The sequence below is a fragment of the Dioscorea cayenensis genome, chromosome 9, assembly GCF_009730915.1.
Source record: "Dioscorea cayenensis subsp. rotundata cultivar TDr96_F1 chromosome 9, TDr96_F1_v2_PseudoChromosome.rev07_lg8_w22 25.fasta, whole genome shotgun sequence".
In the NCBI taxonomy this organism is placed as follows: domain Eukaryota; kingdom Viridiplantae; phylum Streptophyta; class Magnoliopsida; order Dioscoreales; family Dioscoreaceae; genus Dioscorea; species Dioscorea cayenensis.
In genome coordinates, this window is record NC_052479.1 from 19,250,741 (window position 1) to 19,322,829 (window position 72,089).

Sequence of the window (72,089 nt, forward strand, 5' to 3'; positions counted from 1 at the left end):
TGGCAATGGTGCCAAAAACTTGACACATTCCTTGCATGTGTGTACCGCAAGTGCATAGGTTGTCGAAGCAATAAAGTACTCCGGTGAGTGGGTAGTCGTATCCACAAGGAATAGTGCTCAGAAACACAAGTATTGCTATCTAACTATAGTGAAAACCAAATTGTGATTTGAGTGAACAATATCAGTACAAATAGAAGTAAAGAAAGGAAAAGAAAGAGCAATAGAAATAAGGAGAGGTAATCGATAGAAAGATGGGGTACCCGGACATTGCTCACCCTAGGACTATTGTTTCAAGTGTAAGACTAATTATTATGCCTCTTAACTGATGTTTAAAGAGGCATGGAAATTCAAAAACACGGTCCTAAACCTAAGGTCAATCGTGACGAACCCTATACTATACCCCGCGAAAAGAGATACTCTCGACACCTCACACTGTGTAAGGTTGCTTGAATCTCTAGGCATTCTAAGTGATCCCTAATATAGATCTAACCCTTTGGTCCAGGCGAAAGACCCCTAATCACGATTAAGCCCCAGCACTAAAGATTACTTTAATACTTCACTCTGTTACTCGGGCAACTAAGCCCCAGTGGAGTTTGTCTCTTAACACTTCACTCTATCATGACTGCAAAGAACTCTTTGAAAGTGGAGCTAGGATTAGACATGGGCACGGACCCGTAACCGGCCCGGCCAACAATGCTAACCCGGCGGTCCGGGCCTGCCCGGCCAACCCGTCGGGTCACGGGTCACCGGAGGGTGACCCGGACCCGGCTCGGGTACAGTGCCAAACCGGCGGGCCGGGCCAGAACCCGCCGGTTCACGGGCCGGCCCGCCAGGTTTTTTTATAAAAATTTAATATTTTAAATAAATTTATAAAGTTATAAAGTTATTAATATAATTTTAAATATAAAACAAAATATCCAAAACAAATAATAACAAACAAATTGGTATGTGACTGATTTTATACGCAGTTGTTATGCAATTTGTTTGAAATTAGTCGATGTGGGACTAAATTATAATAATAAAAGACTTGTTTATTGATTTTAGCTTTTAGTATAGCATTTTTGTCAAAACAAAATTTATTGGTAGATTGGTTAGAGTAGTATATGATTTGTTTTAATGGTTTATGAAGTCTTGAGTTCAAATCATGGCGACCACAATTGTTGTTTTTTATTTGTTTTAAATCAAATCTAAACTTTAAATTTTTAAAAACTATTTAGGATAATTTCAAATAAATCACAAAAATTAAAAACTTTTAGTATTAATTTATTTTTTTAAAATTCTTATTATTGAATATTTTGATAATGTTTTAAAAGATGATACTTGTTAGTATAGGATTAAATTTAAATATTTTCAAGAATCATAGATTTGATTAAAAGGGAATATGAGACGATGGAAATTGAAAAAAAATTTATTATATACGAAATTTAATTTTCTATAAAAAAACAATTAAATATATAATTGAGAAATTAAAATAATAATGTTTATTTTTTACCGTTATTTAACATTATGTTATGATAAATATTTTTTAACATAATTTAGTTTTCTTACATTAAAATATATTATTAACAAAATTTTATTAGTTATTTATTCATCAGGATTTTGGTGAATATTATAATTTTAAGTTAATAATATATCTAGAAATACATAAAAATTTTAGAATTTTTCACCCAAAAAAATATACAAAAAAATATGTATGAAAGATTATAGTTTTAAATCAACAATAAGGTTATACTATTACACATCAATGACATTATGTTCTTTTTTTATATTTATTTTTAAATAATATTAATAACGGAGATAAGTAATGCATATAAAAACAATGGATTATAATGTTGAGTAACACAAAAAAGGGTGAGTAATACCTTTTTTTTATAATGGTTGCTACTAATAATTAAAGTAAATAATTTGACACAAAATGCAAAAATAATGGAATCTAAAAGGGTATATATAATTAAACAGAAAGTGAAAAACTAATTTTTTATTCTTTTTAAAGTATGTTTATATATGTTTCCTTTCTTTAATTAAACAAGGAAAAATTTGGGTTGGTGGATGAGGTATTTGAGGGATGAAAAGGTCATGGGTTCAAATCTTTTGGTGCTTTGAATCTAAGTTTTTTTTAAAAATAAAAAAAGGACTCAACCCGCCGGGTCGGCCCGGGTGACCCGCCGGGTCAACCAGCCGGGTCGGGGCAGCCCCAACCCGTAACCGGGCACGCTACAGTGCGGGCCGGTTACGGGTTACCGACCCGACCCGCCTAGTCAGCTGAACCGGCGGGTTTGGGCGGGTTGGTTTCGGGCCAAAAGACGGCCCGTGCCTCCCTCTAGCTAGGATAAATCACATCGGAAGAGAAAGGGGAAACATAATAAGAGTCAATGAAACAAAATCATCCTAGGATTTACAAGTCAAAGCACCCACTAGGGGTTTAGCTCTCCATGGAGCAATACATAATCAACAATGAAATCGAAAGTAAATGCATGCAATTCATAGATAAAACCCTCTTTATTCCGTATCGATGGTCTTGCGGAGCCACCTCATCTCCTCCAAAAGTTCCCTTGTGAAACCTAGGGCGCACCTCGCCGAATCGATCCCGACGAAAGCTCCCTCAATAGTTCTTCTCCAAAGGAACTCAATGTCGAATACTGTAGAACTGCTCCTCTAACCAAGCAAATGCCTCTCTAAACCTTAGCCGCGAGCGCCTGGAAAGATGGGCAAAAGGTAGGATAAAGATCCCCAAATAGAACTCTCAAAGCTTTATTTGTAGGGTTGGAATCGGGTATCCACACGGGCGTGTGGAATTTCCACACGGCAGTGTGGATTCCCAGATTTTGGTTTCCTGCGAGTTGTGAACAGTAACTGCTACAGTGATTTGCTACATTAAACTTCTACAATACTTCACCAAAATGCTCCCGGATCTACTTTTTCATCGAGGCCACATGAATGGGCACACATCCATGTGGTAGATCATGTCACGTCTTCACTAAAACCACATTGACGAAGCTCTTGATAATGTTGCACAAGTCGGAACATATGAGTGTGACTGCTTTTGTACCTGTCCACTTTGTGTATTCACTTGAGCACAATGGAGGTTGACTAGAGATGGCAATAATACCCATACCCGACCCAACCCGACCTGGACCCGACCCGAGTTTGACGGGTAAAACCCGATTTGACCGGGTTTCGGGTCGGGTTCGGGTAAAACCCGACTTGTATGAAATGGGTGCGGGTGCGGGTATGGGAATTCTAATACCCGACCCATACCCGAAATTAAAATTACTAAAATATTTATATATATATATACACATATATATACTAATATGTTCTACAACTTAACAATTTAGAATTTTTTATTTTTCCTCTTTGTTTGGTCTTATAATTTTATAATAATTTTATTTTATAAAAAATTATAATTACTTTTTAAGTTATTTTTTTTATAAAAAAATAATATATTTTTTTATTAATTTTTTTAATATTGAGGGCGGGGGTGGGTATACTCGCTGGGTACCCGATTACCCGTCGGGTGCGGGTGCGGGTTTGGGTTTTTAAAACCCGTCGGGTTCAGGTTCGGGTTCGGGTTCGGGTTCGGGTATACTAGTGGGGTATCGGGTACGGGTACGGCTATGGTAATACCCGCACCCGACCCGACCCGTTGCCATCCCTAAGGTTGACACACACCCACATGTCTTTGAGCACAACTTGTGTCTTCACGTTTATTTAGTCCAAAAAACTTAATTAATAATCGCGTCTGCAATCTACTATTTCTACCTGTCTTCCAAACTTGTCTCCACAACCCTAAATGCGCAAAAGAACACAAATACACACGAATAAGCGATAAGATCTGATAAAAGTAATGATCAATGCAAGAAAAAAATACTTCGTATTACTTATACACCTTATCAATATCCCTGGTTGACACTTAGTTGATTCACTCAGAGCCTCACAGAGAAGCACGATATAAGCACGATCATGGTCAAACCGTGTCGAGCCCGAAAACACCCTTTTTAACTCTAGATTCTAGGGTTTCTTTTTATTTTTTGTTTTGGAATTTTCTTTTCCACCGGGAGAGCATTGATAAGGATGAAGATTAAGCTTCATTGCACCACCTAAGGGGATCAAGGTCAAGTTGGAGGCTCAAGAAAAGTGGAGCTAGCTCATTTATGAAGCTTTTGAAACACAATTGAGAGGAGATTTGTAAAGAGGGAGATCATAATTCCTTACCTTGGTTCTTTCCTTTCTTCTTTTCAGTTGTATCAAGTCATGAAGGGCTAGTCATTTCACAGTTCCCAGAGATGTTGAACTTTGTTATTCTCGATACTTGAATACTTGTTTTCTTATGCCTATAGAGTTTTAATGCATTCTTGTGTTTTACATGTGTTTGCATAACTTGATGTGCTTGATTTGCATAGATGCTTGGGTAAAACTTGACGTGTGTGAATTGCCGTAGTTGTGATTGCCTGGCGTAGTTGTGATTTGCAAATAAGGCCTTGACGTATTTGAGAGCCATAGATGCAACAAAGCTTTTGAGCATCCACAAAGATCTTAGAATGTAATGGGGTAGGCATTAGATTCAAGTCAACATCTCGAGCACATAGGAATCATCACAGCCATTGTTCTCTTGTTACCAAAAACTCGATCCTAGTCTACCTGTTGGTTCCACCCTTATCTTATTATTCTTTTTTTACCTTTTTGTAAATCTTCAACCAACTCTATGATTTGTGATACATTAAAGGAGTAATTAGTACTAGAAGTCCAGTCCCTGTGGTTCAACAACCCCTACCCCCTATGGGGTACCACTTTATTACTTGTAATGATCTGTGCACTTGCGGAGAGTACATTAGAATTGATTATCCTTTAGGCTTAGAGTTTGATTGGTCTCTTCTTGTGGGATTCCCATACTTAAGGCAAATATAGGAGACTGGGGTGGAAGAGATTCCATCCTATAGTTCCTAGTGATTTAGACCTAGTCATCATGACATATTGGGACTAGTAGGCCTTTGAATTCCCCAGGTTTTACCCCAGAACATGATTGACACTTAATGCCTATCATAATTAATAATCAAGATAACTATAGTATATACTTCCAATTCCTTCTAAGTGTGCTTAACAACGTCTCCAATTTTATTGTTTAATAGTGTTGTACAAGTAAACTAAAGAAAGAGCATAAACGATTAAGTTATTGACTAAGTGAAACGAAGTAATAGGAGCCTCTCACCATTCCTCGGAAAATACAACCCTCGTGTTCACCCATAAGGTATTCTTTGATGACTCGTACACTTGCGGTATCATGGACCAATTGTAGTATTAAGTGCATACTTCCATGCTTATATATTTGCATAATTTACACAACCCATAACCGTTCCGTCAGAGGTTCCCCTACTAGATTTTGAAACATAGTGGGCACTGCACAAGGGAACTCAGAGGCCAATGCCACGGAGGGCAATTATTTTGTTACACTAACAAGAAACATCCTCGGCAATCCCTATCTTAGTCGAGGTCATTGCTAAGCTAGAAGTGTTTTTAGGCTAGCCCTGTAAATATTTTATATAACCTGTATAGTTATTTTGAATTCTAAAATGTTATTATTTTGGGCATTTGGTTCTAGAAATTGATTTTATTATTTTGATCTCATCTAATTCTCCCATTATAAGTTTTTATAGTTGAGCATGTAATTTTGTTTTCTCTACTGCAAAGGCTATGACAACCTCTATTTGGGCTATGATTTTGGTTAATTGAGTAACTAGGTTACTTAGCACTCTCCTTTTCTCCTATTTCTCAGGTTGTGGTGGTTGAGCGCACGGTAGAGTGTTGTGTTGGAAGTCTCTATGTCTTTTGTATCTTTGTTTAGGTTTATTGTCGTTTGCATTTATAAGTATTAAGTATGTATGAGGATGGATTCACTAGTTGACCGCCTATAAGTCGCTGTCACTATCCTATATATCAACAAGTTCTACTGTTATCTTTGCATTACTTTGGTTGGTCATAAAATGTTTCTTTTAGCAATGTAATTATTATTGCCTATTATTTTCTCTGGGTACATTGGTTGTGATACCAAGCCCCTAATACCTTGTTGTTCCTCGAGGGTTAGGGATCACTCATACCCCTCGCGTTATCGTGCAATTGTTATGAACTCAATTGCGGGTTAGGTTGTAACACCAAGTGCACTAGTTACACAAGTAGTTAAATGTACCTTGAGGTAGAAAGTCAAATCCACGGGGACTAGCTTTCCTAGTACCAGTTCACCCTCTGATATCTAGCTGGTAGTATGAATTTGTTACTCCTAAGACTAAGTAAGAAAATTGAAAACTATGGTGGAGAGATGACAAACTTTGGATAAAGTCAGGAGATGGGGAGATGCACTAAGCTTCCTTCTCTTAAGACAATTGCAATGATTTCCTATATTCGCTATTAGTAGAGTATTCTTGGACCATGGAGATCCCAAGAATATTTGATCCCTCTGGTCCTGGCAATAAACCCTGATCTCATATAGTAATAGATTATTACCCTAATCCTAAATGATGGTTTAGCCTCTTATATTCATAAATAAGAAGATACAATCCAAGATTAACGACAAAAAGGAAATCATAATGAAAACTCCCCCAATACTCCTCTCAATGGTTGCAATGGAATCCAAGGATGAAGAGGGCCAAATCGTTAATCACTCCCTCCGGACTATAGGAACAACATCAATCTATCCTTGAATGACGGCCTTTGGTTCTCCTTTCTAAATTATAGCGGTTCTCTCTATTCTTCACCAAAAAGACCCCTTTAAAACCTAACTCTCGGGCTTTTAAAAGTAGGTATGACTAGTGCATTGCCATCTGCACTTTATTGGCTAAGTTCAAGACTCAAATAGGTTAAAAACATCACAAATTAATTGGGATTTGCATGGCTTTGAAGACGGTTGCGTAAGGAGCTGGCTACTTATGCTTCTTCATTTCCTCTTTTTTGTAATCTACATGACATAAGCACGCTTGTGCTTCTATCTACATGGTCGTGCAAATAGAAAACTAGGTCGTATCGCACTTTACACTCAAATTTCTCGTCTCTTGTGATCTGCACAGCTTAAACACTTAAACACAACCTAAGCACTGCCATGCTTTTCTCTAGGGTGCTCGTACTCCCTTGTTGAGCTCTACTTCACTAGTATTTTGTTTCTTTTGTCCTGAAAACTTAAGTGCCTATTCAATAAAGCACAAAATATCCAAAGCATCACAAAAAATATAAAAAAGTTCAAGAATTGAAGCTAAATGTATGCAAACTACATGTCAACATCGTGTATATTATGCACTCATCAAATACAACTTTACTTGAACTTTTTGCTTATCCTCAAGCAAAGAAATACAAAATACAAAAAATGAAATGAGTGCATGACCTCTAATATCAAGGTAAACATGAGTCTCTTATGCGTTGGGAAACAAAGTGATAAGTGTGCGCCAAAAGTAAGCAAAGAAAGATAAGTTTCACCTGATACTTGTACCCCTCCCCCTTACGCGCACATGATTGTGCATCAACCCTAAACCATGGGTCCTATGTTTGGCAAAGATTGACTAAGCCTATCTATGTCTTTATTCTCCTAAGAACTAACTGCTAAAGAGTACTAGGTGGTAAGTAGCTTCACATACCCTTGAGGTAGTCGTTTCTCCAATAGATCATAAAATGTACACTTGTATTTAATTCCCAAAATCCAACTACTCAATAGGGGCATTTATTCATTAAGGGTGATAGTTCTTTTTACCATCTTTTGTGATATTTTCCCAATAGGGCAAGAATTTGACTTCCTGGTTTTATTTTATAGTTTTTTTTTAACATAAGACAAATGGTCTATTGCCTCTCCCAAGTTACAAGTGACTCCATGGTTAGGGTTTAGAGTGTGTTTGGTTCTCAAATTGGGAATGAGGAATTGAATAGGAATGGAAATGAAGGGGAGTGAAGTAGGAATGGGAATAAATAATGTGTTAGGTTGGTAAAATATAAGAGAGTAATTCATTGGGAATAGGAAAAGTAAAAATAGAACATGTGGTAAAAAACTTTTATACCCTTAATACAAGTTAATAAAAAAAATTTTAGGTTAGATAATAACTATTTTTTATAATAAATAATAATTATTTTTAAATTAAAAATATTTTGACTATTGTTATTTCATTTAACTAAATATTTCACTTTAATTATTATTTATTATTAAAATTATCTATTTAATTATTATTTGAACTAGATCACTATCTTTAATTATGATTTATTATTATTTCACATTAATTATTATTTATTATTCAAATGATCTATTTAATTATTATTTAAATTAAATTATTGTTTTATTTATTAGTTATTATTATTTCATTTAGTTATTATTTATTATTAAAATTATCTGTTTAATTATTGTTGAATTAAATTATTGTTTTAATTATTGTATAAGAGTGGGCGAATTTGAAATTTCACTCCAAGGAGTGAGCAAGGAACTATTGTTCACTCCTCACTCATCACTCACCCACTACTCTCTCACTCCCATACATAATTATCCAAATAAGGCTTTAGAATTACAAAGTAATGATTCTCACTCCATGGCTTGCAACCAAACTCCCCTTTACTATGAAATTAATGGTGTTTCCAAGACAAGAGGTAAAATCACACTTATGTTTAATGAAAATTACACTTACACTAATGTCCCCTTAAGCTAGAAATCCCAAATTGATATCATGGATCGTCATCATTTACTCATCAAACCATAATCATATATACACAAGTAAACCCCTTCCTCACACTTAAATTGTACATTGCCCTCAATGCACACAATATATGCATAAAATTTTGCAAGGTAAAGCATATTAAGGGGATATAGTTTGGGACTTTACTTAACACAGAGAGCAATGTTACCACTTTTAATGTGGGAGTCCTATTGCCATACAACCATATTAAAAGCCTATGAATAGAAGAGGGTACACAAGTGAAGCTTGAGAAGTATAAATATAGAAAGTAGAAGAACATAACTAGAGTAATAAAAGAGAACAAAATAACAAAAAAGTTTAGCAGACTCCCCTTGCTAACTTGAAAGTACAAGTTGGAAAATAAAAATCACTATAATAGAATAAAAAGTATTAACAAAAAGTTTAAAAACATCTACGGTGCTCAAAACTCGATGCTCTTGGTAGAGTCAATGTCACCAAAAAAGATCCTCCATGCCTACAACATATCAGGACGGACCAACGGGAAAGCCGGGTGGAGGGGAAAGCTGGACGTCCAAGTGTGTGGCTATCCTCTAAACACTTCTTGTCAACCACTACCAAAAGGCTAGAGAATAAAGGAGCTGGGGTGGCATGGCTAGAGGAAGCAAACAATGGGGAGGGGGATACGGTACCCAATGCGGAAGCTGATGGCTTAGTGGCAGAAATGATAGCTTTAGCATCAATAACACAGTACTGAACACTTTTGGGTGTCCACACCAGTCACTGTATCCCCAATGATCTCAACGTATCGGTGGTGATCCGAAAAAAAAAACCTTGACCATCCTATCTAGCTGGTCCTCTATAGAATGCTGATCCCTCAGATGAACGGAGTGATGTAAGTGTTAGGATTATGCCCTCGAATGCCAACGAGGATACTTGTATTAGGGCATTTCATTTGTATTATACATTCTTATTTAGTAGCCATTTATTTTGATGTTCATATAAATCTTGTGATGGCATTATAATTAGTTTTGAATATCATAGTCCATGTGTATTAAGTTAAATCTTCTACTCTTTGTGGGATAAAGAAAAGAGCACTAGAAGAGCTTGGTACTTATACACTTAAATAGTTCACAAATCAGAGAATCTTTAATTGGGCGTTAAAGGTTCGTAAGGATTTGTATGACATATACTTTGACAAAGAGTGCTAGTTGAACACTATGGGATAGTGGGAGCATATGCCATAAATACATCATTGGGAATTGGTGTATTCGAACATGACTCGCAATAATCCAATCACATGGGTTTTACTCTTTGACAGTCAATGATTGGGATTGTTGGTTATGATCATATGAGTAGACCTTAGACCTGAGATATCATGATCACAATGTACTTGTGACGTCTAGTCTGTTACTAGAGTTTTGTTAGGCTCAGTTCACCTTTTGGTAGGGCCGACCTCGAAGTGCGACTATGTCGGGCATGTAGCAGTTGTGAGTGATCACCAAGAAGGAATTCGTTCTCTCCGAAGTAAACAAGTCAGTATCCTATGTGACTATAAGTATGTGAGATTAGAAGACCTTGGCCAAGGCAGCCAAACTAATCGTGTGGGACACGAAGGGTAGTTTTGTAATCTCAACCACTATAGTTATTTGCATATGATCGAGTTTAGTGAGTTTGACCATTACCATGGCTCTCACTCGGTTGGGATACAAGAACGAAAGGTTTATACACATATGGTAATCATAATCGGAAAGGTTCGTAATGATCTACTCATTCGTGTTCAATTGGGCTACGACGTGGGGCCATGGGGCTGGCTAGGTGTTACCCACGTCCTTTGGTATCCTCCCATTGCCAATCGAAACGAACCTAGGGAAGTCACGCTTAAAGGGATAAAGAATCAGTCTCGTTTTGCGTACAGGGGTAAAATTATCAATTTACAATTTTACTTCATGGGATGAGTCAAATTGTAAATTGATCTAGGGTTTTTGTCTTAAGTCTAAATTTTGATTTAAATTCGATGGAGTCGAATAGATAATCAAAATTATGAGGACTCAAAGATAAAAGTGGTTTTAGTTAGATTAGGACTCATATTTCTAATAGAACTTCTATGATAATGTTTATCATATTATGAAGGTTCATATTTTGAATAGGACTTCATAATTGAATGATGTTTATCATGTTATGAAGATTCATATTTTGAATAGAACTCATAATTGAATAATGTTTATCATGTTTTATGAAGTTTCTATAAATATGACTCCTCTCCAACTATGGAATTAACTCAATTAATTCTCTAGTGAGAAAATCCCCTAGCTCTCTCTTCCTCTCTAACTCTAGCCGCTATTTGGAGAAGAAGAGGAGATTGTCTCTTAATTCCGGCGTGTGATCTAGAGGCGTGGAACTTTCGTTCGGCGCTAGGAGATCTACGACAATCCGAGAGATAAGTTCGGCGCATCAAAAGAAAGAAAATTATTAAGAGGTAATTTTCTAGGCCTTTTAATTAAATTACGGTGCTCATTAAAACAATTAGAATATATATCACAAATATATTATTGCTTCCGCATGCCCTTTTAATGTTATTTGATATTTGCGATATTACCTAACAGTAAGGACCAACATAGATGACTCCGACTCGGGAGTCAGTAGCCTAATGATGAATAAAAGTGGAGAACACATGCCCCATATGAGGGGAAATCCATTTACCATGCTCAGCAGGTTAAGGAAATCCTTGTTGTTGACCATCCTTGTGCTATCTCCCCACCCTATCATAACGTTTAAGGAGAGCATGAACATATATGAGGATGGGGGAGCGAAGTTAAGTGGCCTTTGACCAGTGAAGATCAAAAACTAAATCGGTGATAAGGTAGCTCCACATCCGCTCATGTGGCTCGCCATGGGGCCAAGAGATGAGAAGTGCCTCGTACTCTGGCATCCTTGCGAAGTCAACATCATACAAACCGACACCTAATTAGCTCATGCTTAAGAATGCTTCTTTTCCATTGAATTGCTCTAAAATTGCTTCATTAGCTCCCTCATGCTTGCTATGCTTCACCCTTGCCCTGAGATAGATATATTAATAGATTAAGCACCATTTTCTAAATAAAATATTGAAGACATGCTAATTGAGTGTGAGAACTGATTGAAATAATTTTAAACTTACACACTTATCTCAAGCTAACAATGAATTCCCTAGTTTAAGCAGGAAATACCGTTAGTGAAAAGAAAATCATGATTTAAATTAAAGAAGCCATAGATTATAGGATTACTTCTTGTTCAAGCAGAGCTGACACAGAATTAGCATGGCTCCTATCTTGAACTATAACTTAGGCATCATGCTATGTTTAAACAAGAAAGTAGCCTAACCAAATTTCCAAATGCTAGCAGGATTCAACAAACTACAACACATTCAAAGATTCCCCTGCATAATAAAATAAATTTGAGAGGAAAACTTAAATGGGTTAATATATAAATCTTATAAACCATAACCATGCATATGAGTCATACACTTCAATGTTTTATTACCAAGGTTAGCATCTGGAGAATCAATCTAACCTTGAATCAAAAAATAGTATTGGTATGCTGGGAACATATCACATCCACTTATACAACTAATGGAAACTTTCCAGGACATGCTACAAGCAATCGACCAATAAAAAACCAACCATTATGAACTATTAGGAACAAATATCATACATCCCATTGGCAAATGGATTCATAAATCAACTATGCATGCTCTTGCTATAATGAAACATTTGTCATGCCCCCAACCCAGTGTGGCGAGCCCAAAATGTGGACAAAAGGCCGCACACCCAATTGGTCAAGACCAAGTGGGCATGCAAGGCCTCAACCCCTAAACAAAATAGAAAACACAAAATACAAAACATACAAATAGCACAACACCAAGTATTTACATATTGGAGTTTAGAATGTTAATACAAGACAATGTCAAATACAATGACAAACTACAACAAAAACTGCTAAGGCACCCACCAACAAAAAAGGGGCACACGCTACCTGATGACTCGGCTAGACTGACCCTTGCAAGACCTTACTCCTAATTTGAAATAAATAATCAACAACTTGATGAGCTTCAAAAAACCCAGTAAGCAATCCACTAAAAACAAAATAGGGATTAACATAGTCTAAAGATTTAAAGTAACATCATTGCAAAAACCTAAACCAAATACATACATGAACAGAAATTGAATCTCAAGTCCAAAACATCCAGAAAATCCTAATGCATGTATCCATAAACATTTTGCAAATTACAAAAATAAAGCAAAGTGGCTTTTTAATCATTTAAGTGTCTCCAATTTACAAAGGCCATTAATTTTACCTCATCAACACCCAAATCAGAATATCATAACCCATTTATTTTACCCCAGTAGTTCGAGTCAGAAAAAACAGACTCCATTTATTTATACCTCAATGGCCCAAGTCAGAAATTTAATACTACTATTATTTTGCTGGCGGCGTGGTGCGAAACTATAGTTTCAGTTACAGAGTTCATGTTGACAAGGTCAATATTAACCCCTATTGACTAGGTTATAAAATAGTTATAATTGGAGACTAACTTATGCATAACAACAATTTTTGCGAGATCCCACTTTTGAGAAACTAACAAGTATTTTCAAAATAACAAATAAATAAAAAAAATAAATAAATAAACAAACCATTAAATAATTAAATAATAAATAAATACTAAAACATATGAAATTGTGCAGTTGGCTGCTAACACAATTGTGTAAAAAAATTAACAGAGAAACCATTTGAAAACCATGCCTTTTAAATAACTTAATAAAAAATCAATTAACTAAATATTACAGAAATTAGATTAAAAAAATTAACCAATTAACTAACCATGCTGATGAAGTATAAGCAATTAAACAATTGCTACAGAATTTTAAATTACCCGACTAACTATCCACTAACTTTTTATAAAATATTCAATTAAAGCTTTTCATCCTATAAGATACATTAATACATATATATATATAGAGAACCCATCATCTAGGGACGTCCCTAGATTTCAAATCTAGGGATGTCCATAATAGCCATCGGATGAAAATCTGACGGCTCTTATCATTATGAACAGTAGAAACCGCGTTCTACAGTGTTGTACAGTGTTGTACAGTAGAAACGGCTTAGATTTAAAAACATCCCTAGATTTGAAATCTAGGGATGTCCCTAGATGATGTTTTCCCATATATATATATATATATATATCATCTGCAAGCAAATTCTTTTCAGAAATAGAAAGAACTGAGAATAGATAAATAAATAGTTAGGTAAATAAATCAAGCCAATGCTTTTGAAATTGGTTAAGAGTACAAAGATTAACTAATGTTTTAATACCAAATTAATTAGTTCCATACACATCAAGAGTGGTGACCACGTTGTTATTTGGCAGAAGCTCAATTCACACACGCATCTTACAAAGAAGCATTCAATCAAAAGGTAACTCTTGAGGGTCGGGATATTATACATAATCTGAATATTCCGCCAAAAGGTTTGATTTTAGTTCAAAATGGTCAATATGTGGAATCAGAACAATTGATTGCCGAGATTCGTGCCGGAGCATTCACTTTAAATTTTAAAGAGAGGGTCCGAAAGCATATTTATTCTGAATCAGAGGGAGAAATGCACTGGAGTATCAATGTATACCATGCACCCGAATACCCATATGGTAATATTCTCCTAAATGGATTTCCCATTAGATTAGCCTTTCTAATCTAATTCCAGATAGAATCAGTAGACACTACCTTAGTATAGGTGGTGTAAGATAAGTAAGAAGTTTTGATAGTCTTTCGTATAATGCTTTCTCCTAGAAGAAAAAAAAGGGGAGTCCTTTAGTTTAGGAACCCTTATAAGATTTCCAACGTATTACTTTGATAGTTCTGAATCCTAAAATTGACTCTCACTATTTAGTTGATTCAATTTTTTTATCAAAAAAATGACTTGAAACAATCATTAATAAGCGAACATTGTTTCATCCCTATTGGTTGGTATTATTAAATGGACAGTTTTTTAGAGAATCTATGTATTCTAAAAATCAAGTATCAACAGGTCTAGTCTTTTGTTCCTGCTTCTGCGGGTCAAGAATTCGTCGAACAATTAATGGATAATAAATTCCAAGTATATATATATGGATTCATTGGAAAAGCTCCACTCAAATTCATTCCCTAAAGCTAAGACAATCCTCCTTCAAAACCCTATCAATAGCATAATTAAATCTAAATGCTCAATACCAAATTAAAACTCACTAAGTATTTGACCATACCAACAATGGCGTAAACGAAGGAGAGCATCCCAAGCATTTCTTGCTCAAAGCAAGGTAACTATTACGCTAGGGAAGACATGTTATCAAAGCAAGGAAGTGATACACTCATGCTTGAATAAACATCTAAGGCTCACCAAATCTTAAAGTAATTAGACCTGACAAAGCAATGAAGAAAATCTAACAGCAAGGTTCCAAGGCATTTCAACAAGAACTTTGTGTGCAAGATCAAAGACTAAGTGTTAGTATCATTTTGGAAACAATATTGCTAAGAATAATTGACAAACGCCCCTTGCGTATGTCCCACAAGTGCACGGGTTTGTCGAAGTAATAAACATCCCATGTGAGTGGGTATCGTATCCACAAGGGAGCAGGGAATAAAAATACTTAAATTGTTTCTTAATTAAGTGAAATATTAATAGTGATTTGTGTGACAAGATATAGTGCAAACAAAAGTAAAAGAGACAAGAGAGAGAGCACAAGTAAAGGAGAGGTAAGGCAATCGATATAGATGGGGTACTCGGATATTGATCCGCCTAGGACAATCGTTTCAAGTGCAAAAATCCTCTATTATGCTTCCTAACTAATGCATTAATGAGTCATGGAGATCCTTTAATACATAGTCCCAAATCTAAGGTCAACCATGTCTAACCCTATACATGTCCCGGAGGAGAAATTGAACAATCTCTCAACCTCGCACTCGTATAGAATTGTAATGAGTTATACGGATTCCAAGTGATAAATCCTCTTTCTATATGTAGACCTAACCCTTTGGTCCAGGCGGAAGGTCCCTAGCCACAACTAAGCCCTAGATGCTAAAATCACTTTAAAGCTTCACTCCATTGCACTCACAACTAAGCCCCAGCCAAAGGTCATCCCTTAGCCCATTCACTCTATTATGACCGCAAAGAACTCGAGAAAATGGAGATAGAATAAATCACATCGGAGGGGAAAGGGGATGCTCCGCTACCTCTTGACTCACCCTCTCAACCCTCTCCAATCTAGCTTTGTCTAACTCTCGTGGTGTGTCACTCACTCACAAGGGTTACCAACAAGAACTCTCAACCCCAGTGTCACTCTAAGGGAGTATTCATACAGTCAATGCATTCAAGATTGGAACTCAATAAAAACATCAATTAATGAAAGCATAATAACAAGTTTCAATGAAACGAATACATCCTAGGGTTCACAATCCAAGTACCTACTAGGGGGTTTAGCTCTCCATGGAGCTAATTACAATCAATGAAATCGAATATAAAAGCAATAAATCCATAAAAAAAACCCCTCGATAGTCGTGACGATGGTCTTGTGGAGAGTACTCTACTCGTCTAAAGGTCCCTTTGTCCGGCCTGGGATACACCTCGCTGGATCGGTACCGACGAAAGCTCTCCCACTAACCTTCTTCCAAACGGAGCGTGATGTCGGAGCCGTAGAACCTCTCCCAATCCCTAGCCAATACCTCTCAAAATTCTAGCCACAACCCTCTCTCAAGTTGGGGAAAAGATGGAGAAAAAAATACTGAAATCGGGGCTAAAATCGGCTTTTAAAGGGCTGGAATCGGGAATCCACACGCCCCTGTGAATATTTCACATGACCCGTGTGGAATTAACGCACGGGCGTGTGGAATTTCCACACACCCGTGTGGCTTCTCTGGAAAACTCCTTCTTCGGCCGGCTGTGAACAGTACCTGCTACAGTATTTTGCTATAATGTCCTGCTGCAGTACCATCTGAAACACTCCCAAAACTATGCTTTCATCGAGGTAACGTAAATGGGCACACGTTTACATCGTAGATTGCTTTGCTTCTTCAATGAATGGCCGCGTTGGTGGAGATCTTGTTACACATGCACAAGCCGGAATACTTAGAATGTGACTGTGTTTGTGCCCCTCCAAATTATCATGCTAGCTTGAATACAAGGAGGTTGGCACACATTCTAGTATCTTGAACCCGACTTATGTCTTCACGTTTGAACCTTCTCAAGATTTCCTCCAAAGGGTGCACTCACGATCTACATTGGCTTCTTTCTCTAAGATTCGGCTCCATACCCCTATATGCATGAAAGTAACATAAATACACACGTATTAGTATTAAAACCCAATAAAAGTAATGCTCATCATAAGGAAAGAATACTTCGCATTCTTATCACACAAGCATTTATCAATAATACATACATTCCAAGAACACACAAAGAAAGATTTTAGCCAAGCAAAGATTTTTCTAAGCCTTAGCACATCTACAACCAACACAAGGCTTGCAACTCAAGATAAACATCTCAATGCAACACAACAAAGCATGAGAGATAAGGTTTTAGCTAAAAGCAAAATGAGAGCTTGCTTACCCAATTAGCTATAGATAATAAGCCACTCCACTCTAGAGCTATCTCTCCAACATCCAACCAATCAAGTTTTCCAAGATTTTAGCAAGAAGAAGAAGATGAAGAGAACCTTTTCCTTTTGAAGCTTGGACCTTCTAACATTTCCCATGCCAAGGAATGGTTTCATGGTGTGGCCAAAGGAGAGGGAGGGCATGGTTGTGGGGGAAAAATTCAGTTAAGGCAGTGCATGGTAGGGGAAAAAATAAAAGCAAAGCATGGTGGACCATGCTTGACCTGTGTGGGGCTTACAATATTATTCTTATAAAAAAAATCACTTTCATTAATTAACAGGACACCCAAAATTTCAAGTATTAAAACAATCATCGCTATCAAGTACACATAATATCTTAGGGCCATTGATAATAATCACTATTCCATTCAATTACAACCATAGGCAAGAACTAAAACCTTAAACACAGGGCAAAAGTATAACACTGTAGATATTCTAAGACATCAATAGTAACAATGTTCCATAAGCATAAAAGGAATGTCCAAATCCAACCCCCTGGAACCTATAAACCAAACAATCCCCACAAAGACAATCATGTAACTTTTATAGATCTACAAAACAATTCAAATCTAAACCATACAACTGAATCAAACCCATGAACAACACTTCCTTTAAATCGACTACATGAGCCCATCAACCTTAAGACAAAATCATCTCATATATGGAGAATCAAAACAAGAAATAAATTGAAGATCCAGACTATAATCGAATCAAAGACAAGGACTTACATGCTTGATTAGTTATAGGAATGAAGCCAATACCACCCTTGAACTCCCTCCAATCTTCCAACAAGGCAAGGAAAGGATTAGCCTGAGCTCACATACATACACCACCATCCCAAGGATGTACCAAAGGATCCAAAAAGGAGAATTTTTTTCTCTAACATCTCCCTGTCGTGTTATACACTGCTTTGTGGCTACAAGTAGAGGTGGGAACCTGCCCGTCGGGTCATTGACGCGGTGGGTTGGGCAAACAAACCGTAACCGGCCCGTCATGGAGACTAATCAGAGGGCACAATGGGCGATAGAGATGTGGATTTGGAAGACAGGCGAAGCACGTGAGCATAAACAACAACAAGATCAGGTATTCTCTCTGAACTCAGAATAAAACCCTTCAACTAGTTTTGCACCTCAAGAGGGAGTTCGGAAAGATATCCGATGACCATAACTTTATTCTGATAATGACGAAGGATGGCTAGATCAAGAACTAATATCTGGTAAATATCTAGCTCATCCAACAAGCCAGGGATATGAGTGAAGAACTGAGGGAAGGTATGATCACCTTGACAGGCTATAAACAGTTGCTCATATAACTCACAAATGCGGGAGATGTTATTTCCATTTTCATATGTCAATCTACACATCTCCTAAATTTCCTTTGCATTAGTCAACATCACCACATTTTAGGCAATATCCGGCTCCATACTACCAGTCAACCATGAGCGAATTGTACCATCCTTAGCAAGCCAATCAACATACTTGGTATCCTTAGAGTCCAGCAGATCTGGTGTGAGATATGACAATTTCTTATGAGTCATAAGCAATTGCTCAAAACTCTATGCCCGAAAAACATAGTTCCTCCCATTTAATATTTATGAAGTATAATGAAGATTCTTAACTAAAGAATCATGAGACGAAGACATGACGATGAAGAGAGAAATCCTTTAGCAACAAAACAAGGGCATCACTAGTGAGGGCTGAGGAACATCGCCAAGCGCCCTGTAAAACAACGGGAATGGCGAGGGATGAGCTGCGGCTAGCGGTAGAGATGTTGGTGGCGGGTTGAAAGGCTAGGGTTTGGAGTAGCGGCGGTAGAGGCTAGAGTTTAACCCATTACCCCGGTACCATGTGATGATAGGAAAAATAGTATGTATATTCAAGTAAGGAAAAGAGTATGAGAGTATATTTAGAGAAATATTAGGGTTTTGTGGTATGGGCCCAATATGACTCATTAACCAATATAAACTATAACATAACTCTAACAATATGGAATGTTCATTATGACCTTAGATACTTGTTTGTAAAATATTTTTGCAATTGGATGTGTAGTTTGGGAGATATTTATGATTTTGTAAGACTTGCCTGAAAAATAAATGTTTAGAAATTGTGTTAGATTCAAATTGATGTGATAATTTGAGGAAAGCTAAGAACATTATGAAACTTGGTCATATTGTATCTTGGTGAGTCTAAATTTATTTGACATAAGAATTAGGAGGTTTGGCAAGTTTAAGTACTGCTATAATAGGAAAAGCCCTTAGAGGTTAATGTGTTTGTCCTTGACCTTTGCTTGTTTGTTGGGTAGTATTTGATGCTTTGAGTGGCAAGATAATGATTTGAAATGTTTGTGGAGCTAAATTTCTTACCATTTGATATATATATATATATATATTGTTTTTTTCTTGGGTCTAAGAAAATGTTCTAATTTATTTATATGATTTCTTAAAGTTTTCAGTTGTATTGCTTTCAATGATTTAATGGTTAATCTAGAAAATATTTATGTACTTGGAAGGTGAAAAAAAACCCCATTGTTGTAATGTTATCAGCAAAAAGTTGTAAAGGATCATACCATAATGTTCTGGAAGATTTAGTCAATTTTGATGATTAGATTCTAAATATTTGATTGAGGAATAAATTAAGACAATTTAAGGTTTGTGAATACTTGGTGATTGTTAAGGTAATAATAATTTTATTGCATTGTTGATGTTGATAAGGCAAAGGATATTTACTGAACCACTATTTCTATTATGGTTTTGATACTTTTGAGGAAGCTATTGTAAACTTGTGTAAATTACACGAATGGTCTTTTACTTCCTTCTTAGTGTGGTTTTTTAAAGATGGATTTGCTTAGTTTTTTATCCAGAAGAAAATTGAGAGTGTTCTGATATTGTTTTGGACTTCGATTATATGTAGAATTTGATGTTCTCCCTCATTTTTGAGAGACGCTTGATGGTTGTAAAATTAGATCTATGATGATCATATTAGGGGCATTGATGTATTGAGATGGTAGTAATGTGTTTGCTATTTTAAATCTTATTTGAAGGTTGGATGACAAACAACAATATGATAATATAAACTCAAATTGGTGATTAATAGAGGATGTCCAAGGTAATGAATTCTAAGCTATGTTTGATATAAGTTGGTGCTAAGATCAGGATTGGTTTATTGTCCATTTGTTGTGACCATCATCCATAGAGCATTATCACAGTCAAGTTCTGTTTGAAACTCTTTGTCTTTGAATCTTATCAGCTAGTCTGATGATACTCGAACTATAACATGGTTTGAATCTTACTGAAAGCCTACTTCTCCCGACCAAGTTTGAGTTTAGAGGGCTAAACTTCTTTTAACGAGTGAGGAATTTATGGGCCCCACCAAATTTTTTAAAAAAAATTTTTAATGTCGTTGGGCTTACATTTAATTTTTTTATTTATTTTTTTTATTTATTGTAAGTTTTCAGATACCTTTTATTCAAAATCCTAGCAAAGTCTTCTTCCTCACTCTCTCGCTCTTCGCCTCCATATGTTTTAGTACTACCATTTAAGACAAAATGAGATCTAGCATCTCTCCTTGGTTACAGCGTGATTCCGGTGATGAAGACGAGAAACTCACCTCCGTGGGTGCTTGATTGTGAGTGGTTGTGGTAAGGTTCTAATTTATTCTATTTCTTCCCTTTCTTATGATTGTTTGTAAAGTAGTACTAGTTAGGGTAGGATTTAATTTATTTAAGGATAAGATTCAGAAATTTTCTTTTACCATAGCAGAGATTCCTCTTTAATTTGGGTGACATAGAGACCAAATTTTGAGGAGTTAAAAATAGAGAATTTGCATATCTTGTTCTTAAATAGATTACTGTGAAATTTCATATTTTCTCCATGTGTATGATGTAAGTTACAACCTTTAAATTTAGGTGCCATGGATAAGACTTTTGTGCGGACCTTGAAGAGTTATTAATTTTTTTAATTACTTTAGAGTTTGAATTAGATATATAATTATATAGGAAAGTTGTAGAAGTTGAGCTTATCTATGGATCAGAAGAATTTCAGAATTTATTCTTCTGTAATGTTTGAGCTATAGCCATATTACTAAACTTGTGCTCAAATGACATTTCTACTAAAAGCATAAAGATTGGTCAGACATTTTCATTGTCTTAGTTTTGGAATAAGGTCATATATTCAATTAGAAAGTTGTTCCATTTTGAGTTAGTTTTCTACTCCTAAAGTTTGATCTCAATTGAAGGTTTATACTGTGAGATATTCTAGTTAGAAAGGGTATGTCTAAATAATTTTTTGATTTGTAGAAATAAGTTTAATCAAATTAATGGTTTAAATTCTGTAGATCTCAAATCATTGTGAAATTTTAATATGTTATAGCTGTAGATGTCTAGCTTTCTTAGAAGGTAGAAATTCTTGATTTTGATAGGAATTTATAAATTTACGCCATTTTCTATCAAGGGCATGATGGAGTTGATTACTAGCCACTTGACTTTTGTAGCTTCAATGTATCATGAAATTGTTCTTGCATATCTTTGGTTATTTTTTTTATTCTTATTGTCAGTAATTCTAATGGGGTTTCTTCCCAAATATAGGATTCCGTGAGAGAAGTTGATTGGTGTGAGTTAGAGTTTTGGGTGTTGGATATGTAAATATGTACATATAAATTTTGTATATAATATATATACAAACTTTTCGGTTTTCGCACTCCCGTAATTTCAGGGGAAATATTTTTATTTTTATTTAATATTTTAATTGATTACATATTTATTATTTAACCATTTTGATGGTTATTTTTGTTATATTATTTTAAATAACTATTAAGTTATTTTATGTAATTAAGTTATTAGTTGATTTGTGAATTTTGATTATAATTACTGTAGCTCTATTATTATTATTATTATCATCTTAGTTGTTAAATCATGTGATCTTTTATTTTCAAATAATTCGAGTATGTAGTTAATTATATTACATAATTGTTGTTTTTGTACTTATTTGATATTTGCATTATGTATGGTGAAGTAACTATTTTTGATATAATTAGAATTATTTTATTAGAAAACAGGATCACCAAATTTCAATATTTCTGAGTTGACAATAATTTTGCACCTGGCATAATTTTGACATAGTAACTTGTAGTCCCCAAATTAACTTTGCAATAACCTTGTCATTGGGGGTTAAACACTGACTATGTCGAGTTTGAGAAGAAACTATAGTTTCGCACCATTCCGTAGGTAGAGAATAAACGGCCTTTGATAATCTTGCTCGGGTCATCGAAGATAAATAAATAAACTCTCAAAATCTGACTGGGGTCACCGAGTTTAAATATGTGATTATGATGTTTTGTTTTTGGCATTAGTCATTTGGGGGACATATGCTCTTTCATTTGATAAATTATATTTGTTTGAAATATTCTGATTTTTGGGTTTTATAGTTGATAATTATTGTTTAATGTCACGCTTATGTATGATTTTGAAATTTATGAAATTTTATATGATACCGATATTTTTAGTGGGTGCTTACTGGGCTGTCAAGCTCATAAATAATTGTTTTATCTTTTCCAGATCAGGAGTAACTGTGTGGTGGATTTCTTAGCGGGAACCGTTGAGCTAGCCAACACCAGTTGGTTAGCATATTATCAGTTCTTCTCCATTTGAACTTGGAGCTTTTATTGTTTAAACTTCGACTCTTGTTTTTCCCCCTTGATCAATAGTTGTAAACTTGGTAATCGTATCCCTTGAATTCTTATGCTTTTTGTGAAGTTAATACTTTGTTCTATTATATTTGTTGTGAGACAGATTTTGAGACTTTGTGTTCCCACTTGGTCTTGGTCTGGTGGGTATGCGGTTGTTTGTTGGTGCATCGAGTCTGGTGAACAGGGTTCAGGATGTGACAAGGAAAGAGAGTATCAAGCTTCATGTGAAGGCAAAGCAAGGAGAAAAGAAATAGAAAAGAAAGGTTGACTTCAAGTTGATGGAGGCGTGGGTCCACATGCATTGGGCCCACTAGGAAAAATGCTCTGTGTGACATTCAAAAGACCCCAAATTTAAGTCCTACGGGATGCAATCATAGTAATGAGTTCCTATTTGTGAATGCGGGCTTCCAACCTGCACCTCCCATTGCCGGATGAGGGCGCACAAACTAGATGTTTAATTTTTATATAAATATCAAAATGATCCTTCTATTTTGTGTTTTTTGCCCTTTTAATCCCTCTAATATAAAATCCACCCTTTTGGTTCTTGTATTTGCACTTTTTCGTCCTTTAGCTGTAAAATTTTTCTTTTTGGTCTCTATATTTTCATATTTTCGTCTTTTTGGTCCCTCTAGTTGATAAACTGGAAGAACCAAAATGGCAGATCTATCAATTGGAGGGACAAAAAATATAGAAATGTACAAATACGAAAGCCAAAAAGACGGATTTTATATTATAAGGACTAAAAGGGCAAAAACGCAAAATAAAGACCATTTTGATATTTTGATCTTTAAATTTTCAGCCCATGTGCACACCACTAGCAGCACTTGTCCCAATTTGTAAAATATATATATACATATTATTAAAAGATATTTTCTCCTGTTTGTGTGGAACTTGGTTTTTACTTTGGTTAAATTATATAAATATATTTAACGTGACTTTAAATATTATAGATCATGTGTGTGACGGATACAATAATATTTGCTAATAGTTGCTCAATTAAAATGTTACTTTGTCATGATCTTCTAATTCAAATATTTGGTAAAGATATATCAAATAGTGGATTCATGATAATTATTTAGTAATATATTATCTTTTATGGTATAATATCCTCTTCTCCAAACCAGAGTGGATGATATATTTATTACTAACTAGTATGAAGGCGGGCTGTTAAGCTAGTTAGGGTTTCAATATATAAACAAAAAAATGGCTTTTAGAATACTAATTAAAATGTATATATAAATTATATATATAATTGTCTACATAAATTATTTTAATTTTATGTCACTAATTAACAAATTTATATTTGCAAATGAATCTAATAATTTTCAACAATCAAAATGAGTATAAGATATTTAGAAGGAAACACAAAATTCATTAGTAATCTCTATTATACAAAGAAAATAATGGTAAGTTTGAAACAAAGTAAAAAAAAATAAAAAATAAAAATCACACACTTGATAATGATTTGCCCATATATAAATAAGCCATAACAAAATCTAATTTTTCTTCACATTCAAATCAAGCACAAGAAAAGAACTATTTGTAGTCAATTTGGAATCTTGAGCTTCTTTTACTACACTATCAAGGTATGGCAAGAAAGCAAATTTTGTGCCCTCTTGATACTATTAATGGGGATCTCCTTCCCTAATTCAACAGCTTACTATTAATGGCAAGAAAACTGCATTCTTGTGATTTCCAAATTTCTAATGTTGTTCATGTCAAATTTGAGATTTTCCTAGGCTTTATGGAACATTGCTTGCAAACACTTGCTCCTCGATTCGTATTTGCAATTTCTTTTGAACCTGTAGAGAAACAACTTATTAGTCTTGTTTTTTTTGCTAAAAATCTAGAATTAGGACATTATTTTAAATCAAACAAAGGTGATTGTGCTAACCTAACTCTAACATAGAATAGTTTAGTGTTAGATTAACATTTGAAATATTAATTCATAGTCAATTTTGTTTTGAACTTCATTTTGTACTTATTCTCAATCTTAACACAATCATGTACATATATATATATATACAAGGGACCATACAAGACCATGACGCTTGCCTATAGTCGCTTATCTATTTTCCTCTTTACTTCAATCTAATATCTCAAAGCTTCAATAATCAAGATTCTTATAGCTTTAAACAAATACAGAACATAATAAAACTTTGTTCATTACTTTTCTTTAAAAAATTTAACAAGTAAATCAAAATACAACTATTCTCCTGCATGCTTGTGCTGCATTCTCCATGGATAAATGCGCTCCTACAAGAAGCTATATGTGCCATTTTTAAAATTAAAATATTGTAATTAAGGTCAAATATTACAACTAAAAAATTTAACTGCAATAATTAAAATTAATTATTTTTAATTAATATGTTTATAATAATTAAAAATAATAATAATTCTTGTGAATTATTTAATTAAAATATTTAATTATAACAATTAAGATGGATAGGTAAAGTAAATTATTTAATTTAAATAATTAATTATAATAATTATAATGAATAATAACGTTGAAGACATTTTATAAATGAGTAAATTTATTTATTTTTAAATATAATTCACTGTATTACATATTAAAATTAATTATTTAATTAAGTATTATATTTTATTTTTTCCTACTCATCTTTCATTCCTAATTTCCTTGATGTCCTTTTGTGGATTGTTTAGATGATGAATTCTTAATCGTTGGATTTTAAGTAGTATGGGGTCCAACATTGTAAAATGAATCCAGACCGTTGATTCTCTTACTATAGAAACATGAATGATCTAATGCGAAGGACATGAACGTTTTGACTGTAACTTCTTCCTTTTCTCTTCTTCTTCTGCCTTCTCTTGTTTTGGTTCTTGTTCTTGGCTTCTCCTTAACAAATATAATCTCCCAGAAGTACGTCTTAAATATTTTTAATGAACTAAAACACTCTTCTTTTTTTTTTAATTCATCACCAAAAAAATTGGGAAAAGAACTTAAATGTCCCTAGCATCAAGGAAATAATCAGGTGTTGATTATGCTAAAAAGAAATTCAAGATCATGGTGATTATGTTTAGAAAATTTTCATGATACTATTTACGGCAATAAGATAAATATGGGTGATATTTATTGGATTAATTATGAACATAATTGGAAGTAATTTGAGGAAATGTTAAGATGATTTTTCATTTGTAATCTCTATATAAAAATCAAACCTTCTTGTAATCATACACACTTATAAACATGCAATACAATTCTCTTCTCATCAATTCAATTGTTTTTTCATATTCAATTTACTTTAGGGGTTGTTTGGATTGGCTTCTAAGAAAGCCCAAAAGCACTTTTTTATAAGTTAAGCACTTTTGGGCCTTGTTTGGATTGGTTTTTGGAAAGCCCAGAAGTGTTTTTTTTTATAAGTTAAACACTCCTGGGTTCCAAAAATGTTGTTTATATTGCCTTTTGTGAAAAAAACAGAAGCTGGCTAGTCATGACCAGCTTATGAAAAAAACTATTTTTTAGCTTATTTTTACAGCTTCTGCTTCTACATAAAAGCTAATCCAAACAGAAAATACAAAAAACACTTTTTTCAGAAGCACTTTCTATTAAACTAAAAAAAGCACTTTTTTGATAAACCAATCCAAACAAAGCCTTGGATGAATAGAAGTGCTTTTGGAAAAAAGTGCTTCTACAGAGTAAGTTAAGCACTTTTTTTTATTTTGTGTTTGGATTCACCTTTTACGTAGAGAAGTGTTCGTAAAAAATAACCTAAAAAATAGTTTTTTTTAGAAGCTAGTCATGACTAGCTTCTTAGAAAAAAACAGCTGTTTTTCGTTTTTAATAACTCGTTTTTGCATAAAAATCTAATACTAAACAACTTTTTAAATTCGAAAGTCTTAACTTATAAAAAGCACTTCTGAATTTTACAAAAGCTAATCCAAATAAACCCTTAACTAAGTAAACTTCAAAAAGCCTCAAAGTCTTTATAACTTTTCCTCACTCAAAACTGTTTTAAAAAAAAACCTTAATTCTTTTTTATTTAAATTTACATTTTTCATCTCTGTTAACCCTAATCTTATCATCTCACAAGGGCTATCCATCCTCTTGGGAGAGAGTCTAGCACTCTTTATCTCTCCGGAGGGAGGAAAAAAAAAAAAAGCAAAGCATGATTCCTTGGTTTTACGAGGTTAGGACACAACGGAGGAGAGAGAAATAACAAAATTTATAATTTTAAATTATAATTATATAAAAAAAAGAATTACTAGGCTGTTATGGGAAATTGATTTTTCAAAACTATAAATGGTGATAAGAAGCTTTCCCAAGGACTTTGGAGTCCTTATCTGAAAACTTCTTTAATCATAAAATTATCATAAAATAAAAAATTATCAGTTATTAATTCTTAAAAAATAAATGATATCCACAAAAAAAAATATATGGCTGTTTTATCTTTTTAGTTCAATTTTTAAAAAATTTAGATTATATCTTCACTTATTTCTACAACAGAAGGGGCTCAAGGGTATACTATTAAAACAATTGCTCTAGATTTTTTATTTTGGAGCAATTATTATTTATTTTTAAAGCTTTAAAATTTATAATAATAATTTTAAAGTTTTAAATTTTCGGAACCCTCCTCTACTTATTTGTTAATAGTGTTATGCATGTGCTAGGCATAGGAGAGATGAATGATGTAAATCAACAGTTTGAAATCCAATTTGACCAAATCTGGTCATGTTATTGGATCAGGTTTTATAAAAAGCTAGCACAAAATATTCATTTGGATGAAATAATTATTTAAATATTATATTATAAATTTTTTAATATTGTTATAATATTACATGATTTTAGTAGAAAAAACTTTTAAGGAGAGCTTGACAAGGGGCACGAGATTTTCCTACTTTGATATATATATATATATATAATAAATTAATATCAAATTTTATTTAGGTTAATGTTTAATCAATGATCACGTTAGAATATCTCAATACTTTTTTGAAATTTAAAATAATAAATTAAGATATTAAATATTTAAATTTAATAATTAATTGATCCCATCTCTTTTTAACAAACATTTTAAAATTCTCATTTTTTTTTTATATCTCTAAGTCTTTAATATCCTATTTCATTGCTTTCTCCAAGACTAATGGAGAGTTTTTTTTTAATTATAAAACAATTTTTAGATTTATTTATATTTATCATAACGGTAATTCCTAAAAACCGGTAAAAAAAAATTACTCATATATACCCATTTGTTAAAATAAATTTTCATTACCTTGACCCGCCCAATCCGGAGCATTCCTTTGGGGTAGTGGGAAAGACAAGGAAGTCCGATTTTTCCTCCTTTGATTTTTTTCTTCTGATGTTCAGTAATTTTTTTACTGTAGTCAGAAAAATGAGCCACACTATACAATTTCATTTCTTTAACTTTCAATTTTTTTCCTACTTAAAATTTTATTTAATAACTAAATTTTTTTTCCCAATTTTTTATAAATGAACACCAAAAATATTAAAAAAAAAATTTTACCTTTACAAAAATAACACTTTTTCCCTTTTTTTCCATAGCATTTCTGTCAAAATGAACGACCATGTATAAGGCGCTATACTGGGCACAAATCTATATTACAAAATAAATTTAAATATTTAAATAATACATAAAGAAACTTTCCCTTTTTTTAAGGGTATACATGCAATTTGAACTCATCCTCATGTACAACATACCGCTCTTGCTTGCACACTAGGGAAAATTATGTGAACATTCGATTCTGCATGTCGGACACATCAGCAGACAGGTCCTGAAAATGAGAAAATCTCGAGTTTATTTGATTTATTTATTTATTTATTTATTTATTTTGCAAATTCACCCCACAAGAAAATATAATTTCATCCACCCCCAACAATGTAAATCTTAATTACATGAAAAAAAACACTGCTTGATAAAAATTAAACTTACTATCCTTCCTTATCCACTTTATTTAAATATTATTTATTATTTAAAAATTTTAAATTTTCAGTTTATTAGATTTAGATACGTCATTATCTTTTTTTATCTTTGTGTGATAAGAACGAATTATAATTTATTTAATTTAAAAATCAAATTAAATATATTTTAATGTGAGAAGATGACCATGATCCTTGATTCTTTATATTTATTTTTAAAATTAAAAAAATAATAATTCTATCCACTAAACACACTTTTCCAAGCATAATTATGCAATTAATTTCAAATTTCACGGGCTAATAAAGGGTTGGATAATTTGCACAAACACCCTACTACAATCTAAAAAAAATTTAAATTATTTGTCTTCATAGATTATTATCCACTTTTTGCAGGGGTATGATTGCAAAACAAACAAACAAAAAAAACTCTATATAAACTATGAATTTTTAGTTGGTCTCTGCCATAAAAATCTCATCTTTTTGGGATTATTCCTTCAGCCGGAGAATTCTCAGAGCGAGAGAGAGAGAGAGAGAGAGATGGGTGGAGGAGCCATTAGAACTGCGGCCAAGGTTGCGGCAATCAAGGGCTATCGCAGCACCGCCACCACCCGGGGATCGTCCCGCAGCGCCCCCAGTCGCCTCCTGGCCCAACGCCACCGGAGCAGGGCAGTCGACTCCCCTTTTATCTGTCGAACATGGCCACGCCGATGCGCCTGTGGCTTCGTCGATCCAGAGGCCTTCTTGGGAGGTTGATGAGTGGGAGTTTGCTGGTGGAAATGAGGAGGAACTTTTGGATTTGCTGCATCCTGCCCCTAGGCTTGTTTTTGGGCCTGTTCCGACCATGGAGGAGGCTAAGGATGCTACTTCTGATCTGAAAGATGCTATTGAGAAGTAAGTTTGATGAATTTTCATTATGTTCTCTATTTTTTTTTATTGTATGGATTTTGATTGATCCGAAAGATGATGTCGAGAACTCTGTGGATGGAATTTTGTTTTTGTTTTGATATCGCTTTTAAATGATCTGAACGATAATGAGCTGTAATTTAGATGAACTTTTAATTCTCTTCATCTTTTGGTATTGATTTCTAATGATCTGATAGATGCTATTGATAAGCAATTTAGATGAAGTTTTAATCTCTCTCACATTCTTTTTTTTGGTATCGATTTTGAATGATCTTAATAATGCTATTGAGAAGTAATCTAGTTGGATTTTATTCTCTTCTTTTTTTTGGGGTATCAATTTGTCAATGAATTGTGATGTTATGTTAAAATTTTGGTTTTAATATGAGCAAGAAATTTCTTAAGTTATGAAATCGTGCAAATCTGGCGTCCAGGAGAAATGTTGATATTTAATGCATATGATTATGTTTTTTTTATTCCATGTATAACTCTAACTTTATCAAAATAAATAAGTAAGATGTTGTAATTTGCATGTGCTTTACATTGACTTTATTTCAAATTACCTGATTCGTGATTGATATTGTTGTGCATCAAATTTTGGGGATCTTCTTTGTTGTTGTTCTTAATAATATTCAGCTTGGGGTGCTTGTGTAGTCATTCATTATCATCTTTAGTTTAGTTTGAAGAGGAGAATTGTTCATTGTATTTGGTTGTGTGAGTTGTATACTAGCCATTGTTTCATATGGTAGTCTGCAATTTGTTCTGTAAGTTTGTTTCTCTGTGATTGAGGCGCCTTCTCAAGCAATCAATCAACTTGTGTCCATACATTGAACAGGAATTCTATGTTCTCAATTAGCCTTAAGTCTATATCTTGAGAATAGACTGCCTTACACAATAGGAATGTTCAGCATATGCAATTCTAATCGTGCCCAGTTGGATTAAATTAATATATAAAATAAAAACAATTGTGCATTTATTAAAATAAAGTGGTATAAAATAAATAGTAACTCATGGGAGGATTGAACAGAGTGGTTGGCAGGGTCAAGGAAAGTACATGTATAGAGTTTGGAAGGGACTGCATCTTGGGCTACCATGGAAGTGTAATTTGCAATTTGTGCAAAACTTGCTTGATGAGTGAAGATATTACATTGTGCCAAGATCAAAGCCTTGACCTTGTCTCCACTGTAGTAATGCAATATGGGAATTTAATGGCAGTGTATTCTAATGTACATAGGAGGGACAGATATCTTTAGAACTCTAGAGAATATTTTAACAAGAATGAATTTGGAGTTGATATAAGATTCCACTAATTGGCATCTCTGGCTATTTCCTAAATGTTGTATGTGTGTGCGCTCATACACACACATGCTGGCTTGCTCACACGTTCTAAGTAGAAAATTTAGAAGACTTTCTGCTTCTGATTTTCTAGAAAACAGTGTTGATTTAGATATGGAATGATACTATATCCTTTTTCATAACAAATTAATAGTTTTGTATTGAAAATGACTATTTCCTACACTTTAAAGGTCATGATTATTCTGTCTTGATTTCATCAAGTTCCCTTCCATCTGTGTTTTCTCCTGGTGGTTGAGGAGCAACCTTGTTCTTTTCTGGGGCCCCTTTGATGGATGGCAAGAATTACGAAGGCCCATGCATATCTAAACAAGTTGTATTTATGACCAATGCTCCTTCCCATTCATGTACATGCACTTCCAATGGCTTGCCCTTCTTGTCCTTCGTACACAATTTATCAGTACTGTTTCATCTTATATAGTTAATCGAACTGAAGAGTGGTTTATTTTTTGTTTCTCAGTTTGTTAGTGCTCGGGATTATGGGCACAATTTTGTAAATTAATTATTGTACTGCTTATGGGGTTTATGTGTTTATTTTTCAGTTCATGGATTTACATGTAAAAGTTTTAATCTTTTTTGGTTATTTGATTCATAGTACTTGGGTTGGTCTACCACATAAGCTGCTTAGGTTTCACATGTTTTGAGCTTGAGTTCAACTCAATTATTTAATAAATCTAGTCATGCCCTGTCATAGTGTCATGGTTGGTTCATTACATCTTAGCTTGAAATAGCTGGTTAAGCTGGTTAAAAATTTTTGTATAAAAAAATATTATATTTAATCTTTAACACTCTCATCAGATATAGAGCAGTTGGTGGTTGAAGCATGTTTCTCCTCAACGATATTATTTGCATAGGGAACCCAGGTGAACTCAGCTCAGCTCAAGCCAAATTCGAGTACATTGAACTTGGCTTAAATTTGGACATGCTGAGCTTGAGTTGGACAGTTCAGTCTCAACTAAAACTTGATGAAGGCACAGTTGCCAAGCTCGATTCATTTGCTCTAAAAAGTATATGGTTTTGTAAGTTTTTGGCCTATAAGTTCTATAATAACATATTGAGATGGCTTTGAGGTGCCCCATAAATGTTTTTGTTAGCAAATGTATGAACTTTAATAGCCTGCAAGCTTTTGTCATTGTCATTTTGGCTGCTGAGTTTTACAAAATTGTTCATTTTGGCATGGACTATGCAAATCTGTTTGTTGTAGGTTTTTTAGCCGACATTACATTTGATGCTGTGGAATACAGATCATATATTTTTTTGCAAGTCACATATGATGGTGGGGTCAAAATCAATAAGGCCGTATAGTTCAGGTGAAATGAACATTCCATATTTGAGGAGCCCAAGCAAACAATAACTTAGACTTTAGGCACTATTGATGGCTTCATATGTAAACTTTTCTTGTAAATGAGCATGGATGGAAAGTGAATTACATCATCTTTTATTTATTTGACTTACAGAAATGAAGGTTACGTCTCTTCACTGATGACCTGCCATATTTTGCAGGGTATACTTTGCTCCCACGGCTGAGGTTGCAATGAAAGGTATGCAAGAAACTTCTCCCGGTTTAACTGCAGCAATCCTCCCTTCAGTTCCCAAACATGTTGCCCAAGCATTTTCTTTACTGCAAGGATCTCCAGAGGCTCAGGTACAAATTAGAATTGTGGAAGTGTTTCCTTGAAACTTTAAACGGGGGTTTAACTTTCCTAAACATGCATATTTACGTAAATCTGTAAAAGAGGAAACAAAAAGGATATCTGTTGTAATGCAAAGTAAAGACTGGTTTATAACCAGAAATTCACTTAAATACTGAAACTGGGGTTCTAACAAGCAGAATGCTTACTAACCAAACAAAACTTTCATTTTTCTTTAATAGATCATTGTTGTATAATCATCCACCTGGATATTATATAGTCCAAAGAATAATCATGAAGGTAGATTAGAATGACATTACAACGGGTGTCATCAATTGGGAAGGCCTCCTCCTATACACACTGTTTCAAATTGTAGTTAGCTGTCACATATTCATCATTGGCCCCACAACTGAATTACTGATCCCATTTGCAGACTATAAATGAATCCACATATAATAGAGTATTTGGATTTGCACCTTCCCTTCCATTGTCCCGTATGCCGACCAACCTGTTTGTCCTTCAATTTTCATACTATCCATTATTTATTGGTTATTTGCTTTCTACAGATGGTTAGATTCACAAAACAAAATTTAGGTCTGCATTTTATATAGTACTCTTATTATCCTGTGTTTTCCTTCTTGATGGTTGATAACCTCCTAGAAGGGGGGAGAATGTACAACAGCACTGTTATGAGCCATTGACTCTGTCAAGAAGAAGCCCTGGTGTGAGATCTTAGGGCAGAGTTTCTAGATTTTCAGTTTTTGACTGATTGTTAGCATCCCATGCAACACAATTAAATATATCCATTTATTTTATTGTCCATCACCTTTGTATATATTCATCAAATCACCCAGATTGGAAACTTGCAATATTTGTATTTCATAATCATCTGGTGAAGGAGTTGCATTAGGGGGCAACAAAGAGATCTTTTACATATAATAAAGAAAAACTAACGACTATAGTAGAGGTGAATGGAGCTCGCAGGCTGGGGACGTCTGTCAGAAGGCTTGGCCTCCTGTGCTTCTGGTGAATAGCTTAACGTCAGTAGGCATTATGTTTTGGAGTATAATTGGATAGGAAAAACCTATCTATGTTGCCGCATATCTTATTATGTTTCAGACAACTTCAATTATTCCTTGCAATAACCTCCATTTTCGTGGAGCCATAAATTTAAAAATTTGAAGGTGACTACCGGTTTATCATTCACTTCAATCCTAAAATAATCCATGAGATTAGCATGCTTGGGGCTTCATTCTTATTAGAAGTCATCTTAAAGTCTTCATTGGGGGTCCAAGCATGTGGAAGCTTAACAATTTAACGATGCTTCTTTTGCTGTCAGCTTATTACTGTCGTTTTATTTCTTTTGGTTGTCCATCCTTCAATTGTTCTTATATTTTGGTTGTGTTCCTCTGATGGTCAGAACATGTCACATTAAACCTCTTGGTGTTTTATGTCTCTGACAAGTTTTGATGGGGATAGTGAACATTAAATTTACTTCAATGTTATCTCATATATATAATAAGTATATAGTTATATTATGTTATGTTGTTTTATTTGCAAAAATCTTATATGATTTGTGGAATTCAAAACAATGAAGCTGAATTTTATTATTGATGAGTAACAATATACAGGATAAGTTTTGAATCTTGTTTTTGAAGCATATTACATAATATTGAAAATTTCTCTGCCTAATGTGCAGGAGGTTGTTGCTTCAATTGCTTCGGATAAGAATGTCTGGGATGCTGTAATGAAAAATCAGAAGGTTTTGGATTTCTACAAAACTCACCAAACTGGTAAACCAGAAGAAGAGTATTTTCTTGCATTGTTTCCTATTAAATTTTGTTAGACATTTGAATATGTTTCTTGAGTTTTCCATTCAGTTATTCCATGCGAAACCATCGTGGACTCAGCAAACAGTGTTGTCGATGAGATGAACACCTGCCGACATGCCAATGAACAATCAGAGAACCCTGAAAAACTCAAGCAGGAAACACTAGAGAGTTCTCAGTTGAACTCTGAAAAACTAAAGCAGGAAACACTAGAGAGTTCTGTGTTGAACCCTGAAAAACTAAAGCAGGAAACATCAGAGAGTTCTGTATACAGGGACGTTGTCAATGCAGTAAAAGAAAATGTCATCGACCCAGTAAAAGAAAAAGTTTCAGAAATGGTAGCTAACATCTCCAACTTCTTTGAAGGTCTTATTGGCTCAACAACAATGGACAACCAAAGCTCAACAGATTCAAAATCTATCAGTAGCACTGGTGAATCTTATGTTGATATTACAATTGGAGGAGCTTTTATGGCTTTGGGCATTGCAGCAATTCTGGTTATCTTGCTCAAAAGAGCGTAAAAAATGAATGATCAGAGTAGTAGCATAGCAGCAAACCTCTCTCTCTCTCTCTTCTCTATAAGTTTGGTGTTATTATGATACTGTGTTCTACTGGTGCTCTAATAAACTCTAGATTGTACAGTCTTTTTTCTATGAGGTTAGACTTTATTTCTTTCTTGTTCTCGTGTGTTTCTCAGGCACATTATAGAGGTTTTCTGCTCTGGAAATCAATTGGCAATTATAGAAGTGGAGCCATTCCTAAATACTTGCAATAAATGTATTTATTGGCAATTATATTTATTGTCAATTATATATATATATATATATTATAAAAAAATTACTTTCTACTTTCTTGACCCATTTTACCCCAACTCTCCTGCCCATGTACTGCATTCTCAGAAACACAAGAAAAACCACCCTTGCACTGCACTGAAAATAAATATCTGTACCACCACTTGCCAACACATAAATATCTTTCCGAGAAACACACCATTCATTAATAATTCAAACCCTACAAGTAACCTCTAAACAAAATACAAACAAAAAGAACAAGAAGTTCACTATCCCTTCTTCTTTTTACATACATACATCACCACCACCACTAAAAAACCAAAAACAACACTAGAAATAAAATTCCAAGGAAATAAGTTTCAACAATTCACCGTTTACACTCTGGTGGCGAAGCCGGAAACCTACCAGAATCAAAACAATAATCATAAATAAGATGCTTAGCTCTAACCCAAACCAACTGATGACTCTGATGCACACTCAACTCCTCCATCTCCTTTTCCTTCCACCAATACCTCCCTTCTTTCCCTTCCCAACTCTCCCCACACCTCTTCACCTCTTCCTCCACCTCCTTCCCTTCCACCACCTCACATCCCTCCATTTTCACCTCCCTAAACTCCGTCACAAACGGCTGGTGACTCCAATCTGTTTTCACTCTCCCCCCTTGCGTCGCCCAATCATCCGCATTCCATATCGAACTATAAATCCCCATCGGTTGACTTTTCGGAAACACCAACCCTTCCTCTTCCCTGTTCTCATAAACCCTAATCGGTGTATCATCAACCAAAAACATCACCTGCTTCGGATTCCAAAGTATGGAATAGTTATGGAAATCCAGAGTTGGATCATACCACAAATCCATCCTCTGCTCTCTATTACCAACTCCATTCACATACACATTTGTCTGAACCAGATAAGGTTCACCACTTGTGTTCCCAAGAAACTCAAAATCAAACTCATTGTGCGCTTCTCCGTCTGATGACATGTAGAACGCCGTCACTGTTCCGGCGGAGTCTCCCGGCACTAGCTTCATCTCCGCCGTTGTTTTCCCATATAAGTATTTGGATTTTGAAGCAATGCCTGCACCTGAAAAAACAAGCATAACAAATTCAAGTTCATGTTCAAAATTTCTTCATGCTTATCATCCTTTAATCAATAATGGTTTTTTTTTCTTTTCTGTTACCAGAAGAGCTGTCGAGCTTGAGCTTGACAGTGTCGCCTTCTTGGAGGATATGGTCCAAAGCCCAGCTCGGTTGGAACTGGTCCTCAAACCTGGCTGATGATAATGGAAAGAAAGTAACAATGCAAATGAGACTTACAAGATACGAATACTTCATTTTTGTTAGTGAGATGGTGAGATGGTGAGTGAGAGGGGTGGTGATCGTCTTAGTGGTTTTATAGAGTAGAGGGGGTGGAGGAGTGCCACGTAGATTAGGAGTGACACGTAAGATGGAGGTAGCCGTTGGGGGCGTTTTGTTGCTTAGCTGGGAAGGAGCTGGAAGGGAAGGGTGTGTCACTGTCACTTAAAGAATTGATTCTGGAGGTTGGCGAATAGAAGACTGACGCGTGGTGGATTTTTACAGCTGTATGGAACTGGCTTGGTGTACGGTTTGGCTGTGGTTAAAAGCTCCAGCTAAGGGCATTTGGTGGTGCCCTATGCTTGTCTAAGGGCACCTTGTTTTGGAGGTACACTTAAATTGTACCTTTCATTTGTTCTAATTTTTTTTTTTAATGTATATATATATTTTTTTAAAAAAATTATATGTTGAATTAAAAAATTTACAATTAGTTACTCTTTGTTTTGGTTAGAGAGAGACGCAGGATAAATTTTTTATCACAACATTACTTTATTTGATGCGATCATTTTATTAACAAAAATTCTATTTTATATGATTTTAATTTGAAATTAATTTTTTTATTATTTCTGTAAAAAGAGTAATTGATATTTTATTATTTTTCTTAATAAAAATTGAAGATCCTAATCCTATGGTGGAAAAGGGTTTGAAATATATTTTTAAAATTTAGGGTAGTTTGAATAAATTTTTTGTTTTAGCTAAATGGGTTTAATTTAAGAATTGCTGTGTTAAATTGGATATTTTTAAAAGTACTATTTGGTTGTTGAATTAAACAAAGGTGCATGTATAAAAGCAATTTGTAATTGGTTGTAAATGAAATTTTAATTCAATTAATTATTAAAATTAAAACTTTCAATTTACAATTTTTTATCTTTTAAAATTATTAATAAATTTTTATTTATATTACTATTTTTAAAAATTTTAATTAATAAATACATTTTTTAAAATGATAAATGTAATGACTTTATTATTATTATTATTATTATTATTATTATTTTGACTGGACAAACACTCCACACATATTTTTTATTTATTCATGTCAAAATTCCTTAACTACTCATGAAAATCAAATATTTTATTAGGTGATAAATATTTTCATTATTTTTAAAAATTAAATATTTTTTCCTTTTTTTGCAAGGACATATATTTAATTAATTATAACTATTTATATACTTATCGAAAACTAAGTTTTAAAATGTAGCCTTTTTCCCCAATTCATTTTTTTTTTCTTGGGTGAATGGTGATTGAAGAGTGGGTTTGAAGAGTGGGTGACTTTTTTGAGTATTGTTTTTGGTGACTCTTTAATTTAATAAATAGATAAATAAGGGTGCCCTTTATCTCGTGGGAAGCGCCATAACATATTTATGCTCATTGAAAGGAAAAGATTGATGCCAGCTGGTGCTTCTCAACGGTTGGATATTTTTAAGAGCTCTTGCAGCGCCCCACTCTTCATTCGTAAGCTTTCTCAGTTTTTGTTCCCAAATTGCCCCACATGCTCCAAAGTTTCTTTTTCTCATTCTTATCTTCTCTTCCTATAATGCCTGCCCATAAACTATTATTTCGGAATTTAATTACTGCCTCGCTCCATTTTATTTGTCCGTCTCATCTGTTTCATCAAAAATATAATTAGAAATGAATAGATTTAAAAAAAAAATTTTGGCACCGATGAGCGCTAACTTTTGGTCATATTTCAATTTTAGCACCAATGTTCAAAACATATTATAGTGAGCACTAATTTTTAATTTGGTTACACTGAAAAGACTTGGGATTTTCTAACAAAAATTCAATGATATGGACATTGGACATCTTCACCTGTGGAGGCTGGCGCATCAACAATTTATCCATATATGCACTTCTCCTCCATGTCAGTTGTCACATCAACATATTTACCATCTTTTCTCATCATCTTCTTTTTCTCTCCACGGCCAATAACTTATGAAATTAAAGAGGTGACATTCAGTCTCCGACCAACCCGACGTCGCTGATAGCGGGTAAATGGTGGGGCCTCCACGCGGGGAAGTGCGGATGTCTCACATTTCTAGGAAGATTGGTGGTCTACATAATGTATTTTTTTGGAATGTTGGTGTGCACTATATACTGTATTTCTGCAGCAAATTTAGTTACTTCCCGCATATTTGTGTGTTTATTTACGTATAATTCAAGTGATATATCTATAGCAAGTGAATATATCTATAGGCATTGATGAGCTACCCTAGTTAGGGATGGAACCGGGACTTATTGGTAGGAGAGACTAAGGGTAAAATATCAAAGAAAAGTTGATTCAACATAACAAATATTTTCAATACAAAATAGTGTGAATGTAATCTTTGATTAAAACAATCTATTTTATTATGCATTTTATAATGTAGATTTAACATTTTTTTTACGCATTTTGTTATGTAGACATTACACTCAACTTTATTTAATTATACATATATACGTTTGTGATATATATTGATGTGTAATATTTGATATTCTCAACATTACATTTTCAATGATCTCATTGAGGCATTTAATCAAACATATTGTAGTCGTATCACAAGAATGAAGTTACCAATCATGTTCTATGTTTTTCACCCAAAATTTTATACATTCATTCTCATTTACATTAAAAAGCAATACATGATCCAATAACAGAAAAAAATACTAATATACTTACTATTATCTCCAACTAATGTACAGAATTGCAAGAATGCAAACCAATACAAAAAATTTTCACAACTTAGTTTAAATCGGCTAGTTGTCTTGCCTCTCCTTGGCCTATAAAACATAAGCCTACTGGCATCTGGTGGTTGGGTTATAAATTCAATGTAACGTGTATAAATCACAAGATATTAAATAGCATACAATTTAATGTAACTTGTACATATCACGTGGCATTTAAAAAAATACAATCCAATGTAAATTGTACTGATCACGAAGCATTAAAAACAATCTAATCCAATCAAATGATTCCCATGGATTTCAAATTCTCAACTTATCTAGGGTATTTTTTTCCTTGACCGTAGCCGGCTGATAGCTAAATCTTCCCATCTCAATAACCGTCTTGACAACCCGAAAGTAGAATTTAAGGAAAGGAGATAAGGAGCCGCCTTTAGAGCTTGGCCCTACAGCTTTGGGGAGGGAAGGGCTACAATCTGCAGGCAAAGATAGGTGACCATCGATGGGCAGGGGGGCTGAAAGCCCCCTCTAGCCCCCCTGGTTCCATCCATGACCCTAGTTCCACAAAAATCAATTGTGTAGTAATTAATGCCAAGCTTCCCAGAAATGTGAAACACAAGTTGAGCTTTGTTTGGTGAACACTGGCGCCTTCCTCTGTGGAGTCCCCCACCGTTTGGTTGTTGTTGGTGACCTTAGGCTGGTCATAGATTGAATATCACCTCTTTGATTTCTTAGGTTACCGACTGTGGGAGAGAAAAAGGGAAGAAGATGATGAGAAAAGAGGATAAAAAGCTGATGTGGCAGCTGCCATAGAGGAGAAGAGCATACGTGGAGAAATTACTGTTATGGCAGCCTCCATGGGTGAATATGAGGTGGAGTCCGAGTCACTGATTTCTCGCCAGAAAACCTCAACAACATCACTGCTGTAATCAAATTAAATGTTATTGTTCACTTTGATATGTTTTGAATATTGATGCTCAAATTGAAATATGAACAAAGGTAAGTACTCACTTTTACTTTATCTATTTCTCATTTTCTAAAATAATTAGAAGTAAAGAAAGAGAAGTAATATTACTTTCAGTATATGTCAAAAAAAGTTTTGAATGAGACAGAAAGTTCAAGTATTAAATGGAATTTTATAAGTTTAAAAAAAAGTTTGGAAGGGGGAAATGGGTTTTAGGACAAAAGAACATAGAAGTGAGGTGAAGTGAGATGATTTATCCCACTTCTCCCATAATAATTGACACCTAATTCTTTTTCTCCTCCATTTGTTATGTATTCAACTTTTACTTTAGGCTCTGTTTGGTTGGGGGAGGGAGGAGGGTGAGGGGGTGTTGGGGGGTGTGGGTGTTCTTTGGTTGGGGGAGTGAAAGAGGGTGAGGAGGGGTGAGGAGGCACCCTCCTCACTCAATCCACTCCCCAAATTGGGGTCTTTTGGGGGAGTGGATGTTTATTGTTTTTTTAAAATAATGCAAAATATCATTAATGGCCTTCACCTACATGTAGAATTCCTATTGTATCCTATATATTAAAACCCTATCATTATCATTTCACAAATGAGAATATTAAAACCCTATGGTATGTTTGAATGATAATTGTGTGTTCACATTTTAACCAATATTTATCAATTATAATCAAGATGTTATGACTCCTCATAATTTTTTTTTCAAATAAATATTTTTCCCTAATTATTGTGTGTTTTATAATGTTTATCATATTATTATATATTGTGTTATTATTATTATTCTACAATTGATTATATATATATATATATATATAGGGACATTTTTTTAAAAATGGACAGATAAAATGGGACAGAGGAGTACCATTCATTTTGATTTTTATTTTTTTCAAAAAATATTTCTAATAAAAAAAGGAAACCAATGAGCTCAACAAATAAAAGTTATTCAAAAAAATGATTTCAAATTAATAATTAATTAAATCAAACATTGGTAATCTATTTTTGTTGACACAATTAGAGCAATGATTATCTTAAGCTCACAACAATATAATAAAAAAATATTATAAAAAATAATAATGCAATAATTATCTCATCTGTTAAGTAAGATATTATGCACAATAATAATAATAATAATAATAATAATAATAATAATAATAGTGTTATGTGTTTTGCCTCTTTAATAATAATACTAGTGTTATGTGTTTTGTCTCTTTATGGGGGACCAACTAAAATTATTGTTCCCAAAATGACGCTGAGGGCAGAAAGTAGAATTACGAAAAATAATGTTCCCGAAATAACCCTATGAAGTAGGGGCATTACTAGGATGAAATGTGATCCAGAAGGTTGAATGATTGGTGTTCTTGTGTTTGTACGGGTGGAGCGTGCATATATAAACAGACCGGAAACATGTTTTTCTTTTTTATTTTATTTTATCTTATTTTATTTAAAAAAAAAGTAAAATGAGTAATAATTAAGTAAATGGGCCCCACTTGTCAAATCTAAGTCAGCATTATAAACAGGACTTCAACATGTTTTATGGTTTATTTATGAAGACTTTTATTTGTTTTAATTTGTTTACAGTTGAAATGTGTGTGAGAGATAGTGTTTATCATATGGGATTTACCTTAAATAACAATTTGCGTATATATATATATATAATTTATCAAAATATAATACGTTGATAAAATATATATTCTAAAAAAGTATAAAAAAAGATTGTAAAGATTATGTGTAAATGGCTAAAACAAATGAGGATCCAAGGCACGCACCAACAATATTAATTTCATGTAAATGGCTAAATACATCATGTGGACTCATGTATTACTTTTTGTTTTTTGTCTTTTTTATTTATCTTTATTTTAATAAATTCATAATTTTATTTATTTTATATAATATATATAACAAGGTTAATGAGATCCGTAAAATTTTTACCACTTCACAAAACTTTTTAAATCTTTTATATTTCTAATATTTTAATTATTTATTTTTAAATATAAAATTATATAAAATTGTTAAATTAATTTTAACTTTAGAAACGTATGCAAATGAATATTAGATCTATTGCATCGAGTATAAAGTGTTTGTCTCAATAAGAATTTTAGTTCGAATAGAATTAGGCCTTAAGTATTATATAGTTTATGTGAGCATTTGTTTTAAAAATTACAAATGATGAAGCTAAAATAAAAATAAAAATTGAAAGACTGGAAAATATATAAATCAGAAGCGTTAATCAGGAAAGTTTTGAAGTGCCTAAGGATTAGTACATAATTTTGTCTAAATAAATGTTAACAATAATAGTAATCAATATGTAATATTTAAATGAAATCGTACGTTGACGCCGCTTGACGTACATCACTGTCTCTCTTATGGGGAGTGTTGTCCTTTATTTATATTTTTTATTTAATATTTTATTACGCTTGTCTTATCCTATGGCCACATAGTTTTTGTCGTTTTCGATGATGACGGCAAACAGAGAATGATGCACGTGACCACGGCATACTTAGCCATCCTTCTCTCACGTGTCTTTCTTTTTTTAATTATTTTTTATTAGGTGTTCTACTAATCTGGGATATTTACTTGGGCCTCATTCAAATCTTTTGATTTTACCAAAATTCTATAATACCTTCATTAGCAGTACAAAATTTATTTTTGGATATTATTTGGAGTGCCTAATTCATGGAAAATTATGGGTTGGTCTTAATCAAGTAATAAAATACCCATGTTGCCTTTAGTCGTATATTAAGATTTTGAGTTTCTTTTTTTATTAAGAATAGAAAAATAAGCAAAAGGAGATAATAAAGAGTTGTAAAGCTTCTCTCATTGGAGGAGGGAAACAAATTTATACCCCAAAGAGTTTTTGATCATTAGGAGATGGAAGACAAAGGGATTAATTTCTTGAATAATCACTGAATTTTACTTCATTTTCAAAATGATCATTCAGTTCAATTTGAATCAAAGCAGCATCGATTTTTCAATTTGCTTTTTCATCTGGTGGGTCATTTTGGTTGTTTCGCCTTTTTTTCAACGCTGGCATGGAGAAATTGACTCAATAGTTCCAACCTATAATTATATAATCTTGCACTAGGCTTATTGAGTCAATTTCTCCTACCGCCACGCCGTAAGAAGAAGCAAAAGACAACCAATGACCCACCGGTGAAAACAAATTGAAAATCAATGGCTTTGATTCAAATCAACTTGAATGATCATTTTGAAAATGAAGTAAAGTTCAGTGATTATTCAAAAAATTAATCCGAAGACAAAGTGAGGAAAACATTTAGGAAATATAGTTATATTTATTATTATTATTTATTTTGTTTTTATAAATATAAACAAACCACACACTAAACAAGGAGTAAATAAATCAACCAACCTATGCACTCATTTTTAGTGAAGGACATGAATACCCCTATGTAGGGATCAGGTGCCCAAAGACGTTGGTGAAAGCAATGCTAATTTTTTAACTAAAATTTTCTTTGAAAATAATTTTAAACAAATAATGTTAAATATCCTCAGCCTCTAAAGACTCTATTGTAGCCTCTAGAGGTGTTCGGAGATTGATGAGATTTTTTTGTTATTATATGCACAAATCACTCGCGACACATATTTTATTATAACTATGTCTTAATCATGTATTAAAAGATAATTATACTTTTGGATTCATATAAGAGAATCAAATGTTTTATTGGTCAGCTGTTGCCGTAGTAACCCAATGAGGGTTTTAAATGTTTGTATAAAATTACTAAAAAAACCCCCTTAATTAATGGTTGATATTTTATAAATAATTTTTATTTCAACAAATGATCGATTTTATTTTTGTAAATTAAAAATTTTCAATTTTTAGATTTTTTTTTATATAAAAAAACCATACAATGCAGATTGTTGTCAAGTGATAGTTAGGTTGAATATTTTTAAAGTATGATTATACAAATAAATAAAAAGCTTGCCTTATACGATCATGTGAAATTGCCAAAAACACCTAGTAAGTTTCATGATATCGCTAAAACACACCCTTAGTTTTGCACTCCTCAAAAACCCCTTCCTTTTTGAATACTGATGATTTTTTTAAACCCCCAAACATCTAATAGTGATTGATAGAGTTAATTTGGATTTTTGGACTAAATTGTCCCTTGCATGGGAAGTTATGGCAAGTGTGATGTGGGTTTTACTATAATGCCCTTAGGGTACAATGAGTTTCATTTCGAAAATGAAGCTTCTATTTAAAAATATGAGGTATGAGGTTCGCTTTAAAAAAATGAGTTTTCTATTTAAAAAAATGAGTTTTTGTTTAAAAAATTGAGTTTTCTGCTTAAGAAATGAGTTTTTCGTTTAAGAAAAGAGGTTTCGCTTTAAAAAAATGAGGTCTCTGCTTAAGAAATGAGTTTTCTGCTTAAGAAATGAGGGTTTTGTTTAAAAAAACGAGGTCTCTGTTTAAGAAATGAGTTTTTTTGTGGTGTATTTATCACCCCAAAATCTCTTTATCGCAGTTTGGACTGGGGCCAGCTGAGACAAAGCACGCGGCTCACAATCATCATCACGTTGCATGAAAAATGGGATTTCATGTTCGTGAGAAAAAGGCTGCAACCTTTCGATGCCTTCGCCGACGACGAGGAGCATGCGGTCTTCCCCGAGGTCAACGACGTAAGAAGATGAAAGAGATGAGGTCGACGCATGTGGAAGACGATGAAGACGAAGACGAAGACGAGGCGAGATCGAACCCTCATCGGCCGCTTCCTCCCTCCGCTCTCGCCACCGACTTAGGCACCATGGATCCAAAACCCCTGAATGATCCCTAACCCTAACCCTATTGCTATCCATGTTATGCGGTCTCCGCAATCGAGAATGGTTCCGCTTCGTTCGACTCTGCCTTATCCGACGCCGCCATCAAGACCTCACCACTGACCGCCGAGGAACGTCGCCAACCGGATCGCCAACGCCGATAAAGATTTCTCCTTTAAGACCCCACACGAGCACGCCACCTTCGAGATCGCCGCCAGATCCGGAGCTCAAGACTCAGCGCTCACAGCGAGATCGACGATGAGATACTCAATGTCCCTACCAATGAGGGCTCTCGCTTAAAAAATAAGCTCTCGCTTAAGAAATGAGTTCTCCTGCTTTAAGAAATGAGTTCTCTGCTTAAGAAATGAGTTCTCGCTTTATACGCTTGTTTGTCTTTGTTTAACTATCGATGTTTCGCTTAATATATTGCGCTTTACGCTTTAAAAAGTGCTTAAATATCGTTGTTTCTATTTAAATATGTACGAGTGCAACCTTTCGATGCCTTCGCCGACGACGAGGAGCATGCGGTCTCCCCGAGGTCGACGACTAAGAAGATGAAAGAGATGAGGTCGAAGATGTGGAAGACGATGAAGATGAAGACGAAGACGGCGAGATCGAACCCTCACTCCAGCACCGCTTCCTCCCTCCGCTCCCTGGCCACCGACTTAGGCACCATGGATCCAAAACCCCGAATGATCCCTAACCCTAACCCTATCGCTATCCATGTCATGCGGTCTCCGCAATGAGAATGGTTCCGTTTCAAGTTCAGCCTGCCTTATCCGGACGCCGCCATCAAGACCTCACCACTCCGACCGCCGAGGAACGTCGCCAACCGGATCGCCAACGCCGATAAAGATTTTCTCCTTTAAGACCCCACACGAGCATGCCACCTTCGAGATCGCTCGCCAGATCTCGGAGCTCAAGACTCAGCTGCTCGCCGAGATCAGCTGACGATGAGATACTCAATGTCCCCTACTCAATGAGGTCTCTGCTTAAAAAAATAAAGCTCTCTGCTTTAAGAAATGAGTTCTCTGCTTAAGAAATGAGTTCTCTGCTTATACGCTTGTTTGTCTTTTGTTTAACTATCGATGTTTCGCTTTAATATATTGCGCTTACGCTTTAAAAAGTGCTTAAATATCGTTGTTTCTATTTAAATATGTACTGAGTGACCAAGATTAATTGGTTTTATATCCGGGATTAATTTATCATGTAAATATTTGTTTTTCTGCTTTAAATATTAATGTTTTTGTTTAAAAATGAGTTTTATGTTTAAAAATGAGGTTTCGCTTTAAGAAATGAGTTTTCTGCTTTAAGAAATGAGGTTTCGCTTTAAGAAATGAACTCTCTGCTTAAGAAATGAGTTCTATGTTTAAAAAATGAGCTCTCTGCTTAAGAAATGAGTACATGCAAAAAGGAATGCAAAAAGAATGAAAAATGTATGCAAAAAGGTTTAAGGGCAATGATGGAATTTCATAATGCAGGGGGTAAAAAGGGAAGTGAAACAATAAAGGAAGGGTTGTCTCGAGGTATGCAAAACTCACAGTGTCATTTGGGGAAGTTTTTGAAATTATCGAGGGGTAAATAAAGAATTTTCCTCAATATATAAAAAAGACATGTCGATTGTTTTTCAATGTAATTTTTTGTAATAATAAATAGGCAAAAATCATGACTAAGAAAATTATTATAATTACCAAAAAAGTCCATATATATTTTCCGCATTTTTTTTAGCAAAAGGAGTTAGAAGAATTAAGAAAAAAAGAAGAAAAAATAGCAAAGGAAACGGATTAGAAGGAGAGGTTAAGTTTTAGATAGGAGTCATCAAGCCATCTAGGTCGATCTTTGCCCTGGGAGAAGAGGCTAAGCTGAGGATTTGATTTGTCAAAACGGGTAAGGCGGTTTGCAACAATGTTGTTCTCTCTATTGATGTGATTAAGGATGAGATCCGGCCAAAGAAGCAGCAGGGATTTGATGATGTGGATTGAATTGGCATGTCTCCAACCAATAGTGTTGTTAAAGTCTCTGATCATCTGGATTGCAGAAATGCAATCAGACTAAAGTAGCACTGGGTTCCATTTATTGTCACGACAATGCTCGAGTGCAAGTTGAATGGCACGAAGTTCGAGCATCAATAGAAGAGCACTAAGGTTGCCAGACGCACCTGCAAGGAGGATTAAATGAAGATTAGTGTAGATTATAAATCCAAAGCTAGCACAACCAAAAATAGGAGCCTAGGAAGCGTCCGTTGAAATGTAAATGATTAAATGAGTTGGAATAGAGTGAGTGATTAGAGAACTCCCTTTTGTTTAAATGGTTTGCACAGAAGAAATCAATAGTATTGGTCCAAGCATTCCCCACTAACTTGCTAAAATTTGGAGTGATGTGCTGAAAAACGAGATGACATCTCGCCGTCCAAATGAGCCAAGCGGTGGAGGCAATGATTGCCTTGGCGAAGTCATTGGAGGCCCAACAATTGATGTAATTCGTAAGCCAATTTCCATGAGCTAGCTTATCAAGGTAAGTAATGCTCAAACCCAACCGGCTGAGGATTATGGTCCAGCAACTAATAGAATCTCTACATTCCCAAAAAGGACATGATCTGCAATTTCCTGATGAAGGCCACAAAAATGGCAAAGAGAAGCAGGCCCAATGTTTAAGTTGTAAGGTAGGCACAAGTGGGGAGCTTTCCATGGGCAACTTTCCAAATAAATGTTTTGATATGAGGGGCAACTCTTAACCGCCAAATACAATTCCATCCATTCCAAGTAGTGGATTCAAAGTGAGAGGAATTAAGATAATCATAAACAATAGCAACAGTGAAGGTTTTGGTGGAACGAGGCCACCAAATCCACTCATTCTTTGAGTAGGGATCAAAGGAAATGTGGTTTTAAGAATCTCTATCAAAATAACTCCCAAACACATTAAAGCAAGCATTATAGTCAATAGAACCATCCAAAATAACCATATCAAAGGAGAGGTCATCAACTAGATCCATATTTTAAAAAGTTGGTTTGAAGCGTAGAGGAAGATCAAGGCACCAAGGGTCATCCAAAATTTTAGAAACAATTGGGTTGCAAACTGAAAGACAAAGATTTGGCTTTAAAACATCAGCAGTTTTACAAATAGCTTTAAAGAAACTGGAGGTATTTGAATAAGAGCCACTATTACAAATACTCCAATTAATGTATTTGTTAAGAAAAATATTAGCCCAAATCTTGTCAACTCTGTTAATAAGGGCAAAGATACGTTTGGCCAAAAGAGCAAATCTGGATTTTCTAAGGTTACGCAGACCAAGGCCCCCCTCAGCTTTGCTAAGAGTAACAACATTCCAACTAATTGAGTGGAATCCACCTCCCTTGCCCATCCTACCCTAAAGAAACTTCCAAGCTAGCTTATCAATAGAGTCTAGGATGGAATTAGGAAGAAAAAAGATGGGAAGAAGGTAAGTAGGGAGAGAAAAGATATTGGAATTAAGCAAGATAACACGACCAACCATGGAAAGTGGAGAATGGTTCCAATTATGGATAGTCGAATCAGTTTTAGAGATAAGGGAATTGAAGTGGGTAACAGGAAGACTGAAGGGGAAAATGGAAGCTCCAAGGTAGGAAAAAGGAAAATTGCCAAGAGTAAAGCCTAAGATAGAGGCAATGGATCTTGTAACTCTATGGTTAAACCAAGTTGGAGGATAAATAGCCGATTTGAGCTAGTTTGGGTGTTGACCAGAGAAATTGGCATAGAGATTGAGACAAAAAAGAATATTCTTGGCTGACTGTCTGGAAGCCTTAGTGATGAGAATAAGATCATCAACAAACATGAGATGATTAAAATTGAGAGAAAGTTCAGGATCAAACCCAGAGAAGAAATTTATGTGAAGGGTGTGATTGAGAATGGCCAAGAGGTATTTGGGTTACTAGAAGGAAGAAAAGGGGAGAGATAGGGTCTCCTTGCCGAACACCTCTAGAACTATAAATCCACTTAGAAGGGTGGACATTTATTAAAAATGAAAAAGAGTGAATCCAGGAAATCCAGAGATCGGGGAAGCCCATTATAAGGAGGGTTACAAGGATGCAGTTCCACTCAATTGTATCAAAGACTTTTTCAATATCGATTTTGAGTAGCATCCGAGGGGGGTTAATTCTATCAGTTTCAATCGATTGAGCAATTTTGTGAATAGAAAGAATATTATCGAAAGTAGAACGGTATGCTAAGAAACCAAATTGCTCAGGGCTAATAAGTTTAGGAAGCATCCTTTTAAGTCTCTTGGCTAAAATTTTTGAGATGATTTTGTAACAAACATTGCAAAGGGAAATAGGACGAAAGTTGGAAACCTTTTGAGGGTGATCCCTTTTAGGAATGAGGGCAACAAAGGGTTTACCTCAAGAAGAAGGGATTTTAGAGGTAGCAAAAAAAAATGATAGATGGCTTTGAAAAGATGATTGCCAATGATATTCCAGCAAAAGAGATAGAAATCAACGTTGAAGCCGTACGGTCCCAGTGATTTCCCACGCGACATTGACCTAAGGGTTCTGTAGACCTCACACTTGGTGACAAGTTTGATCAAATCGTCCTTGTCACCAGACTCTAGCGTGGGAAAATCACAAGGTATAGATGACAATGTATGATCTAGGGAAAGAGAATCAGAGGAAGACCAAAGGTTTTTATATAAATTAAGGAACTCATTTTCAATTCCATCTCTAGAAGTAAGAAGATTACCAGAGTTGTCCCTTAAGGAGAGGATTCTAGATCAAACCTATCTTGCTTTGACAACCTTGTGAAAGAAACCAGTATTGTTATCACCTTTGTTAAGCCATTGCATCCTCGCTCTTTGGGCCCAAAAGAGGGAGTTTTGGTGGAGGAGGGTAGCATGACGTTTCGAAGGGATCTTAGCCAAATGAGGTGGCAAAGGATCGGGGAACTGAAGATTTTTTCTCTTCAACATCTTTAATTTCCTTCTCCAGGTCTCCAATCTCTATGTTAATAGGACGGAGGCCTGCAATTTTCCATGATATAAGGTTATTTTTTGCTCGATAGATACAGTGATGAAAAGAATGCATAGGGGTAGAAAAAAAAAGTAAAGTTGAAAGCTTTTAAAATGTTTTGATGACATGCAGAGTAGTCGAGCCAAATATTATCAAACCGAAAATATAATTTTTATGGACAGAACCAGCTCTAGTAGTGAGAAAGATAGGAGAATGATTAGAACAGGTGAGAGAAAGGTGATGATTTTCAAGAAAAGAATAAACCGAAATCTAGTTATGATTTGCAAAATAGCGCTCAATGCGGGCCAATGGCAAGCTAAGGCAGAATGGCCGTTACACCAAGTAAATCTTAGGCCAATAAAACTTAAATCGAGAAGATTATTTGTGTTAACAAAATTATTAGAAAAGAAGGATTTGGAAGTATAAGAGTTAGAGTTTCCCTCTTTGTGATCAAGATCCGAGAGAATTGCATTGAAGTCCCCAACAAGAAGCCAGGGTAAATGGATGGAGGAGAAACCAGAAAGGATCCTCGGAAAAAGCTTTTGATCATCTCAAATTTGAGAATTGTAGACAACCATTAGAATCCAAGAGACTTCTTGGTTTGAAATCACTAATTGGAGGGACATGCGGGTTGCAATGAAGTGTGTAACTCTTCCAATGGAGCGATTCCAGAGAACAATGATTCCACCATAGAGGCCAAGAGATGGGATTGCAGCCCAACCCCAAGTTTTATAGAACCTATTACAAAAGCGAATCGTGTGATTAGAATCATATTTAGTTTTAATAAGACAAACAACATTGGGTTTAAGGCGACACATAAAATCTTTAATCGTACGATTGTTTGAAACTCCCAGACAATTCCAACATAAATTTTTTTCTTAAATCATAAGACTAAAAGAAAAGAAGGAGGAATAAAAGAGAGAACACAGGGAAGAGATTAGGGATGAGATTATCTCCCTTTTTTAACCCGAGCGTTGCTCTTGCTAGGGGCTCATCTAGCCAAAACCTCCAATTTGATGTCTCTCTGAACATGAGATAGAAGCATATCATCATGAGGTTCCATAGAAGAAGCAAAGTCCTAATAATAGGAGTCTTCCAAGTCATCAGAGCCAGAATGGTCAGTAGCTTGGAGAGCATTTTTAACACTGTTAACAAGAGAAGAATAGCCTTGATTTGGATTTCTTAGAAGGATGGAGGAGAGAAGTAAGGGTTGGCTCTGATGACTAGAGGAAGAGGTGCCAGGGTAAAGAGTTGAGTGGGAGTGATGTTCTCTTGATATAGGAGAGATATTGGGGTTCAGGAAAGAAGGTCGGTTTGATAGCTGAGAAGTCGAGGGGCCAGTCGTAAGATGATATGATATACTTTTTAAATTTACCAGGCTATGGAAGTTCTCGGATAGAGCAAGATCGAATGGATGTTTACAAATAGTGGGCATCACTAAAGCAAGGCTATCATTCGGGATTGCCTCAGGATCGAGAGCCTCTGAGCAAAATTCTCCCTCGGGACTAGAGGAAAATCCTATACCAACGGGAGGAGATTTTTCAAGAGAGAGAGGATTTTTGATATTGGTGAAAGTGGAACTATTTGGGCGGTGAGTGGAGGAAGAGCCACAGTGCACCATACCTCCATGTGAAGCAAAGTTAATGAATGAGTCTGACACGTGTTGAACATCGGCATATGCAAGCAAGCATGTGTCAAGAAGAGTAGTGCCGTTCTCAACCTGTTGGACCAGCCCAGAAGAACGAGAACCTTTCGTGACCAGGCCACGCCTAGTGTTTCTCCGGCTTTGGGATTCAACCAAGGACCAAACTTCGAGGATTCAACCTCTTCCCATCATCGTTAGGGCAAAATTAACCAGAGCTCAGGGTACCATCCTCCATCACCTGGTTAGCCTCACCAAAAAGCAGTCCTTTCTCATCCACCTCCATCACCTTCTATGTGGAGACTGCCAGTGGCGGAGGAGCATGATCTTGCTTTTGGATGCTAACAAAGATGCATGTTGCTTCTCCATACCTAACATGACAATACCTGTAGTAGAAGACAAGCAGTTTTTCATAAAGAACTAGAATGAAAACAAGATTTTCACCATACTTCACCCAGATTCCTTTTTAAAGAGGTTGATCAAGATCAAGATCAACACAGATGCGAGCATATTTCAATCTTGGGCGAGAAAGTGTGTGATCATCAATATTCAAGACTCGTCCAAATTGGAAAGCAATGTTTTCCAGAAGTTAATTCCCTCATAGCTCCATGGGAACATGATGGAGTTGGATCCAAACGACTGCAGATGAAAGTTTCTTGAATGTTGGTTGGAATGACTCTCGCTAAGCAGAATGCTGGAGAATCCTACCATAAATGGTCCAAGGGCCATCCCAAAGAAGCTCGTCCTACATCTTGACACATCCCTTGGATGTTTGTACTGTAAGTGCATGGGTCGTCGAAGTAATAAAATACCCCGGTGAGTAGGGATGGCAACGGGTAGGGTATGGGTAGGGTATGCCAAAACCCTTACCCGTACCCGTAACCCCTACCCGATACCCGTACTCTTACCTGTACCCTTCAGGGTAAAAAAATCCATACCCTTACCCTTACCCGCAGGGTACGGGTATACTCGCAGGGTACCCGCTTACCCGTTGTTCAAATTATCGAATTAAATTTAAATAATAATAAAAATAAATTAATTATACATTATATTACAATCTTTAAACACATGTCCATAAATTCAAAATTACAAGTTGATATATATTTGTTTATCTTAAATTATATAATCACATAAAAATGACGTCTATTTAGGACTCAATGGTAACTCTACCTTTTGTTTTGTTCATGTTTAACCATCTTGGTTTTTGTTTTAAATTTTTTCATATATCTACTATTTATATTTTATATAGCTTCAAATTTTATAAATATCTAGTAATATTTTGAATATAAAAAACATTATAAGTAATTCTCATAAGTTATATCCAATTGATTTTTTATTAGTATCTTATTTTTCAGGATGTTCTTATAATTTTTATATTTGTTTATTTTTTAATTTAATTATGATTATTAATATATATCTAAAATTCAATTTTGATAATATTATCAAATATAAATATAGAAATTAAATAAAAATTTAAAAATAATATATTAAGAGAAAAATTTGAAGTATTATTTTCAAATTAATCACTATAAAAAAATAGATATTGAGTAAATTGTGAGTAAATGTTTAGTTTTATAAAAAATTATATATATATATATGAGAGGGTAAGGGTACGGATGCAGGGTTTTTCACCCTGCACCTCTTCAACGGGTAAGGGTAAGGGTAAGGGTACGGGTAGGGTAGGGGCATACCCTTACCCGACTCGTACCCGCTCAAAAACTAACGGGCAATACCCGTACCCGTACCTGGTCAAAGAGGATAATACCCTCTTTGACCGGGTACGGGTACGGGTACGGGTATACCCGTCGGGTAGGGTACAAATTGCTATCTCTACCGGTGAGTGGGTAGTCAAATCCATAGGGAATAGTTACTTAGAAACACAACTATTGCTATTTAGCTAGAATGAAAACCAATTTGTGATATTGCTTCAAAATATGAATGCAAATAAAAGTAAAAGAGAAAGGAGAAAGCAAGAGGAATAGCGAGAGGTAATCAATGGTAAGATGTGGTATTCGGATAATGCTCACCCTAGGACTATTGTTTCAAGTGCACGACTAATATTATGTCTCCTAATTGAAGTTCGATGAATCATGGAGATCCAAAGTCACATGGTCCCAAACCTAAGGTCAACAGTGACTAGTCCTTTATACTATACCGCGGCGGAAAGGGATACTAGTGACGCCTCCCACTGTATAAGACTGCTTGGAGCTCTAGGGATTCCAAGTGATAAACCCTATTCCCTAATATAGATCTAACCCTTTAGTCAAGGCGAAAGACCCCTAGTCACGATTAAGCCACAACACTAAGGATTACTTCAATACTTCACTCTATTGCTCACGCAACTAAGCCCTAGTGGAATTTGTCTCTTAGCACTTCACTCTATCATGACCGCAAAGAACTCTTGGAACGTGGAGATAGGATAAATCACATCGGAAGGGAAAGGGGATGTTGCGCTACATCTCGACTCACCCTCTCAACCCTTTTCAATCTCGCTAAGTCTAACCCTAATGAAGTTGTCACACCTTCATAGAATTACCTAGATAGATTTCTCAACCCTAGTGTCACTCTAAGGGAAAATCAAATCAATAATCACACAAGATTGAAACTCAATTAAAACATCAATTAAAGGAAACATAATAGAAGTAAATGAAATAAAATCATCTTAGGGTTTACAAGTCCAAGCACCCACTAAGGGTTTAGCTCTACATAGAGCAATACAAAATCAACAATAAAATCAAAATTAAGTGCAAGCACTCCATAGAGAAAACCCTTTGTCATCCGTGTCGATGGTCTTGAGGAGCCACCTCGATTTTCTCCAAAGGTTCCCTTGTCGAACTTAGGGCACACCTCGCCGAATCAATGCCAACAAAAGCTCCTCCAATAGCTCTTTTCCAAAGGAACTCGATGTCGAATGCGGTAGAACCACTCCTAAAACCCAGCAAAAGCCTTTCCAAACCCTAGCCGTGCTTGCCATAAATGATAGGTCAAAGATAGGAAGAAGATCCCTAAACTAGAACTCTCAAAGCGGTATTTATAGGACTGAAATTGGGCATCCACACGGGTGTGTGGAATTTCCACACAGCCGTGTGGATTTTCATGTTTTTTTTCCTGCGCGTTGTGAGTAGTAATTGCTACAGTGATTTGCTACAGTATTTTACTATAGTAAACTGCTATATTGCTTCACTGAAATCTCCCGAATTCACTTTCTTCATCAAGGACGCATGATTAGGCACACATCCATGCGGTAAATCACGACACATCTTCAATGAAACCACATTGACTAAGCTCTTACACAATGTTGCACAAGTCAGAGCATATGAGTGTGATTGTCTTTGTGCCCCTCCACTTTGTATATTCACTTGAGCATAATGGAGGTTGGCACACACCCACATGTCTATGAGCACAACTTGTGCCTTGAGCCTTGTTCGATCTAAGAACTTCATCAACAATCGCGTCCATGATCTACTTTTGCTTTCTTCCAAATTTTTCTCCACAACCCTAAATGCACAAAAGAACACAAATACATATGAATGAGCTATAAAATCTGATAAAAGTAATGCTTAATGCAAGAAAAGTATACTTCGTGTTACTTATACACAAACACTTATCACATCTCTTGAGATTCACAACAGATGAAATATAATCCATTTGGAAAGTCTGAAATGGAGAAATCGTTGAGACCCCTCCAAGTATCAATTAAAGCCAACTTGGCTTGATCGAGCGGTAAAGCTTTACCTAGGAATTTCGCATATAGAGATGTTTGCATGGAGTTTCTGGCATGGATCCAGAGTTCCTAGTTAATAAAGACACAAGATTGAATGAATTTTTTCAAGTTTTCAAAATAAGGTTTTTGTAGGTGAAGAGGAGGGTCCGAGAAGGGAGGAAGGGAGGAGGATCCAACCACATGGGCCCAGGAAACCCCAGGCTTGGCAGTGGATGAAGGGTGGCGATCAGGGGGTTTCAGTGGAGGAGGATTCATTTAGGGTTTTAGCTGTGGTTTGACTACTGAAGGATTTAAGTTCTACTAGGCATAATAATGATGACGGGTTCCTGGGTGATAGCGCACTGGATGAACAGTCATGCACATACTCCCCGCTATTATTGTAAAACCAAAAAAAAAAATTTATCATAGTCTTTGAAAGCTTTGTAGTCTAGATCCCATTGATTTTAATTAGAAGGGAACCATTTAAAGCTCATTACTGTTTAACCAATGTCCCTCTAGAAGATCTGAAAGCTCAAATGAGCCATAAGTGAAAGGAATTGTTGAAGCAAACCACACTTGCCCATTCTTCAAATCTACTAATAATCATCGAAGGGGTGCCATGGACAAACTCGGTCCCAAATGCATATGATGAGTATAGCTAGCCACACCTTCATGATTCGAGATTTCAATTTATCATGCTAAAAGTCTTAAATTTAATGTTTTACATTTTTTGGATTTTTTGGAGTGGGCCCCAAAAACTTTGTTAGTTTTTAGTTCTAAGTATTTCATTCAAAATTCTTCATTGATCATTGTAAATAGGCCTTAAGCTCTTTCATGTTTCTCTAAGAGAAACTTTTTTAATGAAGGTTGATATTATTTAGTAAGATTAAGTCTTTAGTTTCAATCAAATTTCTTTTCTTTTAGCTTGGTATTAGAGCGAAGTTCATCTTGGGAAGATCTTCTTGTGGCTTTTTCATGTTGGTTGATTTCATCTGTAAGGAGCTTTCTCAAATTTTCATCCAAAGTTGAATCAAGCTTCTTGACATTTGAATAACCTCCAGCTTTCATAAACCCCAAGGGTTTATTTTGTAGCAATATTTCATGGGAGATCTTTCTAATTGGCCATATTCTTCAATGTCGTTTTGATCTCTATATAAGAAATTCATGGAATATTTTACATATTGCGGAAAGTACTAATCATTTTGATTATATAAGCTTGGATTTATCAAGCTAACATGAAAGATGAGTTTCATTTAGTGAAAGTGATTATAGAATTCACAAATCCTTGACTTAAGCTTGTAATTATTCTAAATTGTACTCATGGAAAAATCTGAATTTTCTAAACCTATTCCGATTGTTTTTTATGGTTCAAATTATATGTTATGGGCTGATGAAGTGTGTAGCTTTTTCAAGTGAAGGAAGTTGTGGTGTTTTATTATAATAAGTAAGGCAACCAAACTTGACAAGAAAGAAGATGAGAAAGATGATGAATTCTTTGATCGATTTAAGGATTGAGATTGTAAATGCATATGATGAGTGTAGCTAGCCACACATTCATGATTTGAGATTTCAATTTATCATACTAAAAAAAGGATGTGGCATTTATACTCAAGCTATCTCACAGGGGTCTTATCGTGAAAGACCAAGAAAAATGATTTTATGAATAAAGAGGATCACTCCCATCATAATAGAGTACTTAACCAGAGTCCCCAATGCAAACATATCTCAACAATAGAAGAAATTATATCGCTTTGTGAAGGATGGACCTACAAGGAGAAGGTCTTAATTTGAGCAACCCTTTACATTGTTAGCTAGGCTTTTAGATAATTGGTTTAGATATGGAAGTTTTAAAGGAATATAAGCTGAAGGAGAACCCTAACCTCTATTGAAGAATGATTAAAAGTTGCTTACATGGCAGCGGAGTATTGGTGTAAGTGTCATCGCCTATGTGAATTAGCAGCATGTTTAAATGAGTCTGTCTCATGTCAGTTGTCAAGTCTTTATGTTTGTGATTTAGTTGGAAGTTATTTAACATGTATGTGTTTGTCTATTTAATGCATTGTTTCCTTGTTGTAAGCCTTTGTTAAAAGGCACATGTTAAGTAATTACTAATGCTAATGAAGTGAGTGCGAGAGTCCCATGTATGTGTGTGTACACTCTCACTATTAAACTTCATTTAATTCTGCCATTTTGATATTACATTGTGGTATCAAAGCTAGTGTCACGCCCCGAACCTAACCGGGCACGTGGCAACCGCCACGACGACAAGAAGTGGGTCCCACAACGGCCCCACTTTCGTGTCGCCGTAAGGCTCAATATAAAACCTCGTTATCACAATTATATAACTAGAAGACAACATAATAAAAATATCACAAATAGGGTTCCCTAGTACTAGGAACCCTAAACACAAGTAGCAACAATAATAAAGACAAACTGTGGGTTTTTAAGATACAACCCGAAAAATATAAATACAAGAACCACATATAAGGTCAAGTCTAGTGGATCCATAGAGGGTACATGCATACTATAACAAAACCTAAATAAGAAGTATGGATAAACCTCTATCAGCTGACAAGACAACTCGTCCCAACGTCGCATCGAAAAGATAAAAGGGGAGTGGTGAGTAATGGAGGTTACCCAGTGAGTGGTGTCGAGCATAGATGTAAGAGTGATAAAGTATTTCAAATGGTAATTCAAAGAAATAATAATAGCATAAAAAATCGGGCCCAAGTATTCAACATATCAACAAATAACACAAGATTCATCAATAGTAAAAAGCAAATAACATTTTTAAAAACATAATGAACATAGCTCCAAAAATACAGGCTGGCCTAAAACAGCCTCCCACACTAATCGTGGCAGCGACTAGTCATGGGACCACCAAGGAGTTTTTAAAACTTTTTAAAAATTTAAAAGGGGTGCCTTTCCTTGGTGTTGGCCATCGAGACCCCCGGTGGTGACCCCGGGTTTCTCACATAATGTAACCCCCGTCAATGGCTCCGCGCACCTCTCGACCAGGTAAACCCGTGGTTAACCACGCCCGCTCCCATCGGGCCGGACTGTGGAACCCCACATCGCAGATGTCGGACTAAAGTCCACTGTCACCATCAAAAACTAAATGCCACAACATAATTCTTTTCTAACTTCCAATTCAAATAATCCATCATACAATGTTTAAATACTGAAATGTACATCAAACCATATCTCATTTGCATATAAATACGAAATGCAAGTAAACATGTTTCTTTCAAATAAATAGGTATAAGCATTCTAGTTTTTTTAACCATTTCAAAGTAAATTCAGTACTCAAAAATATATATATATCAAAGAAAGTCAATTTATCATCAAGTTTATGTAATAAAAACACATGAAGAAATACTTTAGTACTCTTATTAAATCTATGCAATTATAAATTTAACCACTCACGAATCTGAGCCGTCTGGTCCCCGAGACGCACTCCATCGATTGGTGAGCTCCTTCCCTCGAGGACGCTTCGCCACCTAGATACAAGCAGGAATTCAAATTTTTAATGAACATAAGAATGATAATCACAAGAAAATGTATAAAAATACGATTATACATGTCTAATACAAAAATATTAGGGTTTTAGGGCAAAACATCGCTCATTTTGGATCCAAACGATCTCTGAATGGAGTAAAACTAGTTCCAATGAGTTCGTGGTAAGAAGAGCTTCAATGTGGACCAAAGAAATACCGATAAGGCTCAAAAATTTTCGATGCTACAGTAATTTCAGAATTGCTACAGTAACCCGAACCTTATACTATGGTTTTCTCCCAATTTACAACTCTAAATCAAAAATTTTCTTCTACAACATTCTCATACATGCATTATAAATCATTGGCTTCAATTTAAGCCTATGAATCATCATATTCATGGAGAAATCGAAATTTTTATATATTTCTAAAAACAAGGAAATACGGGTGAAATACAAAACAAAAACATTGGATATAAGGCTTACCGGATTCGGGAGTGAGAGAGGAATAAGTTTGGTATTGAAGGTCGCCGGAAATTCTCGCCGGAAAGATTTTTGTTTCTAAGTTTATGCTCGGCCGAACAAGAAGAACAAGAAGCAAGGAAGCAAGGAAGGAAAAGAACTCTCCAGGCTTTTCTCATTCATTCATTCATTTTTCATAATAGGAAAATGACCTAATTGCCCTCTTAATAGAAAAAAATCATAGAAATGGATCCAAATGACTGAATTGCCCCCGATTTTTTTCACATAAAACTACTATGCAAACATGCAAAAATGCCACTACTACTAAATGACCATTTTACCCCTAATGCAAGCATAAAAATCTAAATAGGCCCGAGGTCTAAATCAGGACAGGGTACAACAGCTAGTGTAAGAAATCATCACTCCATGGCTTCAAATGACAGTGCTATGAGTGTTTTCCAACCTTCTCTACCAATCTTTAAAAGTGAAAGTTATGAGTTTTGTAGTATAAAGATGAAAACTTTGTTTAAGTCTTAAGATTTATGGGACTTAATTGAGCATGTTTATCTAGATTTAGATGAAATGACTCAATTGGAGAAGAATAGAAAGAGAGATTCAAAAGCTTTGTTTTCATTAAGCATGTTGTACATGAAACAATCTTCTCAAAAATAGCTGCAACCAATGCATTTAAACAGGCATGATGATTAATATTGCAGACAAAGTTTCAAGGCTCTTCCAAGGTGATAGCAATAAAACTACAGACTCTCAAACATGAGTTTGAGAGTTTAAGCATAAAGAACATTGAAACAGTATAAGATTTCATATCAAGAATGGTGATAGTCATCAATTAGATGAAGGTATTTGGTGACAATATTAATGATCAAATAGTAGTATCAAAGATGTTAAGGAATTTAACACCTCAATTTTATCATGTTGTGGCGGCTATTGAGGAGTCAAAAGACTTGACAAGATTGACTATAGATGAACTAAGTGGCTACCTATAGGCTCATGAGGCAAGGTTGATAGATCTACAGAGAAGTTAGAGGAGAAAGCATTTCAAGTAAAGATGGAGACATTTGGTGTAAGAGATGTTGAAATGATGGCTGGAAGAGGACGTGGAAGAGGTGCATTTAAAGCAAGGAGTCAGGTAGAGGCAAAGGGAGATATATAGAGAAGAGATAGTCATCTAGTGATCAAAGAAATCATAAAGGCCATATACAATGTTACAATAGTAGGAAATTTGGAGGTATATCAAGGCTAAATGTTGGTTCAAAGATAAAGATGTGAACCTTGCAATAAGGGAGTGAAGAAACAAGTCTGTTCATGGCTTAATATGATACACATGAAGCATCAAACAATGTCCGTCTAGTAGACAATGGCTTATAAAATCATATAACATGGAAGAAAGAATTATTCAAAAAGTTAGATGAAACAAAGAAGTTGAAAGTGATGCTAGGAGATGATAAAGAAATTCAAGTTGATGGAGAAAGGGTTGTGGCACTTCAAACAACTTCAGGCAAGGTAAAACTTATACATAATGTTCAGTATGTTCTTGGACTTGCACACAACCAATTAAGTGTTGGATGGTTGCTTATTAATGGGTACTCAATTTTGTTTGAAAATGAACCTTGCTCTATCAAGGAAATGAAGATAAGACAACAAGTGTCTAGGATACTAATGACCAAGAATAGAATGTTCCCACTTAAGGTTTCAAAGGCAAAAAATCTCAATATGGTCTTTAAAGCTTTGAAGACCTTAATAATTTAGCATTTAAGGTACAAGCATCTGAATGTGAAAGGTTTGAAAGTACTATGTCAAAAGAATATGGTGTTTGGTCTACCTGATATTGATCACCTTGATGTGTGTGAAGGGTGCATATATGGTAAATGGACTTGAAAATTATTCCCTACTAGTGTAGCTTAGTGAGCCTTAACACAACTTGAACTAGTCTATACAAATGTCTGTGGCCCTATGCTGACAGTTTCACTTGGAGGAAACTATTATTCCTCTTATTTATAGATGATTATATCCAAATGAGTTGGGTATGCTTTCTTAAGTTTAAGTTGCAGGCCTTTGATTGTTTCAGAAGATTCAAAGCTCTTGTGGAGAAGCAATGTGGGAGGTGTATAAAGACACTATGCACATGTAGAGGGGGAGGATTTCTCTCTAATAAATTTAAAATTTTCAGTGAAGAGAATGGCATTCAAAGAGAACTTATTGCATCCTATATACCTGAGTAGAATGGGGTGGCAGAAAGGAAGAATAGGATTGTAATTGAAATGGATAAGCTCACTGGTCCAAAATATTTCCAAGGAGAAGTAGTGGCAACAAGAAAAAAAATTGTTGAATTTGTCTCCAACTCAAGTAGTGCCAAACAAAACATCCTTTGATGCATGGAAATGTATGAAGCCTTCAATAACTCATTTGAAAAGTTTGGGTTGCATTGCCTTCTCAAGGATTAATTCACAAATTAGATAAAAATTGATCAAATATCAGAAAAATGTATCTTCACTAGCGATTGTAATAAATCTAAGGCAAATAAATTGTACAATCCTATTAGTGGGAAGGTCATAGTCAGTAGAATTGTAATATTTAATGAAGGTGCAAGCTGGAGTTTAAGTGATAAGCCAAAAGTGTAGTAGAAAATTGCAATTGAAGTCATGGGAGATTCAACACCAATTGATTTATCATCATCAACATTCATTGGTTCCACTTCTTCTACTTTAAATAGTATTAATGCAACAAGTCCATTAAGTGATGGCTCTTTAATTATCTCAGCAAATTCTTCAAGGAGTAGATCCTCAACAGAAGACATACCACCATTAAAAATCATAACTCTGAGAGAATTATATGAAACAAGTTCATTTGCTCTTACTGTTACAGATTGTACTACATATGAAGAAGATGCTAAGAAGCGAGAGTGGCTTGAAGCATTAAAAGAAAAGATGTTAGCTATCTAGAGAAACATAACTCGAGAATTATGCAATTTGCCCAAAGGGAAAGAAAAACTTGGTCTAAAATGGATATTTAAAACCAAATATCATGTAGATGGAACCATTTAGAGGCCAAAAGCTTGTCTAGTTGCAAAGGGTTATACACAAGTGCAAGTAGTTGATTTTGAAGACTGATTCTCACCGACTATAAGAAATTGATACAGTAATTTGGGTTTTTCTTTCATTAGTTGCACAAAAAAAATGGCCGATATTTCAACTTGATGTAAAATTTGTGTTTTTAAATGGAAAGCTACTGGTAGAGATGTTTGTTGATCATCCAAAAGGATTATAGTGAAAGGAAGTGAATACAAAGTAAGCAAATTAAAGAAGGCCCTATATGGTTTGAAACAAACTCCTAGAGCATGATATAATAAGATAGATCACTGCTTCTTGTAACATGGGTTTGAATGAAATGAGATTGAACCCATATTATATAAGAAAAGGTAGTGGAGTAAAGATCAGTGGTTGGTTTGTCTCAATGTGGATGATATAATATACACAAGATCATCACAATCACTAGTTGATGAATTTAAACTTGGAATGATGAACACATTTGAAATGAGTTATTTGGGATTATTGCATTACTTAAGTTGGAAGTTAAACAAGGAGAAGAAGCAGTATTTGTTTCTCAAAAGAACTTTGCAGAAGGATTACTCAAGTGTTTTAATATACATCAATGGAAGAAAGTATTGTGAACAATGAGTACAAATGAAAAATTACAATTAAATGATGGCAGTGGTGGTGCAGAAGCAAACAAGTACAAGAGATTAATAGGAGGATTGAATTATTTGGTCCACACCCGCTAGATATTCATTCTTTGTTAGCATGGTGTCACGATTTATGCAAAATCTAACAAGGCGCCATTTTGGTGGGGCCAAGAGAATTTTAAGATATATAGCATGTACACTTGACTTAAACATATAGTCGTACAAATTTCAAACTTTAAATTACTTGGGTTTATTGAAATGATTGGGCAAGATTAGTAAATTATAAGAGAAATACTTCTAGCAATGTATTTACGCTGTACTTGGGTACACTCCCTTGGAGTTCAAGGAAGCAAGAGATCTCAACTCTCTCAACAACAAAGGTAGAATATGTTGCAACCACTTTATCATCTTGTCAAACAGTGTGGCTTAGAAGACTATTTGATGATATCGGTCAAAAGCATGATGCTGCAACTCAGATTTTATGTGATAATAGATCTACTAACAATTTCTATAACAAAAAAATCCAGTTATGCAAGGGTGAACGAAACATACGGATATTAGATATCAATTTATAAGGAGTCTAGTAGTAGATGGAGTGATAAACCTTGGAATACTACAATAATGAGCAATGGGAAAACATCTTCAAGAAACCTCTTCCAATTCAAAAACATATTCATTGCATATCAATGCTAGGCATTTGCAACTTTCAATCAAGGGGAGTGTTGAAGGATGATTAAAAGTTGCTTACATGGTAGCAGAGTATTAGTGTCATGCCCTGAACCCGGCTTGCAGGACCCGATGCACCGACAAATAGCCACACACCCATAGTGTGTAGCACAATAGGCATGCAATGCCTCAGAACTTATCTCAAGACAAATATACAATCTAACAAAATTGTAATTTCAAAAGTCAAATAAAAAATTTGCAAAGTTTAAAATTTCAACTTCAAATATAAGCTGGTGTTCTATACATTAATCAAATACTCATATAGATAGAATGACAACTCAAATTTAGAAATGATCAAGAACACAATCTCTCACTACCTCACTAAGATGTTTGTTATACAAATAACTCCGGATCTATAAAAAAAATTCAACAATAAGATTATGAGCTTGACAACACAGTAAATAACCAACTAAAAATATTGGCATCATGTGCAATTTCGAGAATTAAAAAAAAAAAAACATATCATATCAGATAGCACAAATATTTATCCAAAATATAGTTCATAAAACAAAGTGGTTCAATGAAATACAATTTAGTAACAGACAAAAATATATATCTCCAAATTACTTTGGCCTAAACAAAATATCAGAGATCATTTGTTTATCCTCAATGACCTGAGCCAGAATATCAGAGCTCATTTGTTTACTCTCGATAGCTAGATCCACAATATCAGAGGCCATTATTCTTCACCGAAGAAACGGAATGAAACTATAGTTTCTTACTAGAGTCAGAGTTTCATATCGACATGGCCAGTGTTTAACCTCTAGTGACAAGGGTAGTGCCTAGTTAAATGGAGACTAAGTGTATTTATATCAAAATAACCTTGTTATTCGAAAACCAAACAGAACATCAGAATTTTATACAGAATTTTAGACAAAGTCAGAATTTGCAGAATAATTTGCCAAGCAAAAATATCAATATATGTATGATCCCATTTCTTTTATAGCGAGAATAATCCAGTTATATTCAAAATAATTAACAAGCTTAATATATCAAAGGTTAACAAATATAATCAAATGTGGGAATTAAAGTTTCAAAGAAAGAGAAATAATTAAAAAATTTAATAAATATATAATAATAGAAAATGAATTAAAACCCAACAAAAGATTTAATATTATATAAGAAACCTTTACAAAAACAAGGAACTTAATAAAATAAAAGAATAATTCACAATTGTCGGTAATCAGAATATATGTATACATACATACATACATATATATATATATATATATCTGATGTTACTTACCTGATTAATGCCCAAAACACCAAATCCCACACTGAATCAAGTTTATTAGAATAACCTATATTTAAGAGTAAATTCGAAGGGCATTAAAACTCCCTCAACACAAGCATTACTTTAAACTATCCATTTTACACATTCTGGGGGAATACAAAAAGAAAGGATTTTAAAAGACCAGTGATGCTACATAGGTTAAGAGGCTAATAAGTAATAGTAATAGAGATTTCAGAAGGGTATAAATGCAAAAAGATAAAGCTATTAGTCTACACTCCCAAATATTGATTTTTGTGAGGGTATAATAGCAAGTATCCACTCTAAAAGGCATATGAACAATTCCATCAAGACCATTGAGCACTAAACCCCTCATAACTTTACAAATGATATTCCAAATCATAAATTTCAAGATTCTGGGAAAATAAACACCTAAGACTATGCAATATCCGAAATTCACATAATTTAGAGTACTACTCAATTTAAAGCATTCAATTGAATCTTCAAACCATTTCTGCAGGCTTGTAATTCAGACGCATCCCTTTCAAATATATATATCTCTCAATCTACAACTTCAAAAACAATAATATTTTGTGCACAATCAGATAACTCAATAATGCATCATTTTCTTATTTTACACTTTACCAGATACAACATCTAAGACCATGAAAATCACCAAACAATCTTTGGATTTTGCACAATAATATCAGTTGGCACAACTACACTAATAACACTATAACTTTTAAACTATGGATCGAAAGAATCTGAATTTTTTGCAGGTATTTAGAAAATATCAAACTCTATAACTTTCTTATTTCACTCTTCTCCAAATTCCACCTATAATGAATTTGTCTAACCAATCTTCATGTTTTTTAAAAAACACACATGCAGAAAAGGCACATGGATCTAAAATTTTGCAATAGACTAGTTAAGATTAAGATCTACAAATTTTGTATTTTGATCTCCTCCAAATTCGGTCTCTTGGTCTTCCAAAATTAAAGAGGGATCTCTGTTATGCTAACAGAAATTTATGAATCTTATCCTCAAAATCATCCAATCCTTCACATAAGAAGCATGTATGGTTTAGACATTTCCCTTTAATCCAGGTTGATATCAATTTTAAAAAGATCAGAATATAATCAGAGATCAAAGAATTTTTATAAAAATTAACCTAAGCTATGAGAGCAAGAGAGTCAAATTAAGATTCTCACAAAACCCTAACCCTACTAGCATCACATCAATACCTAAAATAACAACAACAAAGAGTGCAACAACCTACCTGAATAACTCACGATGAGAAGACCTTCTTGTCCTTGCCGTAGGCACAACCACGAATAAAGTAGAAGAAGTTAGTTTTTGTAAAACAACGCCAGGATCGTTGCTACAGAAGATTTAGTAACCATTAAGGATAGAGCAAGGGCTATTTACATTTAAAATCAATGGCTATGATTTAAAATGACATCGATGGCTAGGATTAAATAGGGATAGGGCTCACAATCAGTGTAAATGTCATCCCATGTGGATTAGTAAAATGTTTAAATGAGTCAGTCTCATGTCATTTGTTAGGTCTTGATGTATGTGTTTTAGTTGTAAGTTATTTAACATGTATGTGTTTGTGTATTCAATTAATGTTTTCCTTATTGTAGGCCTTTATTAAGAAGCATATGTTAGGTTATTACTAATGCAATGAATATGAGTTGTCTATGTTTGTATACTCTCACTGTTAAACTTCATCTCCTAATGTCTAGGTTCTGAAGCTGAGAAAGAAGACCGCCATTAAAGCTATAAAAAATGGGGACATCTACAATCTAAAATCACAAATATTCTTTTGCATCATCGGTGGCATTGAGTTACCTAAAGCCAACTATCGGATCATCAAGCTCCTTGTTCTCATGCCCTTCACCAAGTATGGCATGCTCTACAGCCAAGGTTGCTTCACTGGAGTTAATATGTTACATATAACTAAAGACCTTGTGGAGAAGATTGAGAACACTCGACGAGGCAAATGAGCATTTGATAACATTAAGGGCTTCATCATAAATGAGATAAGGAAACACTCAGAGAAGGATCTACAGTGTGAGAGCGGCTTGACTATGGAGTGCTCCACAGTTTGGGTCCAGGGTCATTTGGACACTGTTGTCCTAAAGGTGCTCTCTACCCATGATTTCTCCAATGAGAATTAGTTTTTCTTAACAAGAGTAACAATACCTAAAAATTATAATAAAGTCCATTGTCATCCTTTGTTATCGATAAAGTTATTTTCTGTTGCCACCAATGAAATGAGTAATTAAAACATTTGACTCTTATGTTAGAAATTTCTCAAAACAATCAACTACTTTTGATTGGAAACTAAGCCAAGAATCAATGAAAAATATCCATAGTATATAAAGTATATTGTAAAATGCTATAATAAAAGCTGTTACCTGCAAAGATGGTAAAACTAAGATACATGCCTTCTCCCATAGATGGTGGAATTTGGATGCTCTCCATCGTAGGTCCCCTATGATAAAAACAAGAAAGGCGGCACTAGGTTTCCTTGAATCCTTTCTCTTCGACTTTTAACCAGCACCCCACAAACTCATCATAAGCATATATTAGTATGCTACATTTTTGGGTGGACACAAGCCCAATGGGCTGATTTGAGAAAGTTTGAAGAGTGGATCTAAGGGCCTATAGCATGATTAACTAGAAAAATATCCATCCCATATATGGCCCAACATGTCACATGCATATAAATGGAATGTTAATTACCTTTTAAATTATATTAGTGCATAAAAAATAATTCAACATTTTATGCAAGAGGTCGAGGATTTGACTCCCTCCCAAAAAGTAGTTGAGGATCAAAGAGAGTGCATGTTTGGCACGCCATCCACATTATCAAAATAAACTTATTCTCTATAACCATGAATATGAAGAGAGCTACACTAAAATATATTGGTTGATTGCAATTATTGTGAAATAAGTCAATATCAACTCAATTTGCAACAATGGCATATTTATCTTACTTTTTTCTTTTATAATATTATTTTTAATTTGCAACATCTGTAACCATCACAAACGACATCTACATTTAAAAATAAATTAATGAATTGTGATTTATTTATATATTTTGAAATAAATTTATGAGTTAAAATGTATATAATAAGGTAGTTAGTATTGCATCACTCTCTCAATTTAAAAGTCAACTGTTCGAAGCCTACTCATGACTTGTCCATATTTTTCAATAAAAAAATGTATCATGATGACGAAATGAGTGAATGTCAGTGATTCTTTTTCCAAAAAAAAAAAATCATTGATGCTGTTTTTAGTGAAATTAAAAAATTAGCAATTGAAAAAGGCTTGTAGCGATTAGGATGGATGATTTGGGGGACAAAAATATGCATAGGAAATGAGTCCTATATTGTATATATCAATTTTTTTTTAAGTCATTCACCATAACCAAGCAATGCCGATATTGAAGTTGGACATTTTAGATTGTTTTGCAACAAGGTTATCAATTTTTTTTTAAGTCATTCACCATAACCAAGCAATGCCGATATTGAAGTTGGACATTTTAGATTGTTGGTAAAGAAGTCAAATTTGCCAAAGGAGAGAAGATAGAAACACAAGGAGTAGGAAGGAGTGGGGAAAATGAGCTAATGGAGATGGATGTCTTTAATACCTTTATGAACCAATATTTTGTATAGTATGTTTTTTATATAAATTTAATATAAATACTCCCTCTAGTTCAAAGATTAAGGAAACTATCAAAATCCCAATATTTAGAAAGAAATAACATGAAAGGGCAATTTTGACCTTTTATCGGGACTATTTATTACCATTATTACACTCTCTTTAAAAAAACTTCATGGAATAAAATGGGTGAAATTGAAAAAATCATAATTAATGTTAATAGAATTTTTAAAAATGACAGAATTTTTAAAAATGACAACTAATTTGGAAAAAAATTCTCAGATAAACTGTTGGTAGTGTGCAAGGGGGCCAGAGTTCGAAATCTTGTTCTCATAGCATTGTTTATTAATACTATTCATACACTGTAGACTATGGGCCAATACTATTCATCAGTATTTTTTGTTGGTCTTGGTGTAGATCCCATTTGGGAGGAATAATGTTTTCTCTCCTCCAGGGTTGCATGGCAAAGGGAATTTATCCTTACGGAGTCATTAAGCTATAGTAACGAGTGCACCTATGTACTTGCTTGTCCCCTTGAGAATGCTTGTCTCCTTTGAAAAAAAACTAATCTTACAATGTGTTTGGATTGAGGGTTTTGGAGCGAAAGTCAAGTAAAAGAAGGGTTCAGGAGAGGGAAGGAGGGGAAGGAGAGGAGGAAGAATGAGAAGAAAAAGGAAGAATATAATGAGGAAAATGATTCTTTGCCTTTCATTCCAATGTCTCACTACTTATATAAGAAGACAATCATTACAAAGGTGTAACAACCCCTATGAGACATTTCTACAAACACCTACTATGTCAGCGCATTCCCCACTAGCTTACATGATTGCTTACAACCATGATTTTCTTAATTACGACCTCTTAAATATGGTCTCCCATTACATAACCACTACATAACAATTCTCAACAAAACATACATATTCATTCATAACAAAACTAACAAACTTGGTTGCTGGCACGATTCCTTTGCTTTCACGATTACTTCGCCTAGGCAAACCTTCTTTTGTTTGGATAAATATTTTAAATTTAGCGAAAGTAAATAAAGGGTTAACTCTGGCTCTTGAAAACTCTCTGAAACCTTCCTTTTCTTGGCCTCCCAATTTGGGGTGCCGAGGAGGGAGAGGATCTCCAAAAAAATTTTATAACTTTTAAAATGGCTATAATATCCTCAATTTTTTTATTAATTATATAACCTTAATTTATAATAAAGGTATAACTAGTAAATCATATTATTATCTATCTTTTACTTTTCTTTCACTTCTCTATCCAAACAAATCTTATCAAATAACCAGGGTTTATTTCATTCATGGTCACAAATATTTGCACTTTATAACGCTGTGGCCACAAAACTTTTTTTTATAACATAAAAGCCACTTAACTTTTCTCCTGGTTTCTCTTATTGCCATATAGGCGTATTTTAAGACTGTTTTCGGTGAGTTTGATGATGTGGCGTTATATGGCATAGGAAACAGATCTTAAAACAAGCCATTAGGGCAACAGGTGCAACCTGAGAAAAAAATAAGTGGCTCTTGTGTTATAAAAATAAGTTTTGTGGCCACAATATTATAAAGTGCAATCATTTGTGACCATGAGTGCAATGAACCCAATAACCCATCCTTTCCTTTACCTCAATAAAATTTGATTGTCCAAACAAAAGCTCAACCCTTCCTTTCTTTTTTCTTTTTTCTTTTTTAAAATTTTTTATTCTCTCTTCCTTTTCCCTCTTTTTTCTTCTCTTACTTTCCTTTCTACTTTTGTATCCAAACATTATATTAAAGTGATAGATAATATGAGCTAGAGCGAGTAACATATTCTCATATAAACGAGACAAATAAAATGGGTGTCTTTAGTTACTCATCAAAATCAATTGAATTTACTTGTCTCCTCCAAAATTTTAATGATCGATAATTATGATATTACAAAATTAAAAATAAAATAAAAATAAAATTATGAGCAAAGAGTGAATTTAAACCTTGAATCTGAACTTAGGTATATATATGGAAATTTTCTTTTCTTCTTCATTTGCAGTGAAAGAATGCTTAAAAAAAGTTTGGTTTCTTTCCTCTCTCCTTTCTCAGTTCTCTTGCAAGCCTATAAAAAAGACACCACTCAAATAGATATGAGAAATAGTAAAATCATACTCAAGAAAATAGAAAAGAAAAAAAAAAACCCTAAAGGTTCATGCAAGATATATACTAAAAAAATTTAGGCAAAAGCCGAAGGAGGAACAAAATAAATTTTTACTTTTAGTGAGATTACTAGCGAGATAAAGATTTAGCAGTCATTAATTTCCAAAGAATTTACATAGGCCTTATAATCAAAGAGATATATACATGTGAATGAGATACTTTATCCTAATCGGGCTCAAATGCTAACCTTTAATTCGACTTCAAAATTATATTGAATCCATACACAAATTTACATTGAATTTTTAAGTTATAGTGCCTTGAGTGATAAATGGAGTTGGTTTCACATTTTTTTTTAATGATAAGGTGGATAGGTCACTCACCTCAATTAATGTTACAAGAAATAGTTGATCACTCACTTGGTAAGGGAAAGAAATATCATCCTTCAAACATAAAGGTGGTTGACAATTCATTTTCAATCATCTTTATTGCAATATGAATTTCTTAAATGCAACAGATATTAAAATTTGTGTCATTGTTTTCAATATTTAAAAAAAAAAACTCCAAGGGGTGTTGGAAATAGAGATAATTGGTATAAGGTTTTAAAAATTAAAATTATTTTTAAAGGAAATTTTTGCCAAAATTTTGATCTTATTAAAATTGAACAAACCAAGTATTATAAAATTTAAAAAATAAATTTCTAACTAATGATGGTTATTTATAAATATTATTTTGAAATAAGTATTAACTATATACATTTAAATGATAAAATCTCATAAAAGAACGATAAGGTCACTTTGAGTGTTTGGTTGTTTAGTTGCTAAACACATCTCCTCACCACCAATTTGAGTAGTTGTTGCAATTTTTTTTATTATTTTTTTATTTTATTTTTGGGTGACAGGTGTATTAGTTGTTATAAGACAATATATAACAATCACTATTTGATGTAGTGGAATGTTATAAGAATAGTGAATGGGTAGACCTAAGATCGAATCCCTGGGTCGGCAGTTATAGTACTGTGCATACACTGCAACATACTGTATAATAAATATTGTAATAATACTGTTCATTTATTGTTCAGGGGTCTCATGTGGGAGGATGCCATTTTCCTCCCCTCTCTTCCCCTCCGAGATTGCATGGTAGGGGGATTTATTAATTCTGTTTGGTTCCTGAAAGATCTTTTGGGTGTGTACATAATAAGACTCTAATCG

The 72,089-nt window shown here is 34.5% G+C and overlaps 2 protein-coding genes across 2 annotated transcripts; one reads left to right on the forward strand and one right to left on the reverse strand.

The window, feature by feature from the left end:
• The first annotated feature begins 19,050 nt into the window (after positions 1-19,050).
• On the forward strand, positions 19,051-35,369 carry LOC120268560. The gene is made up of 5 exons (XM_039275904.1): positions 19,051-19,077; positions 29,345-29,784; positions 32,650-32,791; positions 34,477-34,570; positions 34,658-35,369. The coding sequence occupies exons 1-5, from the start codon at positions 19,051-19,053 to the stop codon at positions 35,125-35,127; spliced, it is 1,173 nt and encodes a 390-aa protein (XP_039131838.1). The 3' UTR covers positions 35,128-35,369.
• Positions 35,370-35,578: 209 nt separating this feature from the next.
• LOC120268949 (xyloglucan endotransglucosylase/hydrolase protein 9) lies at positions 35,579-36,778 on the reverse strand. Its single transcript, XM_039276223.1, has 2 exons — positions 36,578-36,778; positions 35,579-36,480 (listed from the first exon to the last, which is right to left on the reverse strand). Exons 1-2 carry the CDS (start codon positions 36,729-36,731, stop codon positions 35,765-35,767), a joined length of 870 nt encoding a protein of 289 aa, XP_039132157.1. The 5' UTR covers positions 36,732-36,778; the 3' UTR covers positions 35,579-35,764.
• Between the last annotated feature and the right edge of the window lie 35,311 nt (positions 36,779-72,089).

Bases quoted from the DNA above. Each gene is read 5' to 3' on its own strand.
- LOC120268560 (XM_039275904.1), top strand. From the start codon at position 19,051: ATGGCGAGGGATGAGCTGCGGCTAGCG. The intron at 32,792-34,476 runs GTACAAATTAGA...CCTAATGTGCAG, and splicing joins AAGGATCTCCAGAGGCTCAG to GAGGTTGTTGCTTCAATTGC. The intron at 34,571-34,657 runs GTAAACCAGAAG...TTTTCCATTCAG, and splicing joins CTACAAAACTCACCAAACTG to TTATTCCATGCGAAACCATC.
- LOC120268949 (XM_039276223.1), bottom strand. From the start codon at position 36,731: ATGAAGTATTCGTATCTTGTAAGTCTCATTTGCATTGTTACTTTCTTT. The intron at 36,481-36,577 runs GTAACAGAAAAG...TTGTTTTTTCAG, and splicing joins CAAGCTCGACAGCTCTTCTG to GTGCAGGCATTGCTTCAAAA.